General features: G+C 24.8%; 11 protein-coding genes across 11 annotated transcripts; 5 read left to right on the top strand and 6 right to left on the bottom strand.

Moving 5' to 3' along the window:
- Positions 1-15,047: 15,047 nt before the first annotated feature.
- Positions 15,048-16,658, top strand: OCT59_027049 (uncharacterized protein; the record flags this gene model as incomplete). Its single annotated transcript, XM_025327664.1, has 1 exon — positions 15,048-16,658. The coding sequence occupies one exon, from the start codon at positions 15,048-15,050 to the stop codon at positions 16,656-16,658; it is 1,611 nt and encodes a 536-aa protein (XP_025170127.1).
- A 1,307-nt stretch (positions 16,659-17,965) lies between these two features.
- Positions 17,966-18,758, bottom strand: OCT59_027048 (uncharacterized protein; the record flags this gene model as incomplete). The annotated part of the gene is made up of 1 exon (XM_066136677.1): positions 17,966-18,758. One exon carries the CDS (start codon positions 18,756-18,758, stop codon positions 18,057-18,059), a length of 702 nt encoding a protein of 233 aa, XP_065993142.1. The 3' UTR covers positions 17,966-18,056.
- A 151-nt stretch (positions 18,759-18,909) lies between these two features.
- OCT59_027047 (uncharacterized protein) lies at positions 18,910-19,563 on the bottom strand (the record flags this gene model as incomplete). The annotated part of the gene is made up of 1 exon (XM_025332575.2): positions 18,910-19,563. The coding sequence occupies one exon, from the start codon at positions 19,561-19,563 to the stop codon at positions 18,910-18,912; it is 654 nt and encodes a 217-aa protein (XP_025170126.2).
- A 7,351-nt stretch (positions 19,564-26,914) lies between these two features.
- Positions 26,915-28,133, bottom strand: OCT59_027046 (uncharacterized protein; the record flags this gene model as incomplete). Its single annotated transcript, XM_066136675.1, has 4 exons — positions 26,915-26,937; positions 27,020-27,316; positions 27,761-27,872; positions 27,942-28,133. 4 exons carry the CDS (start codon positions 28,131-28,133, stop codon positions 26,915-26,917), a joined length of 624 nt encoding a protein of 207 aa, XP_065993141.1.
- Positions 28,134-34,327: 6,194 nt separating this feature from the next.
- OCT59_027045 (uncharacterized protein) lies at positions 34,328-35,474 on the bottom strand (the record flags this gene model as incomplete). Its single annotated transcript, XM_066136674.1, has 2 exons — positions 34,328-34,705; positions 35,439-35,474. The coding sequence occupies 2 exons, from the start codon at positions 35,472-35,474 to the stop codon at positions 34,328-34,330; spliced, it is 414 nt and encodes a 137-aa protein (XP_065993140.1).
- Positions 35,475-36,224: 750 nt separating this feature from the next.
- OCT59_027044 (uncharacterized protein) lies at positions 36,225-36,647 on the top strand (the record flags this gene model as incomplete). Its single annotated transcript, XM_025327661.2, has 2 exons — positions 36,225-36,336; positions 36,469-36,647. The coding sequence occupies 2 exons, from the start codon at positions 36,225-36,227 to the stop codon at positions 36,645-36,647; spliced, it is 291 nt and encodes a 96-aa protein (XP_025170123.2).
- A 4,050-nt stretch (positions 36,648-40,697) lies between these two features.
- Positions 40,698-43,625, top strand: OCT59_027043 (uncharacterized protein; the record flags this gene model as incomplete). The annotated part of the gene is made up of 1 exon (XM_066136673.1): positions 40,698-43,625. Exon 1 carries the CDS (start codon positions 40,764-40,766, stop codon positions 43,623-43,625), a length of 2,862 nt encoding a protein of 953 aa, XP_065993139.1. The 5' UTR covers positions 40,698-40,763.
- Positions 43,626-44,806: 1,181 nt separating this feature from the next.
- OCT59_027042 (uncharacterized protein) lies at positions 44,807-45,932 on the top strand (the record flags this gene model as incomplete). Its single annotated transcript, XM_025311586.1, has 4 exons — positions 44,807-44,945; positions 45,027-45,224; positions 45,292-45,447; positions 45,805-45,932. 4 exons carry the CDS (start codon positions 44,807-44,809, stop codon positions 45,930-45,932), a joined length of 621 nt encoding a protein of 206 aa, XP_025170121.1.
- Positions 45,933-48,376: 2,444 nt separating this feature from the next.
- Positions 48,377-49,657, bottom strand: OCT59_027041 (uncharacterized protein). The gene has a single exon (XM_025320954.2). The coding sequence runs from the start codon at positions 49,613-49,615 to the stop codon at positions 48,686-48,688; it is 930 nt and encodes a 309-aa protein (XP_025170119.1). The 5' UTR covers positions 49,616-49,657; the 3' UTR covers positions 48,377-48,685.
- A 1,936-nt stretch (positions 49,658-51,593) lies between these two features.
- Positions 51,594-53,042, top strand: OCT59_027040 (uncharacterized protein). Its single transcript, XM_025320953.2, has 4 exons — positions 51,594-51,874; positions 51,960-52,214; positions 52,365-52,731; positions 52,839-53,042. The coding sequence occupies exons 1-4, from the start codon at positions 51,641-51,643 to the stop codon at positions 52,916-52,918; spliced, it is 936 nt and encodes a 311-aa protein (XP_025170118.1). The 5' UTR covers positions 51,594-51,640; the 3' UTR covers positions 52,919-53,042.
- A 1,794-nt stretch (positions 53,043-54,836) lies between these two features.
- On the bottom strand, positions 54,837-56,478 carry OCT59_027039 (uncharacterized protein). The gene is made up of 3 exons (XM_066136672.1): positions 56,192-56,478; positions 55,440-56,078; positions 54,837-55,239 (listed from the first exon to the last, which is right to left on the bottom strand). Exons 1-3 carry the CDS (start codon positions 56,443-56,445, stop codon positions 54,990-54,992), a joined length of 1,143 nt encoding a protein of 380 aa, XP_065993138.1. The 5' UTR covers positions 56,446-56,478; the 3' UTR covers positions 54,837-54,989.
- Between the last annotated feature and the right edge of the window lie 5,819 nt (positions 56,479-62,297).

Below are 62,297 nucleotides of genomic sequence, written 5' to 3'. Positions count from 1 at the left end.
AATATTTCCACAATAAATAAACCTAACATACAATAATATAATATTAATTAGAATTTCCTTTTTAACATAAAAATTATTATAAACATTACAAATACCTAAGAATAATATTAAATAATTGTGGAGAAATATTTGGTTTTTTGAAAATAAATTTTCCATCCTTTTTCTCAGCCCATTCATTAGAAAAAGCAGAACGAAAGTATTGAGACCTAATAGATAAAATATTTGAATGAGCATGAATTTCCTTAACATATTGCTCTTCACCAGCGTAAATAATAACGTCATATCCAATTTCTGTCTCAAAAAGTTTTTCGTAATCGTTAGATAATTCTGCCCAAAATTTTGAAGACATTGTTTTTAATTTATAAACGTAGTAATTAGAATAAGCAAGAAATGCAGAAAATGCGGTAAAAAACTAAAAAATTTAAGTTTGAGGTATTGAGGTACGAAACCATTTTTATACTATTCTATGATGATCAATTTCTATAACCGGAAAAGTTTCAGGAATATTAAGATTTACCCTTCAAAAATGTCACAATATAAAACACGTGACTGTTTTTTGTCACGTCTGTCACACCATTCCTTGTTTCCATTTTTCATAAGTATCTGAGGGACTTAGTAAGTAAAAACGTATTCGTCACACCTTATTCGTCACTGTTTATTTTCACGTGTTAGTGCATAACGCCGTAAATTTCAGTAGTTTAATTTAGATAGATTTATTTGTGGATTGTTTGATTGGCTTTCAGTAATAAATCTACTGGCCATATGCTGCACTTTCATAATTATCAACTGTATGTGTGATTGTTATTATAATTTTTAACTACAAAAGCGGTTAATTCAGTTTGATTTACATATTATCATATTTAAATTTGAATATTTAAAATTTCCACGATGAAGTACCACAATTTCAAATTTATTAGTTTCTCCAAGCATGGAGAATAACTTAATTTAAATTATTAATTAATTCCAGAATATATAAAATACTGTAAATTTAATTTACAAGTATTCACTCTCTTAAAGTTCCTAAGGAACATAATTACTTAACGAAATTAACGAATTAATAACTTCCTTCATTACTAATTTAAAATTCATGACTTATAAAATTTAATTTGCTTAATCTCAATCACAAAAAATAAAAATACCTATGGGTTCAGTATAGAGGATTAAGAAAAGTTATGGACAAATAGAATCACAAAATTTCATTCAAAATAAGTAAATATGTATTTTTTTTCCTTAATTTATTTTTTTTTTGATAATAGTTTGGTCATCTAGATAGTTTCATTATAGAGTAATTTAGTTGTTTGCTAATTTTGAATTATCTTGTTAATTGTTTTAAAGTTGCCTTGATTTTATTAATATAAACTTCAATCATTTCAACCACTTGCCAGAAAATTCATAAAAATAATAAAAAATGAAATCCATTAAAGGAGTATAGCAATAAGTTGTGATAAAATTATTTTAATATCTAATAATTTTTTCTGAGATTGGTTATTCTATAACTTATTTAAAGCTTAATTTGAGTACAGTATTTAATATTGCTCACTTAAAATCTGTATAAAGAGTACTATAATTATGCCAAATAATTATGTATACATTTTATTATTATGAACTTAATTATTTTCATAAACTCAAATTGAATATAAATCTTGCTTAAATAAACAAAAAAATGCTAGAAGATGAAACAAAATTCTAAATTCATTTATTAATTAAATTTTTTATTTTATTTTTTAATTACTTGAAATACTTCATAATCTTCTACTTCAAAATTTGCTGGGATTCCTATTTTAGGATAACGATTTCCATTATCATAATTTCTATAAGTCCAAACATTATTTTCACAGAATAAATTACCCATAGCTGGTCCAAAACTATTGTGACAATAAACAGCCCTATCTGGTTTACTAACATAACATTTTTTTGCAATAGAAATATCTCTTTCATTTGTAAAATTAAATAAAAAACTATCTGCTGTAGTTTTGTAAGACCTACTTTGATCCCAATTAAGTGGATTATACCCACCAATTAATTGTGTAGAATTTTTGATTTTTGCGATCCAAATAGTAGCTCCTTTATCATCACAATTTTTATGAAAAGATAAAACATCATTTCCATCCTGACTTGATCGATATAATAATTTAAAGTCATAAGGAATATTTTTTCTATTATAATGTGAAGAATCCATTTTATCAATCCATGAAGCAAAAATAGGAATATAATTTGATTCAATCAAGGTTGATTTAATGCTAGGTTTCCTTGAAGGTTTCAAATTAGCTTTAGATTTCATATTGGGAACTATATGAAATTCTAAGAGATTATGAATTAAATCTTGTGGTAAGATATCTTTATAACAATAAACTTTATAAAAGAAATCTGTAGGTTCAATATCATAAAATCGAATTAAAGGAATAAATCTGTACAATGCCCTCTCGATCTTTGTAATATCTTCTTTATTCCATTTTAATGGTTCATTCTTCATATTTTGTTGAGAAAAACACCATTTTAACAAATTTTCCCAAATTTCAATTTCTTCCATATTTAAATCATCTCTTTTTAACAATAATTCTAATAAAGGAGCTTTTAAGTCAATAAATTTATCAGAATCAAATAAAACTTTAGGTTCTTCACAAATTTTTTCAAGACAGAAATTCCATAAATCTGTAAATGTTTCATGTTGATAAACAGTTTCAAGAATTCCAGTTGGATTTTGGTATAAAAATTCAATTTGGTGTTCAATCAAAAATTCTTGAATATGAGAAACTAAAGGATGAATATTAAGCTCATCAACTGCAATTAGCAATTTCAATACATCAGGACCTTGTAAATTCTTTAATTCAATATTTCCACAATAAATAAACCTAATTTAGTACAATAATATAATATTAATTAGAATTTCCTTTTTAACATAAAAATTATTATAAACATTACAAATACCTAAGAATAATATTAAATAATTGTGGAGAAATATTTGGCTTTTTGAAAATAAATTTTCCGTCCTTTTTCTCAGCCCATTCATTAGAAAAAGCAGAACGAAAGTATTGAGACCTAATAGATAAAATATTTGAATGAGCATGAATTTCCTTAACATATTGCTCTTCACCAGCGTAAATAATAACATCATATCCAATTTCTGTCTCAAAAAGTTTTTCATAATCGTTAGATAATTCTGCCCAAAATTTTGAAGACATTGTTTTTAATTTATAAACGTAGTAATTAGAATAAGCAAGAAATGCAGAAAATGCGGTAAAAAACTAAAAAATTTAAGTTTGAGGTATTGCATTTTTATATTATTCTATGATGATCAACTTCTATAACCGGAAAAGTTTCAGGAATATGCACCCAGCCAAATGATTGACATAGTTTATAAGCTGAGATGTAGTGCACGCCCACTTAACTTAGAAACTATGTTGATTATTTGGTTGGGAAATATTAAGATTTTTCCAGCATGACCTGAAAAAAATGTCATGAAAAATCACGTGAGGTTTTTCATCACCAGCGTCATGCCTTTCCTTGTTTCCATTTTTCATAAGTATCTAGGACACAGAGAAATTTTTTCACTTTTTTATATCAATTTTATATATAGAAAGTGAATTGCGGTATCAGAATTCACTTTTTTATATTGATTTTAGATATAAAAAATGAATTGCGGTATTAGAATTCACTTTTTTATATTGATTTTAGATATAAAAAGTGAATTGCGGTATCAGAATTCACTTTTTTATATTGATTTTAGATATAAAAGTGAATTGCGGTATTAGAATTCACTTTTTTATATCGATTTTAAATATAAAAAGTGAATTGCGGTATCGGAATTCACTTTTTTATATCAATTTTAGATATAAAAAGTGAATTGCGGTATCGGAATTCACTTTTTTATATCAATTTTAGATATAAAAAGTGAATTGCGGTATCGGAATTCACTTTTTTATATCGATTTTAGATATAAAAAGTGAATTGCGGTATCGGAATTCACTTGTTTATATTGATTTTAGATATAAAAAGTGAATTGCGGTATCAGAATTCACTTTTTTATATTGATTTTAGATATAAAAAGTGAATTGCGGTATCAGAATTCACTTTTTTATATCAATTTTATATATAAAAAGTGAATTGCAGTATCAGAATTCACTTTTTTTATATTGATTTTAGGGAAAATGTCATAGGTAAAGCATCAAACGGGTCGGTTTGGTCCGGATTATAGACGGTTCGGATTAGAGCCGAAATCCGTAAGAACCAAACCGAAAAACCGGCGGTTCGGTTCGGTTTAATCTGATTTTTATAAAAATGCGAAAAATCGAATAGCCGGCCATCTAGTGATCGTGTAAAGTCGAGCCATATATCATTGGATTCGTCTCGACGAGACGCGTCGAATGGTGGTAAAATCATGTCTTTAGCATCGATAGATCACATGTTAACCTACGCTAAATGATTTATAAATAATTGGAATTAGAAGGCTATCTATCGGTGCTAGAGACATGATCTTAGCACCATTCGACGCGTCTCAGTGAGACGAATCCAATGAATATAAATTAGTTCGCGTACGACCACTGGATGGCGAATAATATCAAGTTTCGCATTTTTTTAAAATTTTCGAGCGTTAAAATTAAAAATTCCGATACATGAATTTATTCGTCGTCCAATGGTCGTACAAATATGAATTAGGACTCATTAGATTCGTCTCGATGAGACGAGTCGAATGGTGGTAGGATCATGTCTATAGCATCGATAGATCACATGTTAACCTACGCTAAATGATTTATCAATAATTGGAATTAGCAAGCTATCTATCGGTGCTAGAGACATGATCTTAGCACCATTCGACGCGTCTAAGTGAGATGAATCCAATGAATATAAATTTGTTCGTGTATGACCACTAGATGGCGAATAATATCAAGTTTCGCATTTTTTTTAAATTTTCGAGCGTTAAAAATTAAAAATTCCGATACATGAATTTATTCGTCGTCCAATGGTCCTACAAATATGAATTAGGACTCATTGGATTCGTCTCGATGAGACGAGTCGAATGGTGGTGAGAACATGTCTCTATTATTGATAGATCGTATGTTAATTCACGCTAAATAATTTATAAAAAATGGCATTAGCAAGCTATTTGTCGATGCTAGAGACGTGATCTTACCACCATTCGACTCGTCTCATCGAGACGAATCTAATGAGTCCTAATTCATATTTTACGACCATTGGACGACGAATAAATTCATGTATCGGAATTTTTAATTTTTAACGCTCGAAAATTTTAAAAAAATGCGAAACTTGATATTATTCGCCATCCAGTGGTCGTACACGAACTAATTTATATTCATTGGATTCGTCTCACTGAGACGCGTCGAATGGTGCTAAGATCATGTCTCTAGCACCGATAGATAGCCTTCTAATTCCAATTATTTATAAATCATTTAGCGTGGATTAACGTGTGATCTATCGATGCTAGAGACATGATCTTACCACCATTCGACGCATCTCGTCGAGAGAAATCCAATAATATATTGGTCGACTTTATATGATCACCAGATGGCCGGCTATTCGATTTTTTGCATTTTTATAAAAATCAGATTAAACCGAACCGAACCGCCAGTTTTTCAGTTCTAATACCCGAACTGAACTGAACCGAATTTTGAGCCAGTTTCGGATCGGTTCCCCAGTTTAGCCCGAACTGTTCAGAGCTTTAGTCATTGGCGACCCGTATCGCCAGTGTGACCCTAAATCATGTGATCAAATTTGATTGGCCAATTAATATTTACAATTATGTCAGTCTTCAGTTATTTGTTATTATTTCCCCCTTTTTTTGTTATTCTTTTTCCCTCCTTTTTTTGTTTCCTTTTCTCTTTATTATTGCTTTACTTGTTAGAGCTCTGAATGGGCCAGGTCAGGTCAGGTTACCTGGTTAACCCGAACCGAAATTTTTTTTCAGGTCAGGTCGGGTCGGGTAAACTGTTCTGATCTGACCCGACCCATTTGACCTAAAAGTATTCAGGTCACTTCAGGTAACTTGGGTTACCCAAAGTTTTATTATTAAATATTGTAAAAAAATGTTTTGTAACGTTTTTTACTTTTTGTTTTTATATAAAATGCCAAAACTATTTGTTTCAGCATTTTTCCTTTTGATTTTACATGTAAAAATGCCGAAACTGATAGTTTTGGCATTTATTTTTCAATTTTACATGTAAAAACACCAGAATCATTAGTTCCAGCATTTTTCCTTTTTGATTTTACATGTAAAAATGCCGAAACTGATAGTTTCGGCATTTTTTTTTCAATTTTACATGTAAAAATGCCAGAATCATTAGTTCCGGCATTTTTCCTTTTGATTTTACATGTAAAAATGCCGAAACTGATAGTTTCAGCATTTTTTTTTGATTTTACATGTAAAAGTGCCAGAATCATTAGTTCTGGTGTTTTTCTTTTGATTTTACATGTAAAAATGCCAAAACTGATAGTTTCGGCATTTTTTTTTGATTTTACATGTAAAAACGCCAGAATCATTAGTTCTGGCATTTTTCTTTTGATTTTACATGTAAAAACGCTGGAATCATTATAAGTTTTGGCGTTATTTAATTTATTTGACCCAAATATATGTCAGGTCAATGGGTCGGGTCGGGTACTGACCAGCACTGACCCGACCCGTATCAGGTCATGAATTTGATGACCTGACCTGAATATTTTGGGTCAACTCGTCAGGTCACCTGATCTGTTGAGTCAGGTTTCAGAGCTCTATTACTTGTTTTAATTTTGACTTTTTTTTCGTTTTATTTCCCTTTTCTCTTTTTTGATTTTATTTTCCTTTCCTTTTTTCCTTCCTTTTCATTTTTTTGGTATGTTTTTTCATTCTTTTCTTGCTTTTTTTGTTTTTCTTTTTTTTTTTAGGTCTTTAGGTTCTTCCAGTTTTACAATTAAGGTACATCCTTTTTTTTCTTGCCTTTGTTTTTTAATTTGTTCTTTACTGACTCTCTATGCCGTTCTTTAACTCCTTCCTCTTCAACACTATATGACGCGTTTTACTTTTAACTTCACAGGTTTTGTTATTATTTTGTTCTTTAACTTACTTTATAAGTTTCATCCTTTAGCCTTATTATGAGCTTTTTTTCGCGTTGAGTATTTTTTTCTTTTTTTCTTTTTTATTCTTTAGGTTCTTGTTTACATTATACTTTACTAACTATATTTTTTTTACTTTATGCCACTCTTTGACTTCGCAGGCTTTACTTTTCAATGTCATAGGGTTTGTTCTTTGATTTCATGGGTTTCATTATCATTTAATTCTTCAACTTTCTTTGTGAGTCTTGTTTTTCATCTTGATTTTGTTTTTAACTCTGTTGTTGTCATTTTTTTTTTGTGTATCAAAATTACTAGTTCTGTTAAAAATAAAATATAAATTTTACAATGTTTCTCTATTAGTAAACTTTAATTAAACGATTTTTAACTATACAGTATATCATTATTTTATTGTGTAAAATCAAAAACTTTTTGCGAATTAAAGTGTTGCAAATTTTTTAACAAAAATAAAAAAAGTTGACCAATCAAAATATAGTATAAAATCACGTGATTAGGGTCACCATGGCGACAGGGTCGCCGCCATTGATTTTATATTTAAAAAGTTAGTTGCAGTATTGCGATTCACCTTTTTATATGATTTTAATATAAAAAACTGAATCGTGATATTTCAAAAACAAATGTTTTGCACCATTTTTTTTGATATTTTAATATAAATCCTGAAAATTTTCAGGTTTCAGTTCAGGTCAGGTCAAACAGATAATCTGATATGACCTGACCTGACCTGACCTGAAAAAAAATTTCAGGTCAGGTTTATCAATTAACCTGACCTGACCTGTCCCATTCGGAACTCTAGGCAATAATGCCAACAAGGATCAGAAAAGAACTTCAGGAAGTTGAAAGACTGATAAAAGTCAAAAGAATTCTAAGAATTCTAAAAAGAAACCACAAGAGACAAAATCTGAGAAACATAAAATGCAGAAGGAAGATAAGTCCCGTAAAACATCATGATCTAAGGTCTTAGTGGAAATTTTAGATGTTTTACATAAATTAATTTAGGATATACTAGATTTTTTTAGGTTTTAGAATTGTTTTATTTTTTTGTTTTATTATTTTTTTTTGTAGAGAAATATCTTTGAGCTAGTCACCAAAGGATGTACAAATACCAGTAGGATGCTTTATGCATGTGAAAGTATTTGGGCAGGCATGATGGTAGATAGTTCTTTTGAACACATGTTCTTAAGTCACCAAGGTTTTTATTAGTTTTTATTTGATCTTGTATTTAAACTAAATTAGTTCAATTTTGTATATTTTTCTTTTATAATAAATTTTTCCTTTGTAATAAAAAAAAAAAAAAATTAAACATAGATTTTGATACTCAAAAGAAAAATTAATTGTATAGAAAAATTAAATAGAAAGTATTACTGCCTATGATATTTATCATGCAATACAAAGATATTCAGTCGTTCATACTTTAAATAGCTTCATGCATCAGTGGTACAAGTACATTGAAATGATAACAAAAGAAAAAAATCTCATGAGAGATATTAGAGGTATTGAATAAATTTTAATTATATTTATTATCTTAATTATTTATTTATTATTTATTATTTATAATTTATAATTTTCATATAAAATTTTAAATATTTTTACATTTATATTATTTATATTTTATATGTTAATTATTCATATAAATAGGAATTTCGATCATGTAAAACTTCAACATTAATATTTCAAATCACAGACTAATAGAGTTTCTATTATTTTACTAAGTGTTTGAACAATATAAATAATCTATTAGTAAAAATCAATACTTTAATATAAGCCCTCTTTTTATTTACCATCAGGAATTTCCAACTCATCTTGATCTTCTGAATTAATTATGTCTACATAATCTTTTTTTTTTTAAACTTGAAAAAGATTCAATTACCAACTTTATACTATATTTTTTGATTATTTTTTACTATCCAATGAGATGACATAATTAGTTTATATTGGTTAAAATAATTTACCTGTAATTATACTGTTCATTTGTCAAATCTTTACTCGAGATACTATCAACTGAAGTAATTAAATAATTAATCAAAAACTACATGTACAGTACAGTAATAATGCAATACCATATATTTTAATAAATACCTACCTTCTTCCACTATTATCATTTGTTTGAAAAAAGTATAATTATTAATAAGTATGACTATTAATATGCATACTAATTATAAAATTTAATTACTGCTTCATTATATATATTAGAATAAAACCTTACTTTAGAAGTTCATGTTATAATGATTATTATTTATATTATTATTTGTTTCTTTGTTGGAATAATTCATTTTCTTATCTAGACAAATAATTAAATTTAAGTCAATTAATAATTTTCAATTTTTCATTAAAATTACAATCGATTTCTTACCATTTTTGGAATTTATCTTTATTTTTTTAAATTTGTTTGTCAAATTTACACTAAGGTCTAATCGAATTATTAAAAAATGGTTACTTTTAAATAACACAAATTATTATATAATAGTTAATTTAATTACCCTCAAAACAGCTCTGTACTTTTTTTAATGTGCTTGAATTATCTAAATTCAATAAAAAATTAATAAGAAAATCACATTAAAAAAAAATAAATGTTTTAATACTTACTACTATCAGAAAAATTAAAAACATAAGGTTTACTATGAAACGCTATAAATGTATCAATAATTTTAATGAATACTACTTACTATATCATGTCATGTTATAATAATAAATTATATACCTCTTTGTTTCTCTATTTTTGGTCGAATCAAAAGAATTTATAAATTAGTTCAATATTTTTAAATATAACACACAAATAATATGATTTAGTACGTTCTGTCGCATTTTTAGGTTTTAATGATGATAAATTTTCAAAGTTATAAAATTTACTTGTAATTTATCGGCTTCCATAATCTGTTATAAAACTTCTACTTTTGTTTGATCGAAAAAAAATGATATAAATTAATATTACACTTGTGGAATGGTAGTTCATCACATGGGTTCTTTAAACTATTTTGATAATAAATATTTCTTATTTCAAATATTTTATTATAAAGACAACCTATATCAGCAGGTCTCTTTGAATCAGCCTCCAAACATTGTGTCATTAACTGCTTATATACAAAGGGAGTACCTGATATAATACTTGGTCTCGCTCCATTAATAATTTCCAGTGCAAGATTGCAATCATGTTCATGATTGATTTTTAAATGATGCGAAAAATGGTGACGCCTAAGTCGCCTAACCGATAGTGCACCAATCTTCCATATTATTGGTTCCTACTTGTATGGCTTCCGTCATTGTCTAAATTTTTAAAATAAAATAAAATATTATTGGTTCCTCGAAAAAGTTTTTATTTCCTTTTTGATCATGCCGCCTATGGCAAGCCATGTGCTGTATTTTGTTGCATCGCCACGAAACGAATTTGTCTGGTTCTAAAATAAATTTTACATAAGCCTTGTTGCACTCTTCCACTTTTCATTCGTCCTAAAATTTGTGGATATGATGATCGGCGGAAAGAGTTTTTAGCCCCCGGGGCGAAATTAGTATAGCCACAATTTCCATGGTTTTATTAAAACTGCGCCTCACTCCAAAAATGAATATAAATTTACTCAGATCAGCGTAATAATAACAATTTAATACTTCCCCTTCCCTCCCCTTTCACTTTCAATTACAATATGTCGTGTTCAAAAATATTTTCAGGAGATTTACCCGAGCTAATATAAAAAATTATAGAATATTTTCAATTCAACTTTACATTCATGCATTTTAGTTAACAGATTATGGTGTCACCTAGCGATTCCATTATTATGGGAAAATCCATTTTCAACTAAAAAAAATTTATCATGTTATTGATACTTACGCAAATGATTATATAAAATTATTACTAATTCATTATATTTGAATACACTGTTCAATTGTCCTAAGTTTTTAAAATATTTTAATACACATAATTTGTCATTGGCGTTGAATGTACGATAATTGAAAATCGCATATTACAAGTAATTCAATCACATCAAAATCTCAAGAAAATTTTAATAAATAAAGGTTTTTTATCTTTATTTAAATCATTATTATCATCAAATATATATAATTGTTCAAATACTTTAAATACAATCATTTTTTATTACGTTGATTTTTACAATCTGGATGAAGCAATTGAACAATTAAATGTTTTAGAATCTATTCATATCATTCATTGTTCTTCCTTAAATAATAATTTTTCTCAACAAATTATTAATTTAACTAAACCATTTCAAATTGAAATCATTATTTATAAGTGAAATATTCACAAATTGAATCATTAGATTTATTATTACAAAAAATTTTGTAATTATTTAAAAAATTTTGGGATTGATTCTAGTAGTTATGAACCACCACAAATATTCTGCCAATAATCAATAATTATTTGAATTAATTATAAAATATTGTAAAAAAAATCAAATTACTTAAATTTTATGGCAGATTATTTATCAAATATTATATTTAATTGAAAATATTAAACAAAATCTCAGTTATCTTTCAATTCATTTACAGCATGATACTAAATGTAGCTCAATAGTATTAAAAAATTAGTTCCTCCTAAATTAGAATATTCATGTTTATAACTTTATTTCATTAAGAGAAGGGATTTTAAAGTTGTTTCTAAAGAATTCTCAAAATACTTTTATTAAGAAATTATTAATCCATTATTACATAAATTAGGCCCTATAAAAAATTTTTTAGAAAAATGATCACGTGTCTGAGTTTCTTCGGAATGAAAACTAGAAAAATGAACATTTATCAGAGTTTTTTCCAGAGTTTTTTTTATAGGGATGGATACCCTCCATAGAAAAATATATAATGAAAAAGAAAAGAGTGAAGTATTTGGCTATTAATGAATCTTATTGTGAAACGGCTACTGGTAGTAAGGAATTGTTTTTATTGAAAGAAGGAGAGTTTTAGGTTGTACAATATTGAATTTGTAGATTTCTATAGTTCAGTGATTGGCGTGTCTAAGTTTATGAGGGCAATTGATTAATTACAGTTATATAGCAATTTAAAAATATCAGATGGGAATAAACTTTCATATAAAGTCGCTTGTAAATTTGCTTTTTATATTTTAAATAAAATATACATTTATTTATTACAGAGATTATCATGATATTTTTTATTTATTGTACAGTGCAACGATTTTATCAATCGAAAAATCTGAGGTGTACTGCAGTATATTGTATTATATGTATTGAATATATGTTTATTATACACCTATCAAGAAATAGCTTTAATAAATAATCAATGGATTCTATTTAAATAAACATCAGGAAGTCACAAATAGGCGTATAAAGTGTTTGATAATTCACACTTTAGAGAAAAATTAAAGAATGATATTAATAATAAAATAAATAAATAAAAGTTCGTAAAGAGAAACGGGAAATTTAGTAATCGTTTTCTTTTTTTTAAAAAAAAATGAAAACAAATATAAATAAGAATTAAGTTTCACAACAGGTGTTGTAAAACTTGCTGTTATGGTGTTTCAGTGTTTCGAACCTGAAAATCTAAAAAACAACAAGAAACGTTAATAAACGTTCCTAATTAATATATTAAAAAAAAAGTTTTGCAATACTTGATGCATACATTTCTGTTTTCTATACTTGAAACCGAAATCTACAAAAATAGAAAGTAAAAAAATGACAAGTTACATTTCTAATTAGAAATAAAAAAAAAGTTTCACAACATCCGTTTTTGGCCTATATAATTATTATTAAATTTTTGGTCGGACCGTACTTGGCTTAAAACTGGCCTGTAATATCTTGCAGCTTGATTTTTAAATAAATAAAATCTTACACGATTAAAAAAATTATAAATGTTAAATATATATTAATTATGGTAATTTTTACTTTTTTTACTTTAAGTCAGAAAAGACGTAATTTTTTTTGCAATTTAATTAATAATTTTATTTATTTTTATGATCAAAAGACATGATAATGCATAATAATTTTATTAACTTAAAATTCATCTTAACGAATTTAACATACTATATATCAACCATTTTTATTTCGATTTTCCTTTTCTTGCTTGAAATAAATCATTTAACCATATAAATCTTGCTGAAATTGAATTATATAACAATAGATAGAATTGGTTACTTATATTTATTCATTTATATTATTTTTTATTTTCATCAGTAAATTTCATTTCATATCATTTCATTTTTTGAGTTAGGATTAGTTTATTTTTCTGTCGTATATACGAAATTTCTTTTTTCGCTTTTTTTTTCTTTTAATTTACAAATTCACAAATATGAATCATACCTTATACTATTTGATTAGGTAAAGGAAAGGATATTATTACATTCAGCAATCTTCTAAAAATTGTCAATCATCACGTGATCACGAACGACCGAATCCGCAGTGTCGATTCTAAAAAAAATTGTAAACATTATCTTTTATCTTCAAATTATTTTAAAAATGCATTATCTATAAAAAGAGCAAAGAAAGAAAATAGAATTATATTTTTAAAGTAATCTATTTCCATTTTATTAATAAAAAAAAATTATTTTTATATTGTTAATTATTATTGGTTAAATAGTCTTATTGATGTCACAATTTCTGCTGATAATCTTGAATTACTTTAGGTTTATTCAACGACTTTTAAAAGTTTTTCTTGCAAAGATATTGTTATAATTTAACACGTGACAATTTCGCTTAAAAAAAGACTGAAATTTGATAATTGTTAAGAAAAATTGAAAGGAATATATTGAAAACATAAAGTTACCAGACTTTGATGACCATCAAGCACATGTAAAATAACTTGCATCGCTATAATTTCCAAATAAAAGTCCTTTTGAATGGTATATTAAACTAATTTTAAAAAAATAAACCCTTCATATTTTTTCTTTCTTTTTAGGTTTCAGCAGCTCTTCTTTTTTTTTTTAGATTCCACTGATTTTCTTTGAAAATTGAGGTTGATATCTTAGTAATTCTTGTTTCTTTTTCATTTCTTTCAAGACTAAATTTCATTTTTTTTTCTTTTAAGTTTTAGGTGGTAGTTAACAAAATTTCTTGTGGATTTGTGACTCTTTAATAAAGTGTGACTTTTATCAGATCACAGATACCGAGAACTGATCCCGTGATGCGTGAAATACGTGATGCACTGATAGTAATCAGTAAAAGCATCGAGGGAGATAAAAAAATATGAGGCAGAGTGTAGTGAAATGTGAATCAGTAATGTTGTTTTATTTTTCTGCCTCAGTTGCTATTTATTTTGCAGATTTGAAATCAAGTAATCTTATCGAGTAATTTTACTGCGTCTAAAAGCCAGCCTATCTTTTGGATGAAATTTCGTATATATTCATATATTAAATTTAACAAACTATAGTTATCTGTTGTTGGATATTATTATCGGTCAGTAGGGGTGATGGGTATCTAAACACATTTAATAAAACTAGGAAAATTAAATAATGTATTGAAGGAAATAATCATAACTAATTCCATATCATAATCATTTAAATTATGTAAATAAATTTCAATAAAGTGTGACATAATATTTGAACCAAATATATAAAATAAATAAATTAGTATAAATCATAGAATGTTACGACAAGATATTGATCTTCTTACTGAATTATTAGATGAACTCAATAAATACTATAATAATTAAATAACAAATTGATTGTAAAAAATTTTCATATCAGTATACAAAGAGAACCTTTTTTTTTAAAAAAAAAATCTTGCTCTGACAACAAACAATTATTATTTAAATTGATGAACGGATTGAACGGCATAGCTATATACTTATAGAAATTCTATCGATCACATGCGGATCAGCATTTTTTTACGTCACAATTGTTACTATTAATTGACATGAATTGTACGACTTGTACGACTATTATCGGGAAAATATATAAATAGGTAACAAGAGATCAGCACTACACATTTTTTTCATGATTGTTACCTTTTTATGTATTTGCCGTTCTAAAAATTAATTAAATTTATCCGGCGGCTGACACAATAGTTTTACAAATACTTTTTCTTTTGCTCTCCACTATGTCTTGTTCAAAAATATTCTCGGGAGAATTACCAGAATTAACATATGATATTTTAAAGTATTTTAAAAATGATTTTTCAACTTTATATTCATGTATTTTAGTTAACAGATTATGGTGTCGTTTAACAATTCCATTATTATGGGAAAATCCATTTTCAAATCCTCCGAATGTGAAATATTTTTTTTGTAGTTCAGAAACAAAAAAATATAACTTTATTGAAATTTATTTACATAATTTAAATGAAGATTTAAATACAAAATTAAATGAATATGGAATTGAGGATAATTTATTTCCTTCAAATACACTTTTCAATTATCCTAGTTTTATAAAATATTTGAATACATTTGAGATTAAATTTTCTACTCATGAGTGGTATAAAAATATTATTAAAACTTTAAAACCTGAAAAAAGATGTTTAATTGAGAATGATGATTTTGAAAGATTAATTCAAATGTCATTATTTAAACTATTTATTAATAATGAGACAAATTTAAATACTTTTGAAATTGAGATCTTTTATAATTTGGATTATTATTTGAATGATATTTTATTATTAATTTTACAAAATCCAAATTTTATTCACAATGTTAAAAATTTAAACCTTTATATTTGTAATAGTTTTTCTAGTGGTCCTAATAAAAATATGATAATTAAAAATAATATATTAAAATTAATTAATTTACATCAAAATCTTAAAGTAATTTCTTTAAAGGCTAATGACTTTTTTTTATATCAGTCATTATTATTAACAAAAGATTATAATTGTTCAAACACTTTAAATACTATCACATTATATGGAGTTAAGTTTAAACGTATAATCAATTTAGATAAAATATTTGATCAATTAAAAGTTTTAGAATCTGTTCATCTCATTTATTGTCATCCCTTAAATACTAGCTTTATTCAACAAATTACTAATTTAAATAGACCATTTAAATTAAAATCTTTAATTATAAGTGAGATAATTGATGAATCATCATTTCAATTATTATTACAAAAATGTGGTGGATATTTAGAGAATTTTGGGAGTGAATTTGTAATTCAAAATGAACAATTATTTGAATCAATTATAAAATATTGTAAAAATATTAAATTACTTAATTTAAGTAAATTTGAAAAATTTGAAAATCGGATTATTTATTTATTATTCAATCTGATTGAAAATTTGAAACAAAGTCTTAATTATCTTACAATTAAGATAACAGATTGGAAAAATTATATTGAATATAATTCAATTGTATTACAAAATTTAGGACAAATTCTTCCTTTTAAATTAGAATATTTAGATTTGTGTCTTCACATTAAATTGAGTGATTTTGAAGTATTCTTGAAAAATTCTCAAGATACTTTTATTAAGAAATTGTTGATCAAAAATTTAGAAGGTCAAGATATTTTATCTTGTATAAAAAAATATATTATGAAAAAGAAAAGAGTAAAATATTTGGCTATTATAGATTCCTTTGAAAGTACATCAGATTATGGAAACTATGACTATAAGGAATTGGTTTCATTGAAAGATGAAGTGGAGGAATTTAAGTTGTATGATATTAAAGTGCAAAGTCATAAAAGCTTAATGGTAAGTTTTCCTGAATTTACTCGGAATTATTAATTATTTAGTACTAGAGTGGTAATTTTAAAATATCAGATAGGAATAGTGTAGTATTAAATATAATTGCTTATAAATTTATTATTTTATAATAAAGTAATTCATGAATTTTTATACATTTAATATTTTGTGATAAAGTAATTTTGACATGTAATTTATATCCTATGTTACATAAAAATTGGAACATAGCGAAAGAAAATTTACTAAATTACGTATAATAATTGTTTTTTACAAAATGTAATAAATCAAATGCCCACTTTATTATGTATCTTTTGCTCTTTACAAATAAATGAAATATATGATGAAAATTTTCGCCTATAATAATTTTTAGGATCTTGTTGCCTTCTGAAACTGTATGTCTGTACGATTTTAATATTCATCAATTTTTTTAAAAAAATTATTTTTCAGATTCCTTATAAAGCTTTGAAAAAACGGATAAAATAACTAACCTTTCCTAAAAAGAATGTAAACTAGTTAATCTTAATTGCAATCACATGATACTCTATAAATTTGAATGTTTAAAATTTTCATGCAATTTTCATAATAAAGCCTAAAATAAGCAACTGAATTTAGGCTTTATATATATAAGTTATAAATCATATTGTCCACTTTTTTTCGTCTCTGGATAACTTTTATCAGTTTTTAAATTTTGGTATAATTTTAGTTTTGAAATAAGCTACCTTGAATTATACATTATGAAAAAATAAAAAAATAAAAAAAAATAAAAAAAAGTATCTCAATTTTATATTTAATTAGTTTTCTTCAACATAGTTAAAACTTTATTTGTAAAAAGTTTAATTAATTAATTAACAAAAAGCATAAATACTGATTTTTTTTTTATTTTTTAATTACTTGGAATACTTCATAATCTTCTGGCCAGAATTACGGTCAAAATAGGTGCTTAATTTCGGATGTATACGGTACTTTGAGAAATAAAGAAATAAAAATAAAAAAACATTAATCCAATCCAAATCGTCCTTCAGCCCTGTAAAAAAACGATATGTTTTTAATAATGTTTTTATACGATTTTTTTTCCTTAGAAATAGCGTATCATAATAATCCGTTGAAGGGGCACGGAAAATGCACAATTTGGAAATGGAATTTGCATGGAACTCGCACGTAATTCACATGATTAGGACACTGAATTTATGATGATTTGTAACGTAATTTAGCCACATTATTATTAACTCTTTGAGATTCAAGTATGAATTTCTATGGAAGAGTAAGAATATAAATGATTATTTATAAGTGAATTTAGGTATCATATTAAAAGAAACAAACAACTGTTTCGTATTGAACAAAAATAATGTAATAACTGTCATAGTTCTTTAAAATGTAAATTTTATATTATGTGTAGATTTATAACCCTCTAAATCTCATTTTTAATCGTAATTATAATAATTAATAAAGTTCCTGTATAAATTGATATTCGTTGATACACAGATAACTATAATTCTGGACTATAATATTATGTAACTTAAATTCCTCCACTTCATCATCTAAATTAATTAATTCATTATTTGCAATATCCTCAAAAGTCAAATACCTGACCCTTTTCTCCTTCATAATATATTCTTTTATATAAGGTAAAATATCATCACCATTTAGCATTGAATTTGAAATTAACAATTTCTTAATAAAAGTATCTTGGGAATTTTTTAGGAATATTTCAAAATCACTTGCTTTAATGTGAAGAATTAAATTTAAATATTCTAATCTAGAAGGAAGGTTTTGTCCTAAATTTTGTAATAAAATTGAGCTGCCAATATATTTTCCACAATTAATAGTAAGATAATTAATATTCTCAATCAAATTGAATATTTGGTAAATAATCTGATTTGTGGTGGTAAAAATATCAAGAAATTTGAGATTTTTACAATATTTTATAATTAATTCTGATAATTTTTGATCACAACAACTAAGGTCATCCCTAAAATTCTCTAAATAATCACCAGATTTTTGCAATAATAATATTAATAGTTCACTTTTTAAATCCCCACATGTAAATAAAGATTTTAATTTAAAAGGTTTAGACAAATTAATAATTTGTTGAATAAAACTACTGTTTAAAAATCGACAATAAATGATATGAATGGATTCCATAACATTTAATTGTTCAAATATTTTATTTAAATTGTTTATACTTCTAATGTGGTATAATATGATAGTATTTAAAGTATTTGAACAATTATAATCTTTAGATAATAATAATGATTGATATAAGGAAAAATCATCACAACCCAATGTTAACTTTTTAAGATTTTGATGTAAATAAATTATTTGTAATACAAGATTTCTCCATTAGTTTATCTTCTTCAGAAAAAATATAAGGTTTTAAATTTATAATATTATGAATGAAATTTGTATTTTGTAAAATTAATTCCAATATATCATAATTATAGGAATTATAATTTGAACTAGAGAAGACTTCAATTTCAAGGGTATGTAATTTTACTTCATTTTCAATAAACACTTTAAATAGGGATGTTTGAATTAATCTTCTAAATTCAGATTCTGAATCTAAATCTTTAATAACTTTTACAGCAGTCCACTTTTTAATAGATTGAATAATATTCGATGTATTCAAATATTTTATAAAATTAGGATAATTGAAAAGTGTGTTTGAAGGTAATAAATTATCATTAATTTTATATTCATTTAATTTCGATTTTAAATCACTATTTAAATTATATAAGTATATTTCAATAAATTTATGGTCTCCAATATTATTGACCCGTCTATTAGTAATTGAAAAAGGATTTTCCCATAATAATGGAATTGCTAAACGACACCATAATCTGTTAACTAGAATACATGAATATAAAGTTGAAAAATCATTTTGAAAATTTTTTATAATATAATATGTTATCTCAGGTAAATCTCCTGAAAATATTTTTGAACAAGACATTGTAAGCGAAGAGAAAAAAGTATTTGTGTACGATCGATAATTTTCAGAGTTGTTATTCCGTCGTACAATTCGTGTTAATTAATAATTGGGCGTAATAAGGTCACGATTTGCAGATCATTACTTAACAGGATAAATTTACCTAAATTTTGAGGCGCAGCAATTTTGATGAACTGACGCAGTGCTAAAAAAAAAATACATTTTAAAGCTTACTTAATTTATTTTTGATTTTTCTTGTTAACAAACATGCCAATATCGATATTTTGAAATATAATGTGTATCTTTTGGGACAAACTAATTAACAAATTTTTGTTTGTAAATTTTTTACTGTGATTATTGTAAAACTGCCGATCGGAAATCTGAAAATGTAACAGGTAATAATTGTTTTAAAGTTTTAAAATCTTGGTTTGATTAAAATTTTTTATAATAAATAAAATGAATTTAATAATTTTCAAATATTACGAATGAAAACAATAAAAAAAAAAGAAACAGTATTAATTAATTATAAGTAGTTAATTATATCTTTCAACTCAAGCAAATTTTCCATTTCTTTTCTTGAAAAATATTTATCCTTAAAAGTTTCTGGAACATTTTGACAAATTTTTATGAAAATTTGGAGTCGGGTCCTTTTGTGCCTCCAAACAATTTCAATGATATAATTACTGATATTGTTCTTATTGTTTATCGTTCCAGATTCTGTGATTAAAACTTTTAAGTCAGCCTTCAATTTGATTACATAATCAGGGGGTCGCACTAATTGAATATTTATGCGCCTAAATTTACTAGAAATGGTCAAAAATTTACTATATATAGTACTTAAAATGGTCATCATGCCGAACCCCACAGTAATATCCGGTAGACCGATATCCCAATAATCCCATAAGAGCATGATTTTTCTTTTTTGAAAAGTGTGATGCCACTAAGAAGATTACACGTTCCGGATGTGCATAAAAGAATCTTTAAATCAGGACATTTAGGGTATTATTTGAAACAGAACTGATTATACAATAAAAAAAGTTCCTGATTATGAACTGCATACTGTGCATTTATTTTTCTTGAAAATTTTACAGTAACGTAATGTAGTTAAAAATTCTTATTTTCTTATTTTACGCAGTAAATATTTTAAGATTTTCGCTTTTGATCCGCGTTAGGTTGAATATTAGAAGGAACGTGACAACACACCAACTTATTTTATTTATTTGTTTGTTTGTTTGTTATACAGGAAGAGTAGTCAAAGAAAATAAGTCTAAAAATAACTACACTAACGACGGACATAAGCAAGACTACATTCTTTTAGACCACCGTTCACCATATTGACAATCCCACCCTTCGAAAATGAAAATCGAAATGACACAACAGTCTCTATTGTAAATTTATTTACAGATGGTGACCAAAAAATTACGGGAGGCAGAAAAATAATTGAAAGAAGAGTTCAAAAAACGTAACCAAGAGCTATTATGTAAAAAATTATTTGGCGACCACTGAATCCAGAATTGTAATTAAAGTGGATTAGATGGAGGATCGGATGGAGAGTAATATTGAAAAGTGTTAATATTTCAGCGTAAATTTGGTGCTGAAACGCGTTTTGATGTGCATTTTGGCGTTGTCTGAAGCAGCGCTTGGAGATGTAGAGTAAAGATTCCATTGTTTGAATAATTCACAATGTAGTTTCCAAATATTTTGATATATATCATTAGTGAGGTTAATTAGGAAGACATGAGGATTTGACGACGCAACTATGATGCAAAGATAGTATATACTGTATTTTAAGCCTGTTGGGATCAGGTATGACAGATTAAATTAACCGATCGGTAGTGATAGAAATGTTACGAGTGGAAGTCCATTTAAAAAACGGGCTCCGTTCCACAGAGTCTTTCAATAAAATGGATAATTCATCACAATGTTGCTCAGGGTTTGCCATAAAATCAAAGATGTCAGCTAATATTTGACCAACTTAATCCTGTTATTAATTTAAATTGCGATTTTTGTCGTTATTGTTGTTAGAGAAGGCTTTGTTTACATTGTGCAGGAACCAAACAATTTACATCATCGGTATTCGGTACATTATCGGTAATACAGAAGATCGATGTTTTAAACTTTGTAGGAGGAGTCTATCTAGTCCTGTATAGTATCACGTAGATGATTTTGCAATCTGTATGATGTTTTTATAAAAAAAAATTTTGCTACCGGAAATTACTGTTATTGTTTATAATTTTCTTTCGCTTACATAATAAAAAATGTAACGTCATCTTAATTAAGTATATTCTTAATAACGTGATAATTTTTGAAAATAATTTAAGTTACACAGAATCAAATTGGTTTTGATAAAATATGACGTCATGGTCGTCATGTATATAATGACGTTACTCATTATCATCATGATTCATCATGATTTAAGTAATACATGATTAAAATACATAAAATAGCTATTTTCTCTTTATTCACTTTAACCCTCTTTCTTTTCTCTTTCTCGGTTTCTTTTTCTTTTAATTTTTTTTTGTTAAGTATGGTAAGAGGTAAGGTACAACCAACTCCGTATCACATTTTAAAACCGACCGACGCCACGTTGAAAAAGTTGAAAAAACCCGTTAAAAGTTAAAACCATACTTAAACAAATTTTTAATGAAATTTGAGTAGAGAAACCTGTGTTTATTGCTCGATCGACTTTCCCACATTACGTATATATACGTACGTATTTTATGTATGTATGTACATAGTACGTATTGTGTATATATGTAAACCAAATAATTAGATGGGGGGATGAGAAAGCTTATTTTTGATTTTACAAAAATAATTTCTTTCTTGTTCTGATGCGCTTGTGCATTTTTTTTATTTGTTTTGATTTTTACGTCTTTATAATTTTCTTTCTTGTCTTTCTTGTTGTTTTGATGTTCTTGCGCATAAGTAGTAGTATCTGGGGCCAGAACATAACTAAAAAAACACAGTTTACATATAGAATTGGTCAAGTTGTGAATGTTGTTATATTATATATCTATATGTCCGAACGTCTCTGCTCAAATTTTTGTTCTTAACAACCTAAATATTATTATTTTTTTTAATCATATTAATTATAAACTGGTTGTATAAAATTACAGGTAAGTGGTTTCTTTTTTTTCCCTGAACGAAGCTTGCCACCTCTACGTGGTGTTCAGGAGAAACAGTTGTAGGTTAATTTACCATACATCTGGCCAAGAGCAAGCATTATTTTATTTTACATATTTTTAGATTTTTTTGTGCTATTTTGTATTGAATATCACGTAAAAATGTTTATTCAAAGTCGTGTAGAACATAACGTGAAAATCGAAGGAGTTATAAATCATTTTAAAAGAAATATTAAAATTCACTTTTAATTATTGAAGAAATATAACTAGCAGAAAAAAAAACTATTTTCACTTTTAAATTAAATTTCAAAGTATGATGTTGTAACTTGTAACTCTCGTTTTTATAAAAAATAAAAAAATATAATAATTATTATTATTAAAAGGTTTAAGAATATTTAGAATTCTCAATGAGGAAATTTTAATTTTTTTTGTTATTTGCAATATAAAAAGAAATCAACTATATTAAGTTTCTATATACTTTGTAGTTTTAAATTCCCTAATAATACCCATTTTCTTATATTTTTCAATCATTATTTTCATGTACTAATAACTGTTGAAAGTGATTTTTTTGGTATACGATCTTTCCAATTTGTAAAAAATTATTCTAATTCTTCACAAATCTTTTCAAATGTTAAAAAGAAACTTTCAAAGACAACCCCAATTCATAAAAATTTTTTATTGCATATTTTTGTCAAAACATTAAAGAAGGTTTTAATATTAAAATATCCAATAATATATTCAAATCTGAATATTTCTAAATCTTGACAATTATTTAGGATTAATTTTAAAAGTTTCAAATTCATCCACTTCAAAGATTATGGATAAGTTTGGACAAAATTTAGCTATTACCGAATTTAATGAATTATCGGGATTTTTAGGTATATTTAATTCTATTAAATTTTTTCCATTAATTTCTAAAAATCTAATAAAAATTTCTACTTTTGGGAATGAATCTAAAATTTCAAAATTTTCAATTTTGAAAAATGAATGTATTGTAACTGATCAAAGTCATAAAATGAATCGGCTTTTAAAAAAATTTAAGTACTTGTAAATTTTTAAACTTAGTTATAAATGATAAAGGTATACAACATTAATTCGGTTAATGATAAAGAAAATTTAATTAATGAGGGGAATATAGCTTTTACAATATCACCGATTTTTGTAACAATGAAGATTCAAAAAGTATACTTTTTAGATTATTTTGTGAAGAAATTAATTCTTTTAATCCATCTGAAGTAGTATAAGTAAATTTTATGTTTAATGATTGATAAAAAATTCTGAACAAGTATCTGAAAGACACCGGAATTCTGTGAGATTTGCTAAACAGATTTTCGCTCCAGGTGGATAAATAAATTCAAAATATTTTCAATGTATTGTCCTGAATAATAATACAAAGTTTTCAATTATGAAAATTGATTCATAAACATTTTTTAATAATTCTTGTAATAATAAGTTTTCATTATATCCTAAACCTCTTAAATCAGAAGGAAATCTTTAAATCATTCGATAGCAAAATCCATGGATTGTAATCACTCTAATAAATGACGGGTAATTAAACATTGGAGATTTTCGAGTTTGAGTTAGATTGATAATGAAAAAGTTTTCTTTTTGTAAAAAATCCTTTGATTCCTCAGGAAAAAAAGTAAGTACCGTACCAATATTCTAATAATTGATAATGATACATATATATGATTTAAAATTATATTCTTCTAGATAATAAACTTGATAATTCCAAATATCTCTCCACAAAATTCTGACGGAAATTTCACTGAATTGACGATTAACTAATAAACATGAATATAAGGTATTTTTATCTTCTAAATATTCAAATATATATAACTAAGACAATCAGCAATAAGTTGACGAGGCATTTTTTTTTTCAAAAAGAAATATGTATATTTGTGCGTTACAAGTTTACATTTATTAATTATTTTAGCAAATTAAACTTTATCTATTTTGGAAAAATCACCAATATTAATACATATTTGGTAAAATCTAAGGTTCCGTGAAATCCGCCAATCCGCAGAATGAAAATCGTCATATGCATTCTCTATTGCAAACCACTCAATAGTTTATTTATACACTAACAAATTTCTACTATACTCAACAGAACATCAATAAATAAATCTTTCATTTTATTCTATTAAAACTAATCAGAAATTAATCATACAATGCTTAATTACACTTAAGCTAAAAAACTCAAAGTGAATGTTGCAGAATTATAGATCTAGGCAAGCGTCCGAATATCAATTCTATAGCTATCATTATATGGGATATATGTTAATAGGTTACTTTAAAGGTCTGTGTTAAAAAATTCTTAATAAGTTATAATACCTGGGATTAACCTATGATTTCCGTCATGTGGTCGGTGGTTCTTTTACTTCGTTAAACACTACTAATTTTAATATATTTTAATAGGCAAAAGAGACATGATTATTGTCGATGTTATGGTGGAAAAGTTTATCAAAGATGGGCTGTGTAAGTATTTCTTAAATTTATTTTGACCAATTTTATTCAATATAATATGACTAACCGCATAGTTGCAAGGCCTATTCTTCAGATTTTTGGTCATCAGATTCAAAATTGAGTTGAGGACATAGTCAGTATTAGTACGTTTTTCCGCTAATTTGTACTTGATTCAATGATTCATGTTAATTTTTCTTTTTTTAGTTTCGTCCGTTTTTAATTTTTTATTAAAACGATCAAAAAAATTCTACTTTTCAGTAGCTCGAATTTTGAATTGCTGATCCGTATTCTTAAAAGCTAAGACCCGCAAGTCATGTTGTATATGGTTAATGAAGGAAATTTTTTTTGACTACCGATTTATTTTTTTATTTTTTCATTTTTTTTTAAACCCATTTTTAAAATTTTTTCCTTTTCTTTCGAACTGATTTGAATTCTTTCAGTTCCCTTTTTTTTTAATTTTTTTTTTTCTTGAATCGATCTTTTACTTTCGGTTCTTTATTTTTCTTAAATTTCCTCTTTTCTCTTTCGAACCACCTTTTTCCTTTTTCTTTTCCTTTTTTTTTCCTTTTTTTAAAAAATTTTCATTTTTTTTTCCTCTTTCTTTTTTCGGTTTGGTTTTTTTTTCAACACGAGAATTTTTTAGGTTTTTTTTCATTCTTTCCCCGTTTAGGTTTGGTTTTTTTCCCAAACTGAATTTTTTTTTTTTATTAAATAATCCTATTGTTTTGGTCTTTCAAGACTGATTTTTTATATTATTATTTTTTCAGTCTTTTTTTAGACCGTATTATTAATTTTTTTTAAAATTTTTTTTTTCGGTCTTTTTGGACCGGATTATTTGTCCTTTTTTTTCAGAATTTTTTTTTTTACGGATTCTTTTTTTTGAAAATTTCCCTTTTTTTAAACTGATTTCCTTTTTTATCCTTTTTCTTTTTTCACTTTTCTTTTTTCAGGTTTGCTTTTGACTTCTTTCCCAATCTGAAAATTTTTTTCACCTTTTCTTTTTCGGTTTGGCCTTTTTTTTCAAACCAAATTTTTTTCTGAACCACATTCTTAAACCATTTAGATTTAGATCAGTGATCGAATTGATGCTGCGGCACCACGGTAATTGCCTTTTTTCCCGATTCTTCTTATTATTATTATTAACAAGTGAATTGTTTACTGTGATTTGTAGTATAATAATTTATTGTACGTTTGAATTTTTTTTTTTAATTTAATTACATTAAGCAATAAATTATTACATATATTCATTTTAGCATGTACATTTTTACTTGTACATCGAAATTCGAAATACAGTAGAATAAAGTTAGAAGACTTTAGTTTATTAAGAAAAATAAATAACTGATGCATTATATAATCCAGCTTGGTGTAGTTTCTTATCAAAATATTTAAAAGTCAACAAATATAGATTAAATACAATTAGCTATTGAAATAAGTATAAAAAATTTTACATTATCTTTGGAAATGGTTTTGTATTATTATTTTGATAATTTATATCTCATAATTGTAAAAGTTATAAAAAAAGATTTATTTAAATTACAAACTAAGAAACTTGTAAAATATCTTCTACTCTAATCTTAGTGTTTAAATATTCTAAGTATAATAAAAAAAAAGTGAAAAAGAATTATTTAAATTACAAACTAAGAGACTTGTAAAATATTTTACTACTCTAGCCTTAGTGTTTAAATAAGTTTAAAAAGAATAAAATAAAATAAAATTTCTTTTGAATGTGTAATATCAAATATCACTTAAAAAAACTATAAATTTTTTTAAAAACAAACAATAATTAGTTAATTTTCATCTGTTTTAATATCTAAATAATTAAATATTAAATAAAATTAATTTCACACAAATAATTTGCAAGATTAATTTTCTTTATATACTATATTACATACCTAATGGCTTCGAATTAACCATATATTCACTCAAACCTTCACTTGCTATCATTTCATTCAATTTTTTACTAGTAAAATCAAGTAAGCGACTTGTATAGCATGCTTGTGGATGTGATTCAATAACAAGATTGTTATACTGCCTAATTGGTGCATTTATAAATTCCATAATGTTGCTTTTTAATTCTTCATTAATTTCATCATAAGGAGGACAGAAAATCCATTTTTCAATAATTTTTAATACTTCTTTAGAAGATGGTCTTTTTGATAAATCTTCATTCCAACATTCTTTCATTAAATCTACATAACATTGTGGAGTATTTTCAATAATTTCAGGACGTTCACCTTTACAAATACTAAAACTAAGTTGCATATCATGTGCTCTATTATTAAATGGTGGTACCCCGGATGTAAGTTCCCACATAATCATAGAAAAACTATATATATCACTAGCTGGAGTATAAGATTTACCTCTTAAAACTTCTGGAGCCATAAATGGCATTACACCATAAACATCATACTTTTTCAAAAATGATTTTACAGGTTGGCATAATCCTAAATCACACACATAAATTTTATCCTTATCCTCATGATTATGATTTAAAATATTACCATCATGAAAATCACAATGAATAAGATTTTTTTTATGTATTTCACTAAGTCCAGAAATAATTTCGTACAACATATATAATTTTTGATTCCAATTATTTTTGACTATTCTTGTTAAATTTTCTCTTAAATTACCTTTATTTGCATATTCCATTACTACCATATATTTTGAAGTATTTGGATCTTCTGTAAATCCATAAAAAAATATAATATCATTCGAACTTAAAACATTTGTATGATATTTCCACTATAAAAAATAATAATAATTTATTAATTTTAATTTAAATTAAAAAATGGAAATAATATACTATCATACTTCTTTTAAAAATTCATTTAAATTTTCATTTAAATTCTTGTGACATTTAAGAATTACTTCTTCATCTCCATTATTCTTTAACCAAATAGCTTTGTATATAGTACCAAATCCTCCTTCACTAAAATATTCAATATTTTTAAATTTGTTATAAGGAATCCATCTTAATCTTTTTTCAAGGATAAAATCATCCATAATTGTATTTCTACTTTTCCCAAATCTATAAATTTAAATAATTAAAATTATATTATAGATATTATAGACTGTATTATAATATACACAAAACAAATTATTACTTACTCTAAAATTTAATTAGGAATTTAATGTAATATAATATAAGTCTTAATTTTTGGATAAATACATATAATAACCTATAATTTACATTTTACAACTTACCAACTAAAGTAACAGATATTTTTCAAATGAAAGAATTCAGTTAACAAATAAATACTATATAAAATATATAATGATAGAGATACTTACAAGCTAGATCAAAAATAATTTTTTAAATAAAGAAATTAGTTAGTTTAAATTATATTAAATGTTATAACAATAATAATAATAGAATTAAATAAAAAACTTACCATCTGTAAAATAATTTTTAAATAAAGAAATTAGTTAGTTTAAATTATATGTAAATATTATAACAATAAGTAATAATAGAATTAAATAAATAACTTATAACTTACGATCTATTAAATAAATAAAGAAATTAGTTAGTTTAAATTATATGTAAACATTATAACAATAAGTAATAATAGAATTAAATAAATAACTTATAACTTACGATCTATTAAATAAATAAAGAAATTAGTTAGTTTAAATTATATGTAAATATTATAACAATAAGTTAATAATAGAATTAATAAATAACTTATAACTTACCAACTAAAATAAATAACAAAATAATTTTTAAAATAAAAAAATTAGTTAGTTTAAATTATATGTAAATATTATAACAATAAGTAATAATAGAATTAAATAACTTACCCCCTAATATTAATTTTAATAATTTTTTAAATAAAGAAATTAGTTAGTTTAAATTATATGTAAATATTATAACAATAAGTAATAATAGAATTAAATAAAAACCTTACCATCTATAAAATAATTTTTAAATAAAGAAATTAGTTAGTTTAAATTATATGTAAATATTATAACAATAAGTAATAATAGAATTAAATAAATAACTTACACACTATATTATTTAATAATTTAATAATTTTTAAATAAAAAAATTAGTTAGTTTAAATTATATGTAAATATTATAACAATAAGTAATAATAGAATTAAATAAATATTAAACTTACTCGCTATGTTATTTAATAATTTTTAAATAAAGAAATTAGTTAGTTTAAATTATATGTAAATATTATAACAAAAGTAATAATAGAATTAAATAAATAACTTATAACTTACCAACTAAAATAAATTACAAAATAATTTTTTAAATAAAGAAATTAGTTAGTTTAAATTATATGTAAATATTATAACAAAAGTAATAATAGAATTAAATAAATAACTTACTCGCTATGTTATTTAATAATTTTTAAAAAAAGAAATTAGTTAGTTTAAATTATATGTAAATATTATAACAAAAGTAATAATAGAATTAAATAAATAACTTACAAACTGTATTATTTAATAATTTTTTAAATGAAGAAATTAGTTAGTTTAAATTATATGTAAATATTATAACAATAAGTAATAGTAGAATTAAATAAATAACTTATTAATGCAAAATATCATTACACCAAAAAAGCCAAAAAAGGAACCAATTTCCCAAATATAAACATGTCACGTGATAGAAGAATTTTCTGGGTTATCATAACTTACCAACTAAAATAAATTACAAAATATTTTTTTAAATAAAGAAATTAGTTAGTTTAAATTATATGTAAATATTATAACAATAAGTAATAATAGAATTAAATAAATAACTTACTATCTATAAAATAATTTTAAAATAAATAAATTATTTAGTTTAAATTATATGTAAATATTATAACCAATAAGTAATAATAGAACTAAATAAATAACTTATAACTTACCCACTAAAGTAAATTACAAAATAATTTTTTAAATAAAGAAATTAGTTAGTTTAAATTATATGTAAATATTATAACAATAAGTAATAATAGAATTAAATAAATAACTTACTCGCTATATTATTTAATAATTTTTAAAAAAAGAAATTAGTTAGTTTAAATTATATGTAAATATTATAACAAAAGTAATAATAGAATTAAATAAATAACTTATAACTTACCAACTAAAATAAATTACAAAATAATTTTTTAAATGAAAAAATTAGTTAGTTTAAATTATATGTAAATATTATAACAATAAGTAATAGTAGAATTAAATAAATAACTTACTCTCTATATTATTTAATAATTTTTTAAATAAATAAATTAGTTAGTTTAAATTATATGTAAATATTATAACAATAAGTAATAATAGAATTAAATAAATAACTTACCCCCTATATTATTAATAATTTTTTAAATAAAGAAATTAGTTAGTTAAAATTATATGTAAATATTATATCAATAAGCGATAATAGAATTAAATAATAACTTACTCGCTTTATTATTTAATAATTTTTAAAAAAAGAAATTAGTTAGTTTAAATTATATGTAAATATTATAACAAAAGTAATAATAGAATTAAATAAATAACTTATAACTTACCAACTAAAATAAATTACAAAATAATTTTTTAAATGAAGAAATTAGTTAGTTTAAATTATATGTAAATATTATAACAATAAGTAATAATAGAATTAAATATATAACTTACTATCTATAAAATAATTTTTAAAATAAATAAATTATTTAGTTTAAATTATATGTAAATATTATAACCAATAAGTAATAATAGAACTAAATAAATAACTTATAACTTACCCACTAAAATAAATTAAATGAAGAAATTAGTTAGTTTAAATTATATGTAAGTATTATAACAATAAGTAATAATAGAATTAAATAATTAACTTACTCCCTATATTATTTAATAATTTTTTAAATAAAGAAATTAGTTAGTTTAAATTGTATGTAAATATTATAACAATAAGTAATAATAGAATTAAATAAATAACTTACTCGCTATATTATTTAATAATTTTTTAAAAAAAGAAATTAGTTAGTTTAAATTATATGTAAATATTATAACAAAAGTAATAATAGAATTAAATAAATAACTTACAAACTATATTATTTAATAATTTTTTAAATAAAGAAATTAGTTAGTTAAAATTATATGTAAATATTATAACAATAGGTAATAATAGAATTAAATAAATAACTTACTCTCTATATTATTTAATAATTTTTTAAATAAAGAAATTAGTTAGTTTAAATTATATGTAAATATTATAGCAATAAGTAATAATAGAATTAAATAATTAACTTACTCCCTATATTATTTAATAATTTTTAAAATAAAGAAATTAGTTAGTTTAAATTATATGTAAATATTATAACAATAAGTAATAATAGAATTAAATAAATAACTTACAAACTATATTAATTAGTTAGTTTAAATTATATGTAAATATTATAACAAAAGTAATAATATAATTAAATAAATAACTTACAAACTATATTATTTAATAATTTTTTAAATAAAGACATTAGTTAGTTTAAATTATATGTAAATATTATAACAATAAGTAATAATAGAATTAAATAATTAACTTACTATCTATAAAATAATTTTTAAAATAAATAAATTATTTAGTTTAAATTATATGTAAATATTATAACCAATAAGTAATAATAGAATTAAGTAAATAACTTATAACTTACCAACTAAAATAATTACAAAATAATTTTTTAAATAAAGAAATTAGTTAGTTTAAATTATATGTAAATGTTATAATAATAAGTAATAATAGAATTAAATAAATAACTTACGAACTATATTATTTAATAATTTTTCAAATAAAGAAATTAGTTAAATTATATAAATAATATAAATATAGACATCATATAACTTACACCCTATAGTATTAATTATTAATTTGTTAGATATAAAGATAATATAAAAGTATTTACTGTAAATCATATATATTACTTACAATCTAGTTAATTAAATTAAGAATATAATTAGTTGAATTATGTAAAATATTAAACAAATAAATATAATATATATATTACTATAGCTTACCATCTGTAATATAATCAATTATTAAATAGTTATATAGACAAAGAATTTAGTTATTTGAATGTTATGTAAAATAAATAAAGTAGAGGACTAAAGATTTAAATAACCGATAACTTACTAACTACAGTATTATTAATCATTAATAAATTATTTAGTTATATGAAATACAATAAAATTAATGAGTAATTTATCTTTATTCAATTATATTAACTTACAAGCTAAGTATTTAATATAATATTTATATAATATAGTTAGTCTAGTAGTATTTGAATTGTTTATAAATAAAACTTAATATTTCAGCTTGTTTGATATACCTTTTGATTCCTTGGTGTTACTTCCTTCAAATTTCTCAATACTACTACTTTCAAATTCTTCAGTACCACTTTCTTCAAATTCTTTGATATTGCTGGAAACTAGTTTGTTAAATTGCAAATTTGGTTTAATTATATTTGATTATTACCAATTAAGTTTATTTAATAAATAAAAATCTTAATATTTCAATTTTGTTTCATATATTATATGTTCTTTGGTATCACACAAAACTAGTTTTATTACATTACAAATTTGTTTTAATAATTTTGATAAATCTAATTTATATTATTATTCATGTTATACTGTATGCTTTACCTTTACCACCCATTGCTATATCAAAATTCTCCCTAATTGAAAAAGATAAAGTAAATATCTTTTTTTCTTTTTTTTTTATTATTAAACGCCTTTATTAGTATGAATAAATATGGTAACAATATTTATGCAAAATGTATTATATGCAAAAGTGGTGATTACATTGCAGAAACCCATAAGTGATCGCCAATAAATCACAACGATCTAGTATCAGACACGTGACTATCGTGGTGTCGGACATCTACCCCAGTATCGCCAGAAAATTTTTTCACCCCCACGTGACTTTGGCCGGCATTATAAGATTTGGCTGGAATTAAGAAATTAACCATGTGTCGAATAACGTGTGACGAATAGGATTTTAGACACCGAAAAAAATCTAAGTCCCCAGAATACTTATAAAAAATGAGAAAGTGGAGGGATGTGACACAAGTGACAAATTATTTAGGGTCACGTGGGGGTGAAAAAATTTTCTGGCGATACTGGGGAAGATGGTGTCGGACTATCTTGTGGAACCATTGATGACAGGCTTTTTCGTAGTCTTGTCGAAGTTGTGACATGGTTGTGACATGGTCTTAAATAGCTAGGAAATATCATCGAAAATTAGCTGAAACAATTAATCTAATATACTTTTTCGATGCATTATATATTATTTACCGATTTCTTCATTTATTTTTTTTTTTGATACATTTATTTATTAAGTATAAAATACATTTTAATAAAAAGCCAATTATATATTAGTAAAATTTTTAATACTTTTCTAATACTAATAATTGTAAAAAGCGTATTATCCGTTATATCATAATAAGGAATATTTGTTATATAAAACTTATAAAAATAATAAAATATACTAATATAAAATAGCGATGATAAATAAATATTAAAGTTGCAAATTGCTGGCGTAATTTTTACCATTTCGTGATGGCACAGAAATATTGCGCGTTATATTGTTTAAAGCTTTCATTTTTTCTGGGTCTCTTGATAATAATTTATGGCAAAAGCTCTTATAACAAATCTATGCAAATTCACCATTGAATTTTGGCTCGTAATTCGTCCATTTTTGTGGCATTTAACCATCGGTTTAGCACGTGGACCGTTACAGACTTATCTACGAATGCAGCAATCTCTTCCATTTGCGGATTAATTGATTCCCTGTAGTCTCAAGAAAATTAATTAGTAAAAATGTTAATCGTAATTTTACATGAGTAAAAGTGAAAACCACTAACCGTGCATTGTTTTCTTTGAATAATTTGAATACTATTGACCAACTTGTTACGAAAGTCACCAAAAGTACTTACTGGCTATTTAAGCCAATTGATTCCTTCATTCGAATTTAAGTCACAGTTAATAATCTGGAGTGCCAAATTTTCAAGCGCACTTCTTGGAGGATTTTGAACTCATAGGAACAGACATTTTAGTTCCTCTAAGAAGTCACAATGAGCCATCACCTATGACAAATATTTTAATAATTTATGTAAAACTTACTTTGTCATCTTGATGATGCACTGAGGTTGATGAGTTTGAAGAAATAGGCATTGTAAATCGTCTCCCATCCGCCATTAGTACTTGCATTAATGAATACATACTATTAGCCTGTTTCAAAATGTTAGGATTTGTACACTACCATGAACTGAGTCGATAGCTCCATCATTTAACCCAAAAATGCTATCAAATTGGCTGGCACCACTTGATACATTATTATGATTGATGTTTGAATTATTTGGTGTTGATAATAATGGTGAAAAATTATTTGAATTGATGTTTGAATTATTTGATGCTGGAACTAACAGTGGAAGCCTTAATGGATTTAAGCTTCGTTTTGTGATCTCTTTATGTCTAATAATGTTTGAAACCTCAATATCATCATGATCACTTAATGGATGATTTGGAGACAAATCAATATCATTTCTTAATGTAGTTAAAAGAATTAAAGGCTGTAATATCTTCATCATTGTTATTTGATGCATGATTTGAAGCTAAGGAAAAATTATAATTAATAGGTGTACCAAAAATCGCAAAATTTATCAGAGTACCATTTACCTTGATCATCATCATCTTCTAGTAATGGTACGAGTGATACATTTGCAGGTTGTTCATAATCACCTTCTAGTAATGGTATGAGTGATACATTTGCAGGTTGTTCATAATCACCTTCTAGTAATGGTACGAGTAATACATTTGCAGGTTGTTCATAATCACCTTCTAGTAATGGTACGAGTGATACATTTGTTGTTCATAATCACCTTCTAGTAATGGTACGAGTGATACATTTGCAGGTTGTTCATAATCACCTTCTAGTAATGGTACGATGTCATCATCTCTCAATAGTATATTAATTACATGATCTTGCTCTTTTTTCTTGTAACTATGTTTCAGTGTAGTAGTATTAACCTTTGTTGATAAAGCAGTGACAGACACACTTCTTTCTTCTTGCGGCCACGGGTTGATACAGTAGTAGTTGGAAGCTGATCTCCTTTTTGCTTGATACTATTCCTGTTTTTTTGGTGGCATAGCGATTTTTTTTTTAAAAAAATATTTTTTTAGGAAGAAATTAATGATTTCTCTAGGAAAGTGAAATATATGATTCTTTTTTAAAGAAAAAGTTTACATAGTACACATCACGAATTGAAAAATTTAACAAAGCTTATAATTAATGAGTTTATTATATCTGTAAGCTTATAATCAAAAAAGTTTATTACTATGCTTAACTGAATCTATAAATAAAATTATTAAACTTTTCAACATATTTATAGTATGAAAGTTTATTACTCAAAAGTTTCTTTATTAGGTACTGTTTATAGATTTTATCAGTATAAGAACAAAAAAAAAGTCTGTAGCAATATTGTATGGTAAACGTAATAATTAATAATATTTTGTCCGAAAACAGTTTAGTGATAATTTTAAACAAAAAAAATTTTTTAGTGATGATTTTAAACAAAAGGAATTAACAATAGAAATTTTTTAGTGATGATTTTAATTTCAACTGAAAGTTGTTTTTCTTTTTCTTTTTTTTTCTTTTCATATCATATTATGACATATTTTTAGTGTATTTTATTTTAAACCGAAGTTAAATTTTAAGCTATATTTTCAAATTAAGCTATATTTTTGTTTTAAACCGAAAGTTAAATTTTAAGTCATTTGAAAATTAAATTCAAATTAAGCTATATTTTCAATGTATTTTATTTTAATTTAACTATATTCAGAATATTTTTTTAATCAAAAGTAAAATTTTTAACTACATTCTCACTTTGAGAAAATGTTCTGAAGTCACTATGCTCCTAACATTAGTAATGCAGTTATATTAGACAATAATACATGTTTAATATACCTTCAACGTTGAATGAAATACATTTTAGAACAAACGGTAAATATTGTAAATATCGACATTTGTTATTATGACATGTACGCTTGTTCTAACATCATTTTTATTCTTTTAGTACGACTATTAATAGTAATGATCATGATATTATGGATATTTACAATAAAGGAGAAGAAATGATACCGACCATCAATATTGAAAATGAAGAAGTAAGCGAAAATGGTATAGTGCTTGAAAGTGAATATGAAAGAATGATGATGGAGTTTAATGAAAGAGACGAAGATGAAGGTAATAGAAGATGATGAAAATGAAAGAGACGAAGATGATAGAGAAGAAGCAGGCAAAGAGGGTTCAGGCGAGGATGAAATCGTCAATTTATGATTTGCAATAACTTTTCATTTTCATCTTAACCTGTTACAGTAAGACTTCTTATTATTCAATATTTTCTTCTTTATTATAATCAAAGACCACCAGCATTAAACCTATTACAAAAAAGTTTTAAAGATTTTGGTCCTTCTCGTATTTCTGCTCTTTCGGTCCCATATCTTTTCCCAATTGATGATAATAATTATTTTATTTACACCGATGGCTCTGTCTAATATTTTGGTGCTGCCAACATAACCATGGGCCTTGGCTGAATACAAACTAATGAAAATAACTTTATTCTTCCTGTCCATTCCTCATCTATCCATTCAAACTTCTTTGTGATTCAACGTTAATTCCTACGCATTCGGATGATCCGCTTATTAATGACTGTGCTGATTCCCTTGCAAAAGTTCATTCTTCTTTAAATTCCTTTTATTCACCAAATGATTTAACTATTTCAGACGACCTGCCAATAACAAGATCATAAGATTGATTCTGATCTGCAGAAATTTCTTATGATCAATTACATTTCTCCAACCTTTTTATGCTTTTTAGGTTTTCCCGCTACATATATAATGCATCCTTTTACTCATGGAATGCCACTTGGAATTTTTTCCAGTTTTCTTTATATTATGGTCCTAGCACCTATTTTAAGAATATCCCAAGCTTATGTTTGATACACCTGACTCTATCGACCTGGCTGCGCATGCACCTGATCTTTACACACATCAACCTTTGTGTTCGATATGCCAATCTGCTCTGGAAACGCTATCTCATTTATGGACTTGCTCTGCTACACATGCTTTTCACACAGATGAAACTGGCCATACTTTTTACATGTTTTCAGAATTTCTCTTTTTCTTCAAACATAACCTTAAGAAAAGATTAGCTTCTGCTATTAAACATTTAAACTCTCACGACTCTTCCATCCTGACTACTTTTGACACTTTATCCATATAGCATGAAATCAATTCCATCTTTCCATTGTCACATTTGCCAATCTCTCACGACCTTGTGCGTGGTTTCATCCCAAAGGACTAGATCAGTGTCTTTTTACACGTTTTTACCGAAAAATGCTCTACCGGAATTATTTATTCTGCTCTCTTCCACTTTCAACTTCGCATTTATCGTTATTTATAGCATGCATATTGTAATGCTTTTATTGCATGGGAAACCTCTCAAAATATTTCCACTAAAGATAAATGAGCTTACCATTCCTCTTCCCGATCTCTCCTTCTTAATACTGGTTCTTGTCTCTCTCATTTTCAACAGAATTATCCCCTGAAGTCAGAATTGGAGACTTGACTTCGAGACACTATTATGCAAGGCGAAACTTGGTGGTCACAGGTTTTAGATTTTCTGTTTAGTCAAACAGTTCGGATTGTTGGGTCACTTTTCTCTTTTGGACTTAGATTATTTTAGGACTTAACTCTCTGGATAGTTGGCCTGGAACTTACTCTCTGGGTTTAAGTTGGGGCATATGAAGGATCTTAGGTACAGTTTTTAGATTAGTATTTTTGTTTTAATTTATTTTTCTTCTTATTAATTGCATTGTTTCCTTTATGCGACTAGTTTAGGTTTATTTTATTGTATTATGTAATAAGATTAGATTTAGATTAGAGACTACTATTTCTTAAATAGAGTCAATAGAATACTTTACGACTTATTTACGGCTTCGGAAATAAATTTATTATATAACTTTACTATGACTTTCATATCGGTAGGTAGCAAGTAAGTAACGGAAATTGGCTAAGTAAGTAACGTAAAATTACTATTTTAGGTCAATTTACGTTACTTTCCTTATATAAGGCACGGAACGTAAAGTCAATTATATTTGCTTTACGTTACTCCAAGGTACTAAACATCATATGTCACATGATGTACAATATACAGTATAAAGTAAATTTATTAATTGACTGATGGCTGATCATTTAAACTTATAATTTTATTGCAAAGATATTTTAAAAAATTTTTTTGCAAATATATTTATTCAAAATAATCAAATTTAATGAAATTTTATTTGAAAATATTAAAATTTAAGTCCCACATTTTCGATTTTAAAGAAAAAAATCACTATTTATTTTTAAAGTGATACATATAAAAAAACAATAACAAAAAATAAAAAAGATAAGTAAATTACAATGATCAAGGAGAAAGATGCTAATAAAAAAAAGAAATAACAATGGAGTAATGGAAAGTAATAGAAGAAGAAAGGGAGTAAAAAAGAGTAATGAGAAGTGTAACGAAAAGGAGAAATAGGACATGATGGATGATGAAAAAGAGTGATGGAAGACGAAAAGAAGTGATGGGAAGATGAAGAGGAGTGATGGGAAACGAAAAGAAGTGATGGGAAACGAAAAGAAGTGATGAGAGACAAAAAGAAGCGATGAGAGACAAAAAGAAATGAGAGACAAAAAGAAATGATGGGAAATAAACAGGAGAGAAAAAGAAATGATGGAAAATGAAAAGATGTAATAGAAAATAATAGGAGACGAATAATGAGAAGTAATATGAGGTGAAAAATGATGGGAGACAAAAAATAAAAAATGATCATGATAAGAGGTTGGGAAACCAAGTTAAAAATAAAACCATAAAGTAAAAAAAAAATGAAGTTAGTAAGAAACGAAATATAAGATAAAATGAAATAAAAAAAAATAAAAAATAAAAAAGCATACCTTTATTAATTGTAAAACCGAAAGAACTAAAATATCTAAAAAAAATGAAATAAATTAGTGAAAAACGAAATATGAAACAGAAACAAAATAAAAAAAATAAAAAAATGAATAAGAAACGAAACGTAAAGTGAAAAACAACTGAACTTTAATTGCATAACTGGAAGGACTAAAGGACCTAAAAATGATGAAATAGAGTTAGTAAGAAACAAAGTGTAAGCAGAATGTAAGTTAGAAATAAAAATAAAAGAAAAGAAAAATACCTTGAGACTGAAAGAACTGCCCTCGAGATTCGATAAACAAATAAACATGATGCGATCATGTGGCCAATTTGGCCAATCAAAAATATTAAATCCGTCACGTGACTGAAGACCTTTAGCAATAAGAGTAACGTAAAGTAACGTAATAGATCATGTGACTTTACGTTACTTACTTAGCCAATTTCCGTTACTTACTTTCTATATATTCCTTTCATATTTATTCAATATAAATTAAATATATGTTTAATTTAACTTTAATATCTATTCGACATAACTTAAAAATACATTAAAGATTAGTTTACTTTAACTTTAATAACTATTCGAAATAACTTAAATATACATTTACTTTAACTTTGATATTTATTCAATATAACTTAAATATACATTTACTTTAACTTTGATATTTATTCAATATAACTTAAATATACATTTACTGCAACTTTAACATAACTTGAATATATGTTTAATATTTAGCTTACTAATACTTTACGATCTTGTATGACCCAGCGACAGTTTTCTTAATATGCAGTAACTTTACTCATACGATTATATTAAACTTATCGTGGCAATGTGAAACTATGTCGCGACCAAGTCTTGGTTATAATTCCTACGATAAAATTTTGACATGGTCACGATATGGTTTCGATTTTAAAAGTTTCTGCAATGTATATACTGTATGACAAACAAATTTTACACAACCGGAATGTATATCAATTATTACAAAATCGCAGTAACTGGTTAATCATTTCATCTTAGGTAATTATTAAGTTCCAATGAAATGATTATCATTTATTTTTATATAATCTCAAATATATTATCAGTAAGCATAAAATTCTTCCATATTGGATTAATAAATGTGACTTCAATTTTATGTCTAGACAGAATAAAAAAGTTTTTTTTTTACTGTACGGCAGTATAATAAACATTTTAAATTTTATTTAATAAAATTATTATATTTATATGCAATAAATATATTTAATCTCATGAATAATATAAAAATATTGAAGTCCGCCTTTAACTTGTTTAGCAAATCCTTCGTCAATCAAAACCATTAACGTAAAGTAATTCTCTTTGATAAAATTTATGTACAGATTCGTGAAACAACAATACCGCAGCAACAGTCTTGGTGTGACTGGCTGCAATGGCTGTTTGCATATTTTGATAAACGTTTATCCTAAAAATAATTCTCATTATACCGCAGCAATACCGCAGCAACAAGCGCCAAGCCGCCAAATTACCATTATAAGTTAGTGTGACAGTGGCTACAGCGGTTAATAGCGAATTTATTATTTCCTTTATGCGCAGTGTTTTAATCTCCTATAATTAGTTATTAATTGTAACGTTAATTTAATTTGTACGTCTATTATTTCTCTTCCTCTTTTTTAAAAGACTTCTTCATAAACGAAATAAAAATAAAATGAATTTAGATAATGAGAATAATAATTTATTAAAAAAATTTTTAAAAGGATTTTATCGTCAAATAATAAAAATAGATAATTATAATAATTTTGAAAATATTTTAATTGATTGGGTACAAGATTATTTAATTAATAATGAATTAAATCATGAAAAAATTTTAAAATTAATGGAAGATCATGAAGAAAATGAAAATTGGTTTTCAGGTTTAATAGGATTTTTTTATGATTATGATTTAATAAATGATAATGATTTATCAAATCTTTTTGATGATGATGATAAATCTTTAAAATTATATTTATTATCAATTAATAAATATACTAAAAAAAATGATGATGATGATAATAATAATGATGATGATGATGAAATTAATAATAATTTAATTTCTATTTATCAATTACTTAATATTATTATATCAAAATATTTATTATCATTTTATTATTATAAAGATATTATTTTAAATAAAAGAGATTTGATTATAAAAGAATTTAAAAATTTAGAAGAAAAGAAACATACAATGTCATATAATAATCAATTTGAAAATTTTAATGGATTAGAAATAAATTTATGTAAGGATGAAATAAATATTATGGAAGAATATTTTGAATCAAAAAATAAATATTGTTCTAATAATAATAATGAAAATCAAATAGATTATGATAAAAAGAAAGAATTAATAGAATTAAATAATTTAGGTCATTGTTATCAATATGGTATAGGAAAAAAGAAGGATTTATTTAAATCATTTGAATATTATTTAAAATCAGCAAAAGGAGGAAATATTGATGCACAAAATAATTTAGGTTATTGTTATCAAAATGGGATTGGAATAATAAAAGATGAAAAGAAAGCATTTGAATGGTATTTTAAATCTGCTAATGAAGGGAATATACATGCACAATATAATCTTGGTATTTGTTATCAAAATGGAATTGGAATAAAAAAAGATGATAAGGAATCTTTTGAATGGTATTTTAAATCTGCTGAAGGAGGATATTCATTAGCGCAAAATATATTAGGTGATTATTATCAAAATATAGAAAAAGATTTAGAAAAATCTATTTATTGGTATGAAAAATCAGCTGAAAATGGAAATAAATTATCACAATATAAATTAGGTATTCATTATAAAAATGAGGAAAATGAAAAAAAATCATTTGAATATTTTAAAAAATCAGCTAATCAAGGATATTTAGATTCTCAATATGAACTTGGATATTGTTATGAAAATGGAATTGGAGTTGATACTAATTTAATTAAAGCATTTAAATTATATACAATTGCTTCTGAAAAGGGACAGACTGCAGCGCAAAGTGCTCTTGGAACTTTATATAAAAATGGTAAATATATAAAACTAGATTTAGCAAAAGCTATTTATTGGTACAATAAAGCAGCAGAAAATGGATGTAAAATAGCACAATATAATTTAGCATATTACTATAAACATGGTATAAGTGTTAAAAGAGATGATGTTAAATCATTTGAATATTTTAAAAAATCAGCTAAACAAGGACATTTAGAAGCTCAATTTGAACTTGGATATTGTTATGATAAAGGACTTGGAACTGAAGTTGATAAGACAAAAGCATTTGAATTATATAAAATTACAGCAGAAAGAGGACATAATATTGGGCAAAGTAATCTTGGAATTTTATATCAAAGTGGAGTAGGAACAGAAATAGATCCAGAAAAAGCTGTTTACTGGCATAATAAAGCAGCTGAGAATGGAGTTATAGCAGCACAATATAATTTAGGTGTCTGTTATTACAACGGGTTTGGTGTTGAAAAGAATGAAAAAAAAGCGTTTGAATATTATGAAATGGCGTCTGATAAAGGATTCTTAAATGCACAGTTTGAACTTGGAAATTGTTATTATTTAGGTATTGGAACTGAAATTAATAAGGATAAGTCGTTTGAATTGTATAAAATTGCAGCTGAAAGAGGACTTAATGTTGCAAAAAGTAAAATCGGATATTTATATGAAAATGGAGAAGGTACAGAAAAAGATTTAGTACAAGCTATTTATTGGTATAGAGAAGCAGCAGAAAATGGGTGTGAATTAGCATTACATAATTTAGGATATCATTATAAATTTGGTATAGGAGTTGAAAAAGATGAAATAAAAGCTTTTGAGTTATATAAAAGAGCAGCTGAAAAAGGATATATAGATGCACAAAATAATCTTGGATTTTTATATATTATGGGAGAAGGAACTGAAAAAGATTTTGAAAAAGCCAATTATTGGTTCCAAAAAGCGGCAACAAATGAAAATGAAGTTACGTGTGATAACATGGGTATATGTCATGAATTAGGAATAGGTACAGTAAAAGATAAAAATAAAGCATTTGAATATTATAAGAAATCAGCTGAAAAAGGATATGTAAATGCAAAATTTCATCTTGGATATTGTTATGTTAATGGAATTGGAACAAAAGTTGATAAAGAAAAAGGAATGATATTATATGATGAGGCGATTGTAAAAGGAAAAAATAATGCAATGGAATATCTTAAATTAATGTATGAAGATAATGAAAAACTAGTAAATGATTTAAATATGGTTAATTATTGGTATAAAAGATCAGCAGAAAATGATAAACTTGCTTTATATAAATTAGGAGAAATTTATGAATTAGGAAAAGGTGTAAATAGGAATGAGATTAGAGCATTTGGTTATTATAAACAGGCAGCCGAAGAAGGATGTGTAAATGGAAAATGTAAGCTCGGTTATTATTATGATAATGGAATTATAGTTAATGTTGATAAGGAAAGGGCTTTTAATTTATATAAAGAAGCAGCCGAAGGTGGAAATGATGATGCAAAAAAGATTCTTACATTATTAAATGAACAAAATGAAATTGATTGATACAAAGAGTGATTCAAATAATTAAATGTGTCAGTCTTTTTAGTACATAAATATAGTAGATAAATATTTTTTAAACAAATGTGTTTATTAGAATAGATCGATAGATTATTTTTAAATATCTGAATTATTATTAAAATTTTTTGAAATTTTAATATTATTTTTTTTTATTGTTTAACTTCAGCAATTTTTTTTTTATATTATAATAAAGTATTCAAGTATATAATTGCGCAAAAAATTTTGATTTGAGACGAGTGTAGTTGTGTAGTTCTTAGTCAAAAATAAAATGTTAATAGGAAAATAGAGAGTAGTGTACTATTTTAAGAGAAACTCATAATATGCTGAAAGTACTGTAAAGTGAATCTTTAATATATTATTTTGTTTTTGTAGGAAATGAATACCTTTTTCTCATATCGATCTTTTAAATATTTTAGATTATTTTATTAACAAATATAACCTTTAATATTATTTTTTTCTTCAAAAAATATATCTTTATGAGCTGTTATAATAGCATATTAAATTTTTATTAAAATATTCCATTAAAAATGCATGATAAATTTTTTTTTTATTCGTTTCACTTTAGATACTAGTTGCGTATAATTTTTTTAAGATTTATTTCTGAGAGAGGAGTAACCATATAAGAATACTAATGTTACAATGTAAATCACGTTATTATCTGGATCACGTGCAACAGTGACTAACGATCCATAACGTTTTAAAAAAAAATAATTAAGTTTCATATATTTGGAATGACGATTTCAATTTTACATGCTAAATACAAAGTAAAATTTTATAATTTATACAAAGAGGAAAAAATCATTAAATACAGAACACTATATAACAACTATGCGATATAATGGATTTCACGTTAACTGATATTTTAAGAAATAATGAGAAAAGGATTTCATACTTGACCAATATAAATTAGTACGTTGTTTTATACATATGAATTTTAATTAAAGTAAGAAAGGCAATTGCTGCGCCGTTATATTTTGGATTCACAATTAATTCTAAATTTGGAAGACAAAATATAATCATTATTTAACCCAAACATATTTGATTACAGAATTAATCAACTTACTAACGAATTCTTTAAAACGAAAATATAAATTTTTCGTTGCTTTCAGATTTTCCTCATGAGTTAGAATTTTCATTTTTTACGTTACTAAAACTTCAAAAAAAAAATGAATATTATTGAAGAGGATAAAGTTGCTAATAAAATTATTATTGCAAATGATTCTTCCAATGATGACTTAAATATTATTGAAGAGAGAATACTTAATCAAGATTACGGCTTATTCCCTGAATGTCTCATGACAATTGGTGAAAGAATGTAATTCTAAAAATTTCGGAAAAATTTTGATAATTGGACCGGTGGAAATGAACATGTTGATAAATTTATAGATATTTGTAAAGGTATTAGACCGGAAATTATGGGAGGAACTAGTAGTATGCCTGAATATGCAGAATTAATGAAAAGGCGTTGGAATGATGATCCTAAAAAAAGGCCAACTGCTAAAGAATTGAAAATGATTTATGAAAAATGGGTTGATACTGTAAATTCCAAGAGGATAACGATGAAAAAAATAGTACATATACCTGGTAATTATACACTTAATCATTTAATATAAAATTACATTTTATTTTACCAATTTTTTTTTCTTTTTAGAGAATGAATTAAAAATTAAATATCATCCGAATTCTTGTTATACAAGTAGAAAAATTAAATATTCAGCTAAATTGAATGAATATTTATCACAAGACTCGTTAAGTGATAAAATTGTAATTATGAATTATGATAATACTGAAATGAACGAATATTTTGGTACGTATATATAATATTTTTATATTATGTAATTAAATAAATGTTTTCCTATTTAGATGAATGTATGATTTAAGATTTAAACATGGCAAAAAACGGATAATTTTTTCCCGTATTTATATTGAGATATTTAACAAATTTTTATCAGACGTATCGTGATAAGGCGATTCGTCAAGATTATAATCATTTATTTGAGTTATATAGCCTATGAATTATTGAAAATAAATTAAAATTATATTTTTTTTTTAATCTATAAAATTAAGCAATAATTCGTTATATAACGATAATGTTACTAGTAAAATTAATAGTATTGCGAATTTAAATGATTCTTCTGATAGTGATATTAATATCTATATGCAGAGAATGCCACTACAAATGATTTCAGCAAAATTTTGGCAATTGGACGAGTCGATTCAAGAATTGCATTAAAAGCAAGGAATAAATACGAATTATTTGAGTGGACCCCTTATACTCCTTATACACAATGAAGGGTCAGAGATGCGAACCGAAACCCGACCATATAGATTATCCGCCTAAAACGATTAATTTCTGTTTATCCGTCAGACAATCTGTTGTCGTTATTATCCGTTGAAAATATCAACTAATATGAATTTAAAAAACTGCGAATGTGGATCACGGGATTTTAAATGTCGGCCAACACTATTGATACTCTGCCAGCACTATAATTAATTTCGAATATCCAGAATCAAATATACGGATAGTATAAATTTAACCCAATATGGATAACAAATAAATTTCAATTTCTTACACAAGACCTTTTGGCACGGTTTACAAATGAATTTTGTTGAATGAATTTGTAATTACATAATTGGTATTATTAGTAATAAGGTTGAAAAAATAAAACTTATGAAGTTAACGTAAAATATTATGAAGGTGACAAATGATGCCCCGAAATTAAAAATGCTCTTATTAGTGAAAAGTATGGTTATTCAATAGTGCAAAAAAGTTTAAATGAATCTTCAAATATTTGTCAGATTTGTTTAAATTATTGTTTAGTCACAAAATTACTACCTATTTTTAATAAGAAGTAACATCAAATGGTACTTTATTTCATTACTTGGAATAAAAGGATCCACGTACTGTATATTAAATTATATGGCTATAATTATTTAATATTATTTTCTAATATCGTGTGAATTTGAAAATCTGAGTCTTAATTAACAAAATTGCTTTATAAATAGTGCGCTTTGAATTAGTAATATTCGTTCAATAAAACTATATACGTTTAAAGAATATGAATCATCATTTATATTATTCATTTAATTCCACAATTAACAGTATTTGTTCTTGTGAAAATAAAAATTTATCTATCTTGCGATTTCCACCACTAACATTTGTAATATCAATGATATTAATTTACATTTTTACATTGAGTAATTATATCTGTTTCAAATAATATCTATAGTACATTCAATTTTTATATAAATTGATTAAAAATTTTAGGTTATGATTGCAAATCTTAAAGAATTGGAATAGTTTATTCTAAATCCAGAAGAATACTATCAAATAGATTACACTGTTTTGTTAACTCATGTTTAATACAAGGAATACCCTATGAAATGATTCTGTGAAAAACTCTGAAAAATGATCATTTTTCTAGTTTTTATTCCGAAGAAACTCAGACACGTGATCATTTTTCTGAAACATTTTTTATAGGGATATAATTTGTAACAATATTTATATGAGTGCGTTATTCGCTACATTTTCAATGTACGGTAATAAGCATCGTTTGCAGATATATTTTCCACAATTACTTAATATTGTCTGTCATAATTAAAATTGTAGATTAGATTAAATCAAAATTTGTAATGTAGTGACAAAGTTGTTATACTACAAACGGTTTAATTTTTGTTAGTATTTATTTCAGGACTCCGGAAAAGTCTCACATTCATTATTTTGTCGTCTTACACTTTAATCACCTTTGATCACGTTAACAAGTGATTGCTTCGATATAATTTCTCCTTAGGATAAATTATTGAACCATATAAATATTGATGGCATTTCATTTTACTTTATTTTATTTAGTTAGTAATGGTTTTAAAATGTTTTTTTATCATGTATTAAATTGCTAAATTTCTTTTTTCTATTTTTTTTTAATTTGCAAAATTTAAATCGTACCTTACCCAGTGATTTTTTGAATTTTCTCCAAGAAACTTATTAACTATAATGTAAAAGTTATATTTGACAAAGGACGTAATATTAAAGAATTCAAATTACATTAGCTTCTAGATAGAGTTATTTAAAAATGTATTATCTGTACGATAGGTAATATGGAATTATAATTTTTTAAAAAACTTTATATCTCGTTCTTATAAAGTTATATTAACAGTTAATATAAAAACATTTATACTTGTTAATTATTTTGCACCTTACCATTTTATTATAAAGTTCGGTTTGATTATTTCATCTATGAAATGCTTATTAATATTTTTTAAGTACTATTAGGTAACCAATACTTATCAACTACTTTCAGTGAGAATTTTTGATTTTATGATTATAATTTCGTTTATCAATTTCATAATCCTTGCCTGTAAAAATTAATATAGTAAAATTCATTATTTCGGATTCGGAATAGAAAATAAAAAATTTTTATGAATCTCAAATCATTCGACATAATGATTATGTGATATTGGCGATAAGTCTATCATTTTTTTTTTCGTTCAAAAATATCAAAATGATAAATGTATGATACTATTTTTTTTTATATAATTAGAATATGATAATAAAAATGAATTAATTTCGATCCTGTATCTAATTCCTTTTAATTTTTTTATCCATGTTTTTATTAAACAAATTTTATATATACAGTATTATTTTAAATTTGAGCATGACAAGAACGTTAAAAAATATCTATTTTGTTAATGAAAGATATCTTGCACATATTTTGATCATCGTGACATTGCATGATGTTTTAAGAATGAAAAATATATAATATTTAGTAAATGATTTATTTAAAGTAAATAATATTGTAAGTTATCAAAATGTACAGAACTATGCGAAAAATAATTGGAATGCGGTCATGAATGAAAATAATCCTTGTCTTCCTCTATTATTTATGGACTGATATATTTTAAATATCACAGTAAACATCTAAATACTTTTTATATACTATTATACAAATAATAATTATCTCTTATTTGTAATCTAGTGTAAAAAACAAAATGAAAAGAAAATACTATAAGGTCAAAATATCTACACGTCGTAAAACTCGCTAAATTATCTAATAAATGGAAGAAAGAACTTCATCAAAATATTGCTCGTATGCAATTTTTACTACTATTGAATAATCATAATTATTCGAACATTGTTGTTTTTGATCCCAAAATGTACGATCCCAATAATGTAATTCATTAGGTTTACTATCAAAACCAAAACCATCCTTAACAATATCTACTTCATGTAATGATAAAAGTTCCGTATCTTTTTTCAAATTATTAAGAATATTTCCAATATTCGCAGGATTTATTAATTCAATCATATTATCTTTAATATCACCTTCATAATGTGGAAGTTTTAACATATGAACAACTTTAATCATTTCGAGTCTTTCTTTAATGGTATTCGTTTTATATTCTTCAATAACTTCTTTTAATAATTTCTTTTCCTTTTCAACTCTTTCTTCATATGAAGGAATAAGTTCAATTCCATATGTACAAGCAGTAATATATATCTGAGAGAAAGCAATTAAGAAAGGGGAAGTAATAAGAGGATGCATATAATAAATATGTTGTTTATTATTGAACTCGTTTAAAATCTTAAGACAAGAACCTAATACGTAAGGTACTTCAATTTTTCGTTCTTTTAAAGTAAGGTTAATGTCCCCCATACGTTTAATATGATTTTCAATAACATTTATTTCAGCTATCATTGTATTCATAGCATGTTTTGTTATCGCACGATCAATTTTTCGTTCCATAAGTTGTTCATGAATTGATTCTTTTTCGCTAATATATTCCAATACATTCTGAATAACTTTAAAGGCAAGTTCATAAAATGGAATAAAATCACCGATTTGTCCAACCATCAAAATCCGATCCGATCGATTTTTTTGTTGTTCAAGTATGTGGTCAATCATTTCTTTCATATCCTTATCACTAACTGAAAGAAATTTTGCGGTTGGAATGTAACCTTGAGATTGAAAAGTATTCATTTTTAAAAAAAAAATTTTTTTTTTTAAAAAAAAAAGTTTGATGAAAAAATATGAAATATAATAAAGAATTAAAACTTTATATATTTTAAATTTTAACTTTTTTTTGTCTACCTTTAAAGGTATCCAACGGTGTATACATTCCGCGCCTTCACTTGTGTGACAATCAATATGCACATCAAACATAGGCTGATACACATAATTTCTATACCTATGAGACAAAAGTCACAGAACTTTACTTAATAAAGGATTATTCAAGCACCTTTTCTAATTTTATGCGAGTTAAAAAAAATTTTAATAATTACTGTTTTTTGAAAAATTGAAATCAAACAAAGAAACCCAAAAAAAACAAAAAAACAAAATAATTTATTTTTAGCACGTCATTAATATTTTTTTTAATAAAATGATCATAATACTGAAACTTAATCGCTACTTCAAACATGTTTAAGGTTTCATAAATTTAAATTTTTTTAAAAATTATATTTGTTTTACTAAATATAGGATATAGAATTTTTTTCGCACAAAAACATTACATTGATGAATTTCTATAAATAGGAAATGTTTCTTTTTTATTTGTATAGTACACATCTTTACTGTGCATGAATGACTACTAACATTATACAGTAGAAAACATACAGAAAATTTACAATAATAATTGAAAAAACCTTATTCAGTGTATGATTACTGAGTTTACAAAATAGTTCCCGCCAATCAAAAAGTATAAATCAACAATAATAACGTTTAACCATATGAGTGAATAACTCGAGTTTTAGGACGCTAGATAATGGCGTCAGTGCATTCAACGTTAAGATGATAAATCAAATCAAAAATCGGCGAGAAATTATTTTATTATTTTTGTAAATTATATGAAAAAAATTTTATGTATTTATCTTTAGCTTCAATTTTTCAAAATTTGGTAAAAAATACGGTAAAAATCATAAAAATGTTATAACGATGCATTGAAAAATGACAAAGTAACTTAATGTGGTATGTAATTAATTACCAAAAACTTTTTTGTCTTCGTTAATATTAAAAATATTAAAAATTGACGGGAGATTAAGCGTAATTTAAGAAAATTTAATCAACATATTATAATTACGTCCGTTTCGTAACATTTCATCTTTTTGTATCGAAAAAAAAATTAATTTTTTATTTTACTATTTTTTTTTTTTTTTCAGTAGAAACGCCCGACAGATGTAAATATATCACATTTAATGATCACATAGAAGGAAGGTAGGTATTATTTTTATCGAGTTCAGTTGCATATAATTAGTATGTAAAAAAAAAAATAAACAAATAATAAATAAACAATTAAAAATTTTCTTTGTGCTTTATAACAATTACAATAACGCCCACAAAATTATACAAAAAAAACAATTATGTCGATTGCATAATCGTGTTTTTTTAGTTTTAAAGAACAATAAAATGAATTAAAATATAAAATTAATTGTTAAAAAACAATCAATTTTTTCATGGATATATAAGTCTTAGAATTCTTTTTTGTAGTATACTTTAAAAGGTTTAGTTATTTTTATCGGAGAATCCGTCACCACTCCGTCATCCAATCCAGGTGATAATAAAGAAGGCTAAAAAAAATGTATTCGCTTGCGTCATAAATGAATGATACCCCGTTTGGTGATTGAAAACCATAATAAGGAATTGATCTTACCAAATAAAATTAATTTAGCTCCGGAGTTTGTTTTTGGGGTACTCAATGTTTCACGTGACGCTTCGATTTCACCAAATCTTTTTTTCCTTAAAGTTTTAAAAAAAATTTTACACCGACTATTTTATCGTAAATTATTTTTTTAAATTGTATCGAAAATTTGAAAGTCCAAGAGTCCATGTATTATAATTGATAAACCGTAAAAATCTTTTCTCCGAGTATGATTTTTATAATACGTAATATGTTGATCACACATGCGAATTGACGATCAGTAATAATAGCTATAAATTAAAGTTTTGTTTTTTTTTTACAAACGAATAAAAATAAATTTCTTTCTTATTTTTTTTTTTACTTGCGATACAATGTCATCCATTTACAAAAAACAAGAAACTGATTCAAGCGCTGATATTGATTGGTTAGAAAAAGCCATCGTAGAAGAACATATTAAATTTTATGATTATTCTCATTTTAATAATATACAAGAAATTAGTATCGGTTCTGTAGGAAATATCTTTCGTGCAAATTGGAAAGATTCTGATACTGTATTAGTTTTAAAATCATCATATAAATTAACCGTTCAAGAAATTGTAAATGAGGTAATTATTATTTTAAACTGTGAATATAAATACTAAATTTATTTAAGTTTTTTTAAAAATATTAAATTTTTTTTTTTAATAATAGTTGAAAATACAACGTGAGGTGGATTTTCATACAAATATTTTACGATTTTATGGAATCTCTAAATTGAGAACCGGATTAATTCATCAAATGAATAAGTATTTGTTGATCATGGAATATGCTGATGGCGGCACGTTACATAGTTATTTGATTGAAAATTTTAATAGACTTGATTGGAATGATAAATTACGTTTAGCAATACAACTTGCAAACGCTATATCATGTATTCATAATGAAGATATCGTTCATGGAGATTTGGTATAAAATTTTTTTATAAATTTTTTATAAATTATTATCATATTTTAATATTAATCAAAATAATTAATCAAAACGATTTTTGAATCAAATGATTTTTAATCAAAAATGATTTTTTTATTTTTTTTATTTTTTTTTATTCTTTATTTATAGAATTCTTATAATATACTCGTACATCAGAATAATATCAAGTTAACAAATTTTGGATTATCAAGAAAAATAACCGAAGATTCACATTATGATGAGATTTTTACAAATAAATTGGGTATTATTCCTTATATGGATCCTCAAAGTTTATATAGTATGTATAAACTTCAAGAAGAAATTAAACCTTACGAATTGAATAGTAAATCGGATATTTATAGTTTGGGTGTTATTTTATGGCAAATTTCAAGTTGTCGTAGACCTTTTTATCCTGAAGGTATAGAATATGATATAGATTTAGTTAAAGAAATTAAAAAAGGTAAAAGGGAAGAAATTGTTGAAGATACTCCGGTTAAATATAGTAATTTGTATACAGGTAAATAAAAAATATTATTATTTTTTTTTTTATTAAGATAAAATTATTAACATAATTAACGTATATCACTTTCTTTTCTTTTTTTATAATTTAATTATATAATTTAGCTTGTTGGGTGGATGATCCTGATAAACGTCCTAATATATATGATATTGTTTTATCTCTTAAAGAATTAGAAACCGAATAGTTAAATTCTTTGTTGATTCATTTTAGAATTATTAGAATATATTTCTTTTTTTTTCCTTTCTTTTTTTGTTTTGTTTTTGGAGATAAAGTATTTGAATAAATCTATTACATGTTTGAAAATTTAAGTATGTCGAATAATTTTATTCAATGATCTTTTACAAAAGTAACTTTTTAACGCTCTTATGACACTTGTTAAAAAGTCTAATTATGTTGTATATATTCCAAAGAATTAATTTCCTCTCGTGATCTTGTAATTTGTTATACAGTACGAAGTACTACAATACATCAACAAAATTTTAATTGAATTATTTACAATATATAGATACAGTAACGATGCATAATAATGATTCGTAACTTTATATGGGCGTTTAAACTAGCTTAAATATTTTTTAATATTAAATCTTGCTTTTTACAAGAAACATTTTTGAATCAAGAACACTTTAAGAAAATCTGAATAACTTGTACTTTTTACTTATAAGAAAGGAATCGAATCTGAAATTTATCAAAGCACAAGTTATCGATACACGAAATTTAATTTATGATTGCGTTCTCAATAATTAATATAATCATCACATGTCCATCATTACCTCTATCATTTGATTCAGAATCAATTAACTCTGATCTTCCTGTTAATGGTAAAGAATGCTAAATTTGCCATCAAGTACTGTACAATGACCAAAATTACAAGTGATACAATTATTATTGATATATTTTCTATTCTAATGAATTTCTAGAAGGATTTCTCGTGATGCAAGATCTTTACACTTATAGGTTGATTAATTACGAGTTCCTAGTTTTTGGACTATATATTCAATTTAGCTAGAAGTGGGAATTTCACCTATAAAAATATCGAGTGTTGCTCACCAAATAAACTCGACTATAATCATTCCTTGATTATACTACTAAAGAAATAGCTTGTTCCATCATTGCTGCATTCCAGGATCTGTTGATGGACCCAGTTAAAGCGATCCCAGGACCTGATAATGAAGGTTCAATTAAAGAGGTTCTGAACCTAATAGAGGTGATGAAACTTCCTTCTTTATGTGATATTTAAAACTAAAAGGATAGATTAATTTTCTTTATCCGGTAAGTTAAGTTTATATCTATATACTGTATATATTTTTATTAATGCTTATTATATAGTAATAATTTAAATGATAAATATTTCAAGTACATATTCGTGGATTAGAGAAATTTTTTTTATGATTGATTTTTCTTTAAAAAAAATCCAAGTTTTCATTTCGTACAGAATTAATAAAAGTTAATGATTTATTTAAAGATGAAGTGGCACAAAGTAATAAAATTTAGTTTTTAATTATTTCCTAATAATTTCATGACAATATTTGTATATATTTCTTTAATATAATAACTGCAGTTTATTTTGAACTTTTTTTTCGAAATTTGTTTTGCGTAATTGATGATGTCGTGTCTTAAAAATTTTGTAAACCGCGAAGCGTTGAAGTAGAAAACTTGGTGAACCTTTTAAAGAGAACAAAATGCAATCTTCAACAAGCGCGGTAATTTTTACCATATAGTGAAAAAGACTCTACATACCTACATACATCAAATCAATTGTTTTTTGCCGGTTCAATCATCCTGTCAATGTTATGACTGCCATTTTCATTTCAATTGAAGTTCTTGAGTTAATTTTCAAATAAGGCGCGAAATTTGACACCAATAATTTAATAAATATTTAAATATTTATTTTATGTGAAAACCTATTCCAAACATTAAACTAATGTGATTACGAATGAATAAAACATAATTGATAAACAACGTAATTCATTTATAATAACTTCCGCAAGATATAAATGATGAAAAAGCGCTTGATATTATCTAATTTTATTATTCTCTCAGCGGTAAATAATGATATATTGCTTCAAATTTTAGAATATTATAAGTAAGTAATAAAAACGTGTCGTTAATCAACTGGTTATATAAAAGAACTTTTTATTTTGTAAAAAATATTAATTGCAAAAATAGAAAAATAGTTAATATTAATATACCGATATGTCGATATACATCGTGTTGGTACATCCTACCACCTTTTTTTCAATTGGTCAAATGGCAAATCATCTCGCAATTATTCGATGATAAAAAAAACATGCCCAGATAGAATAAAGAGTTTTAAATACAATAACTCCATCAAAATAATCTAATATTAATAAAATCAATAATAAAATATATAAAACTAAATGTGGAGAAGGTAATTTTGGCGGAGGTAATTCAAGCGGTGATATCGGATTAATTTCATCATCGAAGATGATGAAATTGATGATATCGATGATAGCTTGATAATATTTCATTTTCGAAAAAAACGAACTAATCTACAAAAAATAAATCAAATAATAATCAACTTCCATTCGAAATAAGTCATAAAACGTCAAATTATATTTACCTCGTAATTTATATAAATTCGTATAGTGATAAATATTATCGAATAATTAATATGTGATCGTGGGTGATTCAATAGTTTCACAATTAATTGACGTAAAATTAAATAAATTATGATTATATCATACCTTATATTATTTATAATTCCATAATTTGAATGTCTTGGGCCATAAATATTAAGAGTTCGTCTGTAACCTGGAACCATATGAAATTTTAAAATCTCATCTATTAATTCTTTAGATAAAATTCCTTCATAAGGTTTAACTTTGTTATAATAATCTTCAGAAGATATTTCATAAAATCTAATTAAAGGAATAAATTTTTGAAGAATTCCTTTAAAAATATTAATATCATCTTGATTCCATTGAAAAATTTCTTGATTAAATTCTTGTTCTTGTGATAATCCCCATTTAATTAAATTTTCCCAAATTTCTATTTCACTTAAATTTAAATCATCTCTTTTTAAAATAATTTCTAATAAAGAAGCAGGTAAATTAATAAATTTATCAGAATTGAATAAAATTTTAGGTTTATAACAGATTAATTCTAAACAAAATTCTTGTAATTTAACAAGAAATTTACGATAATAAACGGTTTGAAGAATTCCAACCGGATCATTTTGTAAGAATTGATGATGTTTTTCAATAATAAATTCTTCCGTAAGTTTTGTTAATCGTTTCAATTTTAATTCGTCAGAGGCTATCAAAATATTTAAAAGTTCGGTTTCATTTTTATTTGTGATATTAATATGACCAGTATAAAGATACCTATTATATATATATATATACAGTACAGTATATACATGTGTTAATTCAATTTTATAAAAATGTAAATGTTACATAACGTAAATTTATAATAATAATTTCATTTGATAACTTACTTGAGAATAGATTTAAAAGATTGGGGATCGATATTTGAATTCTCAATTATATAATTTCCATCTTTTTTCTTTATATTCTCATCAGAAAGTATTTTATTAAAATATTCGGATCTACAACGTAATATAATATGATGAGCATGGAATTCTTTAATATTGGGTTCTTCTCCAATATAAATTATAACATTATAATCCGTTTCATTTTTTAATAATTGTTCGAATGCTTTAGAGATTTCAGATTCAAAATTACGTGACATAATTTAAAAAAGAAAAAAAACAAATTTTTTTTCCGAAAAATGAACGTAGAAATTTCGTCAGTATTAAAAGGCTTCATATGAATATTTACCTAAATGGTTAGTCAAATATGCGATCGACATTTCTGACGTCAAATTTTGTAATATCAAAATTCTTTTGTGATGTGAATTCAGTTAATAATTTATTATACGATATATGTGAATTGTTTTTCTAGAGATAGAATATTTCTTGTTATTTATTATAATATTTTGGCAAAGTTTATATTTCAAACTTTTATTTTTTTTTTAAAAAAAAAAATGTTATTGCTAAAAAAGCTTTCTTTTTAATTTTTTTTTTCGATTTTCATTTATTTTTTTAATAAAGATTTTACTAGTAATAACCGTGAATCGCCAAAAGAACGTACTAGGCAAACGACCAATAAATTTCTTTCAACCACAATTTTTGTAGTGTTTTTTATTTCTGATAAGTTGCAAATTAGAAATTCATGTATGCATTATATTGTTATTAAATATATTAAATAGAAACATTTACCCATTACTCCATTACATTTGCAGTATAAAAACTTAATTAACAAACATCAAGTTTTGAAGTTTAATCAATTTAAATTAAAATAATAATTATTTTTTTTTTTCACACACATTTAATTTAACATATAAGAATTTATTAAATAAATTTCAATCAATAAGAATCGTTAAAATAGTATTTAATAATAAATGTTCTAATTGTAGACGCGTGCATTATCATCATTTCACTTGCGAATAAAATTGACGGATTAATTTTTGATAAATCCTTAATTGCTTTGAATTTTGCAACGATTAACATCAATATTGTTGTTGAAGGTATATTTCACGTTTAAACAAACAAATATCAACAAGGGTTCAAAGCGAAACGTCCAGAATCAATATATTTAAGCAGAAACGGTACTCATGTGCGTGATTGTTATACATTTATATATACATACATTAGCTTCTATTGACGTAGTTTGCTTGAAATTGAATTATAAATATTTTGAACCATATTTTGCAAATTAGTATATTAATAACTTTGAATTCATGATTACCTAATTGTACTAGGAAAATGGAAACAATCTGTTGTCTAAGGAAAATAGGTTCAGTTTCTGTGATGAGTGACATCCATAGAAATATATAGTCCTTCGTTACACTTCGGACTAATGATCTGTCAGATATCTTACATTCATAAACATCATTACTGCGCCATTTTATTTGATCAACTGACATTTACAATAATCCCGCAAAGCAATATTATATTTTAGCTTACAGAATAAGTAATTTATTAACGAAATTCTTTAAAAAAAATGAATATTATTTGATGAGGATAAAGAAATTAATTTTGCAAACTCAAATGATTCTTCCGATGATGGTTTGATATCCACGAACACATAATACTTAATCAAGAATTTGGCTTATGTCCTGAATGTAATAAATTAAATACTTTTTATAATTGGTTTAAGGAAATGTAACTCCAAAAGATTTCAGAAAAATTTTAGTAATTGGACTAGTAGAAATGAACATGTTGATAAATTTATACGTAAATCACAATTAAAAGTAAGAAATAAATATGAGTTACTTGAATGAATCCCTTATGCACAATTAAGGAATATTAAATTTCTTGCACAAGAAGGTTTTAGCACAGTTTATATAGGCACTTGGTTAGATGAATTTATAGACCATTGGGATTATGAGAAACAAGATCGAAAGTGAACGGTTTTTAAAATTGATGTATGAGATAATAAAGATGCAAATGATCTTAAAATTTTTCTTAAATTTAATGAAAAGTATCCTATAGCGCTTAGAAAGTTAACCGAGGTGATTAATTATTTTAAACTTTGTCATTAATTATAGAAATATTTTAATTTCATGTAATGATTGATGTTATTTTTTAATAAACGTAGTAGTTGCATTGACAATGCCAGCAAAGATCAAATGGTTCATATCTTACCCCATTATTTGGAATCCAGACACATTAATTTGCATGATTGTAATACATCCAACAGTGGGTAGTTTTAGAAATAAAATATAATCCAAATGATAAATTTAGAATTTTATATCATGCATATCTCAATATGAAGGAATCCTTGATTCAAATTTTGTTTTTGGAGATTTCTATAGCATAGAGAAATATGATTAGTGATCTTGGATTATGTAAACCAGTTAATCAATCTAACATAAAAAATAATATATGTGGAGTAGTTTTATATATATATACAGTATATAGTACAAAAGCTGCTGATGTGTATCATTATACAGTAATATAGGAAGGAGTTGACATCAGGGGTCTCAGAATTTCATAATATTTCTCATGACTTTCATATTTATTTAGATATTTGTAAAGGTATTAGACCAGAAATTATAAAAGGAACTACTAGTATACCTGAATGTGCAGAATTAATGAAAAGGTGATCTCAAAAAAAAAAAGTCCGGCTGCTAAAGAATTGAAAATGATTTTCAATGAAAAAGAGTGCTCATTCCTGGTAATGATATATATAGTCCTTGCTGCAAATTTATTTCTCATTATTAAAAAAATGAATAAATCTAGAATATAAACTAAATAAAAAATTGATGTTACGAGAAATTTAATTTTTCTAAATTAATTTGCATTTTTTTTTGTTTAAGTAGTCTGCAGTAATTTTGTATATAATAAATTACACTTCTAATTCTTCAAGTTATTCTTGAATTTTAATATGAAATCTATATCTATATAATTAAATCTGTTGGTGATAATAGTCTAAAGCGGAGTAATCATGTGATTTTACCGTTATATGTATGAATCTTTTTTACCCTGTTTTGTGCCTGATTTATTTAACGGTAGTGATTTTGTAACTTTGAAACTCTCCCTTCTTGTTCCTTTTCTTTTTTAATGTCAGGCAAAGGTTTATAAAAAGCTGAAAATATCAAGTTTAATAATTATTTAAGTATAAAATTTATTACTGGTTTATTATTTTTAATTACTATATTAACTGTTTTTATTTGTTGTTTATCTTCTTTATACAAAGATTTAGAACATAATTTTGGTACTTTGGTCAAAGCAAACTATTCTTTGAAGACTAAATAAAGTTGCTTAACAACTATAGTAACAATATTAAACTCATTATACATTTTTTATATCTCTTTATATAAAACGCGTTTTTGTATTTATTTAGGTATTATTTATTGTACTTATTTGGCGATAGTATGATTTTGAAGTGGTGATCATCCTGCATGACCTTCCTTATTCATTCACTTTTTCGCTTAATTTGTAGTTTGTCCTCTGATCTTCATGCAGATTTTCATCTTTTTGGGAATGCACCATGTGAACTTCGTAGTTGAATCTTATACTATAGCTATATTATGGCAAGCCGAGTTGGACATAATTATCAGACATTGTGCGATAAAATATCAAGCATGGCTTGACAAAATGTCACCCCGTGTCTGACATTTTACCTGTTTATGCTTGATTTTCATCTGTCCCGTGCTTGATATTTATCTGTACGTGCTTGATATTTTTATCTGTTCATGCTTGATGTTTATCTATCACGTGCTTGATATTTTTATCTGTTCATGCTTGATGTTTATCTGTACGTGCTTGATGTTTTATCTGTACGTGCTTGATGTTTTATTTGTACGTGTTTGATGTTTATCTGTACATGCTTGATATTTATCTGTACGTGCTTGATGTTTTTATCTGTACGTGCTTGATGTTTTTATCTGACCATGCTTGACATTTTTATCCGTCCGTGCTTTATGTTTTTATCCATTTGTGCTTGATATTTTTGTCCGTCTGTGCTTGATGTTTTTGTCCAACTGTATTTGATTTAATCCAACTATGCTCAATAATTTTATCTTTGTCAAAAATTAGTTTCTTTGTCAGCACAGGGTTGATATTTTGTTGGTCACATGTTTTAAGTTTAGCATAGTTTTAAAAAATTTTTTTTTTTTATTGGCTTTTTTTTATAAACAAATTTTGTAGAGAATTTTTATTTTTAATATAGGCAAAGGCTTAGTTTGATAGAATTTCTTTGGGAATTTTTTTAATAAGATTTTTTTTGATAAAAAATTTCGTTAGAAAATTTTTTTTCATTGATAGGAACATTTCTGAGTTTTTTTTTTGATGATAATTTCGTTAAAAACTTTTATTTGATAGAAATTTTATTGGAGAATTTTTTTTTTGATAAGATTTTTTTTTTGATATGTACTTAACAATTTTTTTTGATAGGAGAGATTTTTTTTTTGATAAAGAATTAATTGAGAATTTTTTTTTTTTTTGCAGAAAATTATTTGAAGAATTTTTTTAATAGGGAAGATTTTTTTTTTGATAGATAATTTCGTTACTAGAAAATTTTTTTAACAAGTGAGATTTTTTTTTGATAGAGAATTTCGTTAAGAATTTTTTTTAATAGGAGGGAGTTTTCCTTGATAAAGAATTCTTTTGGGAATTTTTTTTAATAGGTGAAAGTATTTTTTGACGGAGAATTTTATTAGAGAATTTTTTTTTTTTTGATAGATCATTTCGTTAATAATTTTTTTAACAGGAGATTTTTTTTTTTGATAGAAAATTTTGGTAAAGAATTTTTTTTTTTAATAGGAGGGAAGTTTTTTTTTGATAGAAATTCTTTTGAGAACTTTTTTTAATAGGTAAAGAATCTTTGAATTTTTTTTTAATAGGGAAAATGTATTTTTTGATGGAAGATTTTCGTTAGAAATTTTTCTTAATCAGGGATATTTTTTTTGATTGAGAATTTCATTAGAGAATTGTTGGTTGAAAAGTTTTTTTATTTTTTTGATGGAGAATTTTGTTAGAAAATAGTTTTTTTTTTAATAAGGGTATCGAGAATTTTGGCTTGAAATTTTTTTTTTAATAAAGAATTTCATTAGAGATCTTTTTTTATAAAATTAAAAAATTACTAAATTACATTAATAAGATTAAGATAAAATTAAAAAAAAACTATGATAGAATCCTTAATAGCAGTAAATTAAGCAAATTTTATATACTAGTAAAGCTCCGCATGAGCCGACATAAATTAAAAAGTTAATAATGTTAACTTTAAGAAAAGTATATAGCAGAAATTTGTTTGAAGTGTTTCTTCTTTTTATCATTAATTGGAAACATTTTTGAAAATCTACTATTTTAAATACTTTTAATATATAAATAAAAATTGGGATTGCCTGGGCGATCATCGCCTGGGTTATTTTTTTCAAATATATATGTACTATCTAATTTTTGATCGGTTATTATTAAAAAGATATTTTTTAAAAAAAATTTTTTGCAAATATATTTATTCAAAATATCTTATTTAATTAAATTTTATTTACAAATATTAAAATTTAAGTCACATTTACGATTTTAAAGAAAAAAATCACCATATTTATTTTTATTGAAGTGTACAAATAAAAGAAACAATAACAAGAAATAAAAAAGATAAGTAAATTACAATGATCAAGGAAAAAGATGCTAATAAAAAAATAAAATAACAATGGAGTAATGGAAAGTAATAGAAGATGAAAGGGAATAAAAGAGTAATGAGAAGTGATAGGAAACAAAAAGGAGAAATAGGACATGATGAGAGACGAAAAGGAGTGATGGGAGACGAAAAGAAGTGATTGGAGACAAAGAGGAGTGATGGGAGATAAAAAAAAAAGTGATGGGAAGATTAAGAGGAGTGATGGGAGACAAAAGGAAGTGATGAAAGACGAAGAGGAGTGATGGGAGACGAAAAGAAGTGATGGGAGACGAAGAGGAGTGATGGGTGACGAAGAGGAGTGATGGGAGATAAAAAGGAGTGATGGGAGACGAAAAGAAGTGATGGGAAGATTAAGAGGAGTGATGGGAGACGAAAAGAAGTGATGGGAAGATTAAG

The sequence above is a fragment of the Rhizophagus irregularis genome, chromosome 7, assembly GCF_026210795.1.
Source record: "Rhizophagus irregularis chromosome 7, complete sequence".
Taxonomy (NCBI): domain Eukaryota; kingdom Fungi; phylum Glomeromycota; class Glomeromycetes; order Glomerales; family Glomeraceae; genus Rhizophagus; species Rhizophagus irregularis.
This window is presented reverse-complemented; position numbering and strand designations above follow the sequence as displayed.

Coding starts and splice junctions, on each gene's coding strand:
- OCT59_027041 (XM_025320954.2), bottom strand. CDS start 49,615: ATGAATACTTTTCAATCTCAAGGTTACATTCCAACCGCAAAATTTCTT.
- OCT59_027040 (XM_025320953.2), top strand. CDS start 51,641: ATGTCATCCATTTACAAAAAACAAGAAACTGATTCAAGCGCTGATATT. Junction 51,875..51,959: donor TTCAAGAAATTGTAAATGAG/GTAATTATTATT, acceptor TTTTAATAATAG/TTGAAAATACAACGTGAGGT. Junction 52,732..52,838: donor ATATAGTAATTTGTATACAG/GTAAATAAAAAA, acceptor TATATAATTTAG/CTTGTTGGGTGGATGATCCT.
- OCT59_027039 (XM_066136672.1), bottom strand. CDS start 56,445: ATGTCACGTAATTTTGAATCTGAAATCTCTAAAGCATTCGAACAATTA. Junction 56,079..56,191: donor TCTTTTAAATCTATTCTCAA/GTAAGTTATCAA, acceptor TATATATAATAG/GTATCTTTATACTGGTCATA. Junction 55,240..55,439: donor GGAATTATAAATAATATAAG/GTATGATATAAT, acceptor TTTGTAGATTAG/TTCGTTTTTTTCGAAAATGA.